General features: G+C 39.8%; 1 protein-coding gene across 5 annotated transcripts; it reads left to right on the top strand.

The window, feature by feature from the left end:
• The first annotated feature begins 30,607 nt into the window (after positions 1-30,607).
• insig2 (insulin induced gene 2) lies at positions 30,608-50,422 on the top strand. Of its 5 annotated transcripts, none has more exons than XM_039755408.1 (6): positions 30,608-30,685; positions 39,219-39,565; positions 42,493-42,617; positions 43,760-43,926; positions 46,213-46,312; positions 49,627-50,422. In XM_039755408.1, the coding sequence occupies exons 2-6, from the start codon at positions 39,319-39,321 to the stop codon at positions 49,666-49,668; spliced, it is 681 nt and encodes a 226-aa protein (XP_039611342.1). In that variant the 5' UTR covers positions 30,608-30,685; positions 39,219-39,318; the 3' UTR covers positions 49,669-50,422. The 5 variants fall into 5 exon arrangements, with proteins under 5 accessions (XP_039611342.1, XP_039611344.1, XP_039611340.1 ...); XM_039755410.1 differs by having other exon boundaries at positions 30,616-30,953; positions 42,493-42,534; positions 43,806-43,926; XM_039755406.1 differs by having other exon boundaries at positions 30,618-30,953.
• The last annotated feature ends 21,667 nt before the right edge of the window (positions 50,423-72,089 follow it).

Genomic DNA, 72,089 nt, shown 5'->3' on the forward strand with positions numbered 1-72,089 from the left:
TCTGATGGCTACTTCCAGCAGGATAATGCACCATGTCACAAAGCTCGAATCATTTCAAATTGGTTTCTTGAACATGACAATGAGTTCACTGTACTAAAATGGCCCCCACAGTCACCAGATCTCAACCCAATAGAGCATCTTTGGGATGTGGTGGAAGGGAGCTTCGTGCCCTGGATGTGCATCCCACAAATCTCCATCAACTGCAAGATGCTATCCTATCAATATGGGCCAACATTTCTAAAGAATGCTTTCAGCACCTTGTTGAATCAATGCCACGTAGAATTAAGGCAGTTCTGAAGGCGAAAGGGGGTCAAACACCGTATTAGTGTGGTGTTCCTAATAATCCTTTAGGTGAGTGTATATATATATATAGCCTATATATATATATACTGTTAACCACGCTAACACCACCGATTCTAAAAACAATCCTTAAGAAACAGGAAGTTCCTCTTATAGTCGGTAAACAAATCCTTAACCAACCCCGCAACATGTTGCTTGCTTCCTTTCACCAATTGCGACTGACACAGGTGCTCCTCTCAACCGTTGTAAGGCATATAATAAGAACGGTTAGTGGTCTCGCGTGCACGCACGAGCACAAACTTGTGCGCATCCCAACACGCTCCCTTGGAAGAGCCGATACGCTCTACAAAAGTAAATTTCTTTCTTCTTCTCTCCTCGCAGTAAAGCAGGCATGCACGTTCTTAAGTAAAACGCTTTGCACGTTTCATTGCCAACGGCAAGACTAAAGTGATGACTGCCTTCATGACGGGGTACGCGCAGCATCCTCCAGCGTTAAGATGCGCCCGACATGTCGCCAGCACCCCGCTATGAGAACCTACAGAAAATAAAGTGAAACGACTGCAAAAACACACATTGCACCTAATGACTTAAACAGGTAAGTGCTTTAACGTTCATTTTTACTTCATCCTATTCTTCGGACTTTCTTTCCTTTAAAGTGGTAATGCCTGGTAGGCGGATTACCACAGGGGGTCATTAAATTTGACATATCCAGCGATTTTCAGTCATGTAAATTTTCATGGTCTGGCCAAAAGATCAGTAACTACTGTTGGCAAGTTTTACATACCCTCCAACTAGAAGTTGCTTAATCTGACATTTGCTTTAGAGGTGCTGACAGCATGAAGACACAGTAGATCGTATTGTTGTCGCAATGATTTAAAGACCAAGATCCATTATTGGGTTGGTCAATGTCTGATGTAAATGGACAAACAAACAAAAGAACAATCGTGAAGAGCTGAGGAATCCATCCTGTATAATGCAATAACAAATTTCAGGAACAAAAATGAGTAGTCACAAAAGACTGATTGACTAATGGAACCAATGCTTGGGTTTTCATAGGTGGAGGACAGGAAGGGGTGGGATCTCGGGTAGGAATGAGGTCTACAAGATGGTGAGATGAAGAAGTAGAAGTTGGCTGAGTCTTAACTGGTTTTTCCTTCTGGTGGTCTGTGGAAGAGGGGAAAAAAGACATTAGTACCGTTCATCAACCCCTGCCTCTGCATTTTACTCCCAGTTAAGACCTTAGACTGGTTCCCATGCGCACATGTGTGACACTGAGTAGAGTCTGAATGTGGCACACATTCTGGGGTTTTATTCTGGTTGGTTCCTGCATTGATCCTGATGATGCTACGATGGGCCCCTCACCGCCTAAACTAAACAGATCAGGGAGTGCTGTCTATCTATCTATCTATCTATCTATCTATCTATCTATCTATCTATCTATCTATCTATCTATCTATCTATCTATCTATCTATCTATCTATCTACTGCATCAGTGTCCTCTCCTAGAGATGGGGCAACATTAGAATATTAGAGCAATCTGGACAAAAATAGGCCACTCAGCCCAACAAAGCTCGCCTGTTCGATCCACTTAACTCTTTTAAAAAACATCAAGTTGAGGTTCGATGGTCCCTAAAGTTCTCCTGTCCCCCACACAACTTGGTCACTTACTCCACGTGTCTGTGGTTCTCTGTGTAAAGAAAAACTAATTAAAGTTTGTACAAAATTTACCTTAACAAGTTTGAAACACTGTCCCCGTGTTCTTGATGAACTCATTTTAAAGTCACCGTCTCGATTCACTGGACTAATTCACTTCATAATTTTAAACACTTCAGTCAGGTCTTCTCTTAATCATTCTTTGCTTAAACTGAAAAAGTGTAACTCTTTTAATATATTCTCACAATTCATTCTGTGTAGCTCTGAAATCAGCCTGGCTGCTCCTCTCTGTTCATGGCAGTGCAATGGTTAATGCCACCTCTAAGGTCTAAGGGCCTGGGTTCATTTTTTGGCCTTACCACTGTGTGGAGTCTGCATATGACCTCTGATGGTTTGATGCTTGCTTTAGGTAGAATTTCAAGCCTGAATTAGACAAAGCAGCTTTAAAAATGTACGCATCTAAGTATTCATAAATGTTGAGCACAGCCTTTAAGTAGGTAGGCATGTGTGTGTATCTGATTCTAGGCCTAACTGATTGCATTTGTCACAGAAGGGTAAAAATAATTAATCTGAACCTGCTTCAAAATGGGTAATAGTAGAAATTGGCAATTTCATGTTAACGGCAGATGGTGATTTTTCTAAAACAGAGCAACTCATTTGTTCTGAGCGAAGACGCCAGGTCACAGCAGAAAGGCACCAGGCAGCACGGTACTGTACATTAAATGCGAGCCAGAAGCCCACTTAATTTTTCTAAATTGTAATCTGGGTTGCTGTTTAAAGTCCGACTTTTTCTTTAATATTGTGCCACTAGATGGTGCAGCATGTTCAGTAGATAACAGGCATTGTCTGACTATGTGATGATAAAGTCACTTTATCTACCTCTATTCGTACTACACTTACATTATGCATGCATACTCGTGCAAAAGAAAAAATAAATCAGAAACTGATATATTCATATTATAAGTGGGTACTTGTGTAAAAAACTGAATCAGAAACTGATATACTCTGTAAAATACTGTGGATTATTATTATTATTATTATTATTATTATTATTATTATTATTATTATTATGATTATTATTATTCAGTGTTTGTTTCCTCTCACATGATGTCTTTGCAGTTTTACAACAACAACAACAACAACATTTATTTATATAAAACATTTTCATACAAGAAAAAATGTAGCTCAAAGTGCTTTACAAAATGAAGAATAGAAAAATAGAAGACACAATAAAAAATAAAAATAAGTCAACATTAATTAACATAGAATAAGAGTAAGGTCCGATGGCCAGGGTGGACAGAAAAAACAAAAAAACTCCAGACGGCTGGAGAAAAAAATAAAATCTGCAGGGATTCCAGACCATGAGACCGCCCAGTCCCCTCTGGATAATCTACCTAACATAAATGAAACAGTCCTCTTTGGATTTAGGGTTCTCACAGAAGGACTTGATGATGATGGTGGTCATGTAGACTTCTGGCTTTTGATCCATCCATCAATGTTGGAGCATCATGAAGCTTTGAGTAGGTGGTGGTGGCGCAGGCCGCCACCACAAAGAAACCGGAAAAGGAAACAGAAGAGAGAGTAGGGGTTAGTACGGATTTTAGAGCCACTGTGAATACTTATTATGAAGAATTGAACATACAGAGTATCAGGATTAAGTTAAAGTGAAGTTATGAGAAGGCCATGTTAAAGTAATGTGTTTTCAGCAGTGTTTTAAAGTGCTCTACTGTATTAGTCTCGTGAATTTCTGTCAGTCAGCCATTCCAGATTTTAGGTGCCTAACAGCAGAAGGCTGCTTCACCATTTCTTTTAAGTTTAGCTTGTGGAATTCTAAGCAGACACTCATTTGAAGATCTGAGGTTACGATTTGGAATATAAGGTGTAAGACATTCTGATATATAAGATGGAGCGAGATTATTTAAGGCTTTATAAACCATAAGCAGAATTTTAAAGTCAATCCTGAATGACACAGGCAACCAGTGTAGTGACAGTAAAACTGGAGAGATGTGCTCGGATTTTCTTTTCCTAGTTAGGATTCTAGCAGCTGCATTCTGCACTCGTTGCAAGTGATTTATGTCTTTTTTGGGAAGTCCTGAGAGGAGTGCGTTACAGTAATCTAGACGACTGAAAACAAAAGCGTGAATTAATTTCTCAGCATCTTTCAATGATATAAGTGGTCTAACCTTTGCTATGTTTCTTAAGTGAAAAAATGCTGTCCTAGTGGTCTGATGAATATGCGATTTAAAATTCAGGTTACAGTCAACGGTTACCCCTAAGTTTATTACTTCGGTCTTAACTTTTAATCCTAATGCATCAAGTTTATTTCTGATAACCTCATTGAATCCATTATTGTCTATTACTAAAATTTCAGTTTTCTCTTTATTTAGTTGGAGAAAATTACTATTCATCCATTCAGAAATACCAGTAAGACATGGTGTTAGTGAATCGAGAGAGTCGGGGTCATCAGGTGCTATTGATAAGTACAGCTGTGTGTCATCGGCATAGTTGTGGTAGCTCACGTTGTAACCTGAGATAATCTGACCTAACGGAAGCATGTAGATTGAGAAGAGCAGCGGACCCAGGATAGAGTCTTTTGGAACACCATATCAGATATCATGTGTTTTTGAGATGTGATTACCACAACTAACGAAGAATTTAGCTCGTAAATCCAGGCTACAACAAGAAGCCAAAGTGATTTAACCCTAACACCTTTCGAAGGATGTGTGCAGTGCCCATAGGTGCGAACTTTTGCACTTCACTAGCTGATGGATGTCCTGGGAGCATCTTCAAGTTGTCATCATGATCTTTCTTTAATGTACCTAAATGCTCCAACTATAACTGTCACATGTCTAGTTTTACAGTTCCACATCCTGTTAATCTGGATTCCCAAATCGTGGTATTTACCGATCTTCTCAGTTTCTTTTAACATGATGCTCAAGTCGTCTGGGACGGTTATATCGATCAACAGGTAGGTTCTCTCTTTCCTATTTTGCAGCACAATATCAGGACGATTTGCTAGGATTGTTCTATCTGTTGTTATGGGAACATCCCACATGATGGTGATATCAACAGCAACATTTATTTCTATAGCACATTTTCATACAAATGATGTAGCTCAAAGTGCTTTACATGTTGAAAAAAAGACAAAATAAATAAGAATTAAAATAAGGGAACACTAATTAATAGAGAATAAAATTAAGGTCCGATGGCCAGGGAGGACAGAAAAGAAAATCTGCAGGGGTTCCAAGGCCACGAGACCACCCAGCCCTCTCTAGGCATTTTACCCAACATCAATGACCGCAATCAGTCCTCATGGTATTCAGGGCTCACATGGAAGAACTTGATGATGGTCATGTGGACCTCTGGCCTTTAATCCATCAATGTAGGGACATCAAAGTGCTTTGATCAGGTGGTGGTGGTGGCTCAGATCCCCACCACAGAGAACCAAAAAAAGAACAGAAGAGAAAGTAGAGGTTAGAACAGATTTTGGAGCCACCACGAATAGTAATGATAATTAATTGAATATACAGAGCATCAGGATTAAACTAAAATGAAGTTATGAGAAAGCCACGTTAAACTAATGTGTTTTTAGGAGTTTTTTTAAAGCGCTCCACTGTATTAGTCTGGTGAATTTCTGTCGGTCAGCTATTCCAGATTTTAGGTGCCTAACAGCAGAAGGCTGCTTCACCATTTCTTTTAAGTTTAGCTCTTGGAATTCTAAGCAGACACTCATTTGAAGATCTAAGGTTACGATTTGGAGTGTAAGGTGTAAGACATTCTGAAATATAAAATGGAGTGAGATGATTGAAGGCTTTGTAAACCATAAGCAGTATTTTAAATTTCAATTCTAAATGGCACAGGTAACCAATGTAGTGACGCTAAGACTGGGGTGATGTGCTCGGATTTTCTTTTCCTAGTTAGGATTCCAGTAGCTGCATTCTGCACTCATTTCAGTCGATTGATGTCTTTCTTGGGTGGTCCTGAAAGGAGTGCGTTACGATAATCTAGTCGACTAAAAACAAAAGCGTGAACTAATTTCTTAGCATCTTGCAATGTTATAAGAGGTCTGATGTTCACCACCTTTTCTGGCTGGTGTTCGTAATACTTGTCTGGCACTTGTACCCCTAGATTCTTGCACATAACTGGCTATTTTATTATGTCTCTGTGTATATTCAGTAGGTGCAAGTATTGTACAGCCTGTAACAATATGACTAATATGCTTTTCTGCCTTGTTGCATCGTCTACATTTACTATCTACTGGCTGTTTTAAGATATTCTTCAGGTGGTACCTCATGTTAAGTGTCTGGTCCTGTGCTGCCATAGTTAAGCTTTTTGTCTCTCCTTTTAGACCAGAATTGCGAAGCCATTGCATAGACGCCTGCTTATCAACAAATGATCTTTCCAAGTCTCGGAAGAATTTCCCGTGTAGTGGTTTGCTCTTCAGCGGTTCTATTTTATCTTTACAGATGATCTTTTTTAGCTGAAGTTTCATATTCTGAGCTTTGGTCTCTTGCCTCAAGTATTTCTCTTTGATTTTTTCAGCTTCTTTTTGGAGAGAATATTTAGCTTTGCCAGCATCATGATCTCTAACTAGCCTATTAAACCTGTCTTTACGAAGCTTAATGTAGTCCCTTAGGCCGACAATGGATGATTCATAGGCAGACTTTAGTTCAATAAGTCCTCTTATTATTATAAGTCCTTATTATTATCATTTTTTTTTTGATCGAGACACACTTATTGGCCTTATATAAATTTACTGAACCTCTCAAAACACTGTTTATCTAATCATATGAGGTTATTTCAATTCTTTTCAATACCTGTCGGTCTATCTATAAGTAAATACAGAGCCCTCTTCCACATGTATGGCCACTGAGATAACTGTATGACTAAAAATGTCAACTATATGTTTAAATTATAATCTGAAATTGATAGCAAATGTTTCCTAATTATTCTATTACCTGTCTTTAACATGTTCTGTAGATACATACTGTATATAAAATGCTAAGGCCTGTCCATCTGTCACATGATATTTTTAAGAGCTACTGGGGCCAGAACCTTGATGCTGATCTTAACAGAAAGCCCCTGACCTGAAAATGTTCATGAAATTAAAAAAAGATTTTGGGAGGCAACAACCTTAGTAAAGTGATCTGTGTTTGTGGGTTTATAATGGCAGAGTCAAAACCAAGTGACATGACAGGGGAAAAAAAGAAAAAGAGCATCAACATCTGCTGAGCAACGAGCAAATCACAGGGGCTAGTTAAGTTATAAACAACACCATCATAAGAAGAGGAAAAAGAAGGAGAAGAAGATGAAGAGCAGCCCCATCTGCTGAACATTAAGTGGGAAATACAGAATGCAAGAATAATAAAGATGGAAAACTGAATTTTTTCAAAATGTATTGATTCATTATAGTAGCTACATGTTTTCTTTTTAATTATATTTATTATGTTAAACAATGATTAGAAATTATCATAAGCAAGATGGTAAGGAGAGCAGATACAGTATTTGTGCCATTGAATTTTGTTCGGTGTAATCCTGCATTTTATTTCCTGACCTGCTAGCTGTAAAAATAAATTAAAGAAACAATGAACAAGTATTAATTTTTACAATATCATCAATAATTTGCTATAATGGCCTTGTAATTATAGGAAACAAATGTTAATGTGTTTTACTTCTGACACCTTGCAAGATAAGTTTATTAGAAAGCTCCTACCCCCACCAATGCAAATTGTCTACAATTAAAGCGCTGTGACGCCATACTTTAAGTGATTTTTTTTTTTTACTAGCTCAATGCAGAGCAAATAAGGTTAATAACTAAGCAGGTATGAAAAAAGAATGACAATTCCCTTAGAGTTTGAATGGGGTTTCTTCATAACTTTAGCTATCCCTTGAGAGACTGAAAGAAATGAACCTATTACTCATATTTCTCTATTAATTTCTGCCTTGTCTTTTCTCCTTCACTGACCTCATGCAGGCAGTCACATCTCCAAGCTTAGCAGATGTTTAGCCGTGTTACAGAACTTGTCAAAAGTTGTTAGATCTATTTCATGATCCATCTTCGTACAATGAAATTGGGGGCATGCTTTGCAATATCTTCTTTTGATTGCCTTTTAAAACAAATTTAGCAAAGTCCTGGTGAAATAAGAATGTTAGATTTACATATAAAACATGGCATTAGAGTGTCTTTCTTATTTTGTACAAGGCATGAGGTGTCACTAGATGCTGACAGGATGCTGCTTAAAATTAATCTGTTATACAGTGCTTTTGATATCTATCTATCTATCTATCTATCTATCTATCTATCTATCTATCTATCTATCTATCTATCTATCTATCTATCTATCTATCTATTATATATGCCAATCCTATCTATCTATCTATCTATCTATCTATCTATCTATCTATCTATCTATCTATCTATCTATCTATCTATCTATCTATCTATCTAATTATATAGTACCTTTCATATCTATCTATCTAATTATATAGTACCTTTCATATCTATCTATCTATCTATCTATTATATATGCCAATCCTATCTATCTATCTATCTATCTATCTATCTATCTATCTATCTATCTATCATAATAAGACACAAGAACACGTCAAGAAGAGCTGGGGTACCATAGTGATCCCTGTATATTGTGATGGTTCAAAACATCCATCCATCCATTATCCAACCCGCTATATCCTAACTACAGGGTCACGGGAGTCTTCTGGAGCCAATCCCAGCCAACACAGGGCACAAGGCAGGAGACAAATCCCAGGCAGGGCACCAGCCCAATGGTTTAAAACAAAATATCAATTGCAATTAAGCAAGAGTTGTCTTATACACATGGGTGCTTTCTTCAGATTGAGTTCCAAAATGGTGATGTTGCCAGTTTGGAAGTGAGATACATATAAAAGACACTATATGACAGATTGATAGATATATTGATTTTTGTCTTAGTATAGTAGGCTAGATAGATAGATAGATAGATAGATAGATAGATAGATAGATAGATAGATAGATAGATAGATAGATAGATAGATAGATAGATGCCTTCCCCGTTTCCCACAGGCACAACACAGTCCCATAAGCACAATACCACACAATACTTTTATCTTTGTCGTTTCTTCCTCCACTCCTCCTCAGCAAGCTTCGTCCACCTCCTCCCGACTCTGGCTCCCCGAGAAGTGGCTGCTGGCTCCTTTTATAATGCACCCAGAAGTGATCCAGGTGCTTGATGACTTCATTTCCAGCAGCACTTCCATGTTTGGTGGAAGGACTGCCCATAAGGGCTCAGCAACTCCAGTTGCAGCACCCCCTGATGGCACCTGTGGATCCCAACAGGGCTGCACCGAACTCCATCTCCCATAAAGCCCTGTGGGAGTCCGAGGCACCACTGCAGCCCAGGTGGGTTGCCATCTAGAGTTCCAGGGGAGGTAATGTACTGGCCACGCTTGCTCCCCTGGTCCTCCCAGCGTGAAGGCATCCCGGCCGGGCAAGGGCCCTAGCCGCATGCTACACTAGATAGATAGATTTTTGTCTTAGTATAGTAGGCAGGATAGACAGATAAGGTAGACAGATTGATAGGTTTTAATTTTTGTATAGTAGGCAAGATTGAGTTGGTGATAATGAATTAGTACCTTTTTTTTTTGTATGTGCTTTGAGAAATTGTCCACCTTTTCAAGCGGAAAGAAAACTCGGTGTGTGCCCTTAATTTCGGCAAGAAGGGGCAGGGAGATTGATTGCCTATAATTTTTTTTCACAAAGAATTGTCTCAGTTCAGTTTCAGCTATGGACCTTTCCATGGATCTTTTAGATGAGTTGCTTGTAAAGAGCCCCACTCTGCTGCTAACACCTTTAGAGGAGCCTCAGAGAACACATCTTAAGATGTGTCTTCCAACTGTTATAAAAGTGCTCATATTAAGATTGCCCTATGGCAATGAAACCAGAGGGCTCTTTTTGACTGCACGGACAAGTCGTGAACCTCTAAATGGACAAACAGCTGGTCCTTGATTTAATGGGGCTGCTTTTTTTTTTCACTCTTATCTAGTCAAACGCTCTGTCGCAAATGAGGATCAGGTAGTAGGCAAATTTATTGGCATGCAGCATTTGATTGTGTGCCAGGTCCTACACGGTTTTGGTCAGAGGTTAATTAAAGAAAACCAAAGGTCGATGTGTGGTTATGTATGAACTCCAGCTGTAATGGGGTTGAGGAAACTTACTTTCATGCTGGCAGTGACAGAAGATTTATTCCAGGGGTTATGACATTAGTACAAATGGTGCTGATAAAATGGCCCCTCAGTGTTGGACAGAACAGAATGATGAATAGGGTCCCTAACAACTTGCACAACTCGTGAGGGGCTCTAAACCCTTTAATGGCTGCCTACATCAGGTTACTTTTGGTTACCTAACCGAATTGGACACCTTTAAGGATAGAAATTGTGGGCCTTGGGTATTAGCCCTACACTAGGATAAGTTTGCCCTATTAGTCTGACCAAACCTTAATAGAAACAGCCATTTAGCTTTACGCAGTATGATGCTCAGTTATTAATGACCGCAACAACATCTTCTTTATACAATACAGTACCATTTATTTTTGTATCGCCCAAAATCACACAAGGAGAGCTGCAATGGGCTTTAACAGACCCCTGTCTTTAGACATCCCCCAGGCCTTGACTCTCTAAGAAGACAAGGAAAAAACTGCCTTGAAGGGAAAATAAAATGGAAGAAACCTTGGAACAGGCAGTTCAAAGAGAGATCCCTTTCCAGGTAGGTTGGGCGTGCAGTGGGTGTCAAAAAAAAGGGGAAAATACAATACAATACACAGAACAGAACACAAGTAATCCTCAATACAGTATAATAGTAAAATAAAAATATTACAAGTACAGAGCAGAATTCAACAATAGATGATATCACATAATACAATTTGGATTTAATATAGCGTGGAGTGGTGACTCTGTGCCTAAGAATCTGCGCTGGCATCTGGAAGGTTGCCAGTTTAAATCCCATTAGTGCCAGAAGGGATCTCTGCCCTTGAGCTAGGCCAGTAACATAAAAATTGCTCCAGGGGTGCTGTACAATGGCTGACTCCTGTGCTCTGACCCCAAAGGTCATGCAAAGAGCTCATTTCCCCTCATATATCAAAATATGCAATTTTCAATATATATAAATGATTTGGAAGGGAATATAAATAACAAGCTGGTTAAGTTTGCAGATGATACCAAACTCTGTGGATTGGCAGATAATTTGGAATCCGTGAAAGGACGTGGACAGAAGACTGGCTTGGGCAGATTTGTGGCAGATGAAATTTAATGTCAGTAAATGTAAAGTATTACACATAGGAAGTAAAAATATGAGGTTTGAATACACAATGGCAGGTCTGAAAATCGAGAGTACATCTTATGAGAAGGACTTAGGAGTCAACTGTCAGACAGTGTACAGAAGCCATTAAGAAGGCTAACAGAATGTCAGGTTATATAGCGCCCTGATGTGTGGAGTACAAGTCCATGGAGGTTCTGCTCAAGCTTTATAACACACTGGTGAGGCCTCATCTGGAGTAATGGGTGCAGTTTGTGGTCTGCAGGCTACAAAAAGGACATAACAGCACTAGAAAAAGTCCAGAGAAGAGCAACCAGGCTGATTCCAGGGCTACAGGAGATGAATGATGAGGAAAGATTACAGGACTTAGGAGTCATACTGGACTTGACACTATCAACTGTCAGACAGTGTACAGGAGCGATTAAGAAGGCTAACAGAATGTCAGGTTATATAGCGCCTTGATGTGTAGAGTACAAGTCCATGGAGGTTCTGCTCAAGCTTTATAACACACTGGTGAGGCCTCATCTGGAGTACTGGGTGCAATTTTTGGTCTGCAGGCTACAATATGGACATAACAGCACTAGAAGAAGTCCAGAGAAGAGCAACCAGGCTGATTCCAGGGCTACAGGGGATGAATAATGAGGAAAGATTACAGGACTTAGGAGTCATAGTGGACTCATCACTATCAACTGTCAGACAGTGTACAGAAGCCATTAAGAAGGCTAACAGAATGTCAGGCTATATAGCGCCTTGATGTGTAGAGTACATGTCCATGGAGGTTCTGCTCAAGCTTTTTAACACTCTGGTTAGGCCTCATCTGGAGTACTGGGTGCAATTTTTATTCTGCAGGCTACAAAAAGGACACAGCAGCACTTGAAAAGGTCCAGAGAAGAGCAACTAGGGTGATTCCAGGGCTACAGGAGATGAGTTAGGAGGAAAGATTACAGGACTTAGGAGTCATAGTGGACTTGACACTATCAACTGTCAGACGTTGTACAGAATCTGTTAAGAAGGCTAACAGAATGTCAGGTTATATAGCGCCCTGATATGCCCTGACTTTTGGGGACCTGACCGAATCGGACACCTTTAAGTACATAAATTGTGGGCCTTGGGTGTTATCCCTACACTGGGATAAGTTTGCCCTATTCGTCTGACCAAACTTTACTGGAAACAGCCATTTAGCTCTACTCAGTATGATACTCAGTTATTAATGACCACAGCAACATCTTCGTCATACAATACACTACCATTTATTTTTGTATGGCCCAAAATCGCAGAAGGAGAGCCACAATGGGCTTTAACAGGCCCTGTGTTTTGACAGCCCCCCAGCCTTGACTCTCTAAGAAGACAAGAAAAAACTCCCTTGAAGGGAAAAAAAACCTTGGAAAAAACCTAGGGTGGGTGTGCAGTGGGTGTCAAAAAAAGGGGGTAAACACAATACAATACACAAGTATTCCTCAATACAGTATAATAGTACAATAGTAATGTACAAGTATAGAGCAAAATGCAAGAGTAGATGATATCACATAATACAATACAAACCTCTGCCATCAAGCTGTGTCCCCTGACTGGCCATTCCATTGCTGAGTCAGTGGTGGGTCGGCCAATACGATGAAAGGACCCTTCTATCTGACGATTCCAGTGCTCCTCCATCAGAGATGAGCGCTTCGTTTTAATTTTACCTTAAAATTCTGGTTATTCTTTTAATCTTTTGATTAATGATAATATTTTTTGGAGAGTGTATGTTACCAGCATCCAGTAGAAACATGTTTTGAGTTTTACATTTCCGAATCTCTACAATTGTTGTATTCCTCAAAATAACGAGACGCCCTTGTGCTCAAATGAGAAGCTAACGAAGCCATTTAATGTTATGGGAGGGTGGTAGCTGGCTTTATAAAGATATAGCTGTGCATTAAATCAGTCTGCTGTTTTAGTATATTACAGCGGGTATTCTTAATGAGATGGATTTGAAATGCGTTCTAACAATGAAAGGTGCTAAAATCAATTCATTCACTTCTCATAATTGCTTATTCCGGTGGGTTTTGAGATGACAGATCATTAAGTAGAGAAATAATGCCCCCCGTCTCAAAAAACGATACATAAAAATAAACTAAGTGAAAAGATGCCTCCCAACTACTTAAAGGGACATAATTATTCTTTTCATATTTTTTTTGGAACATTCTTCATACAGAAGCACTTTGAGGATTTAACATATTTTGCAAATCATTCACTTTTGAAAGAGACGTAAATGAATGTCTTAGCAGTAACACAATCCATTGCTTTCAAATCACTGAATAAGAAATTCAGTGGCAAGTGCGTGAAGCATGTGAACCCTTTGGAAAGGTTTTTTTTTTTTGTTTTGTTTTAATTCATCGTAATAAAAAGTGTCTCTGTGTCTGTCCGGTTGCTGTGTCTCTGTCATCCCAAAAGATGGCGCACCAGAAAGATTTTTAGTAATAAAATGCACTGCCTTTGTCATTCCAACAGATGGTGCATCACAAACATTAACACTGCTTTTATGAATCCCATAACCAAGAGTACTGTGTGATCAAAAGAATTCTGGTGAAAGTTAAAGGTCAGGTTTTTATGACAAAGGTAAGACCACCAATGATGCATGGAGCTGAGACCTGGGCAGTTAAAGGAGAGCAGGAGAAGACATGAGAAAGTTGAGATTGTTATGTGGAGTTACAACAAATGACAGAATAGGAAATGAGACAATCAGAAGAACAACAAAAGTGGGAGAGTAAGAAAGGACAGCACAGTAGGGTGAAGAAATGTGGGCATGTGATGAGGAGAGACTAGGAATATGTGGGCAAAAGAGTGATGGGAATGGAAGTCCAGGGGAAGAGAAAGCAAGGAATGCCAAAGCAAAAGAGGTGGATAAATAAAGTAAAAGAAGATCTGAAGGAAAAGGGTCTGATGGTTGAGGAGATGCAGGACTGAGCTGTTTGGAGAAGGTTAATGAAGCACATCAACCCCACATAGAAGTGGGAAAACAAGACAGCTGTGCTCTTGGGAGATTTCAATGCAGCAAGAAAGTTTTTACAGCCTTCCCCAGATCGGTGCCTTGACTCGGTCCTGTTTCCAGGCTCTGCAGGCAGTTCTTTCGACCTCATGGCTTGGTTTTTGCTCAGTTGTAGGACCTTCTATAGACAGGTGTGTGCCTTTCCTAATCAGTTCAATCAACTGAATTGAGCACAGATAAACTCCAAACAAGATGAACAAACACCTTGATGATGATCAAGAGAAATGAATGTACCTGACTCAGGTCTCAAGATTCATAGCAAAGGCTCTGAATACTTGGGTCAGTGAGAAATTCCGTTTTTTTTTTTAATTTTAAGGAATGTGCAAAAATTTCACTTTCTCATTCTGGGGTATTGAGTGTTGCTTGATTTTAAGAATATTAGAACAATCTGGACGAGAACAGGCCATTCAGCCCAACAAAGCTCATCAGTCCTGAAAATAACATCAAGTCGAGTTTTGAAAGTGCCTAAAGTCCTGCTGTCTACCACACTACTTGGTCACTTATTCCATGTGCCTGTGGTTCTCTGTCTAAAGAAAAAACTTCCTAATGTTTGTGTGAAATTTCCCCTTAACAAGTTTCCAACTGTGTCCCCGTGATCTTGATGAACTCATTTTAAAGTCACAGTCTCAATCCACTGGACTGATTCCCTTCATGATATTAAACACTTCAGTCAGGTCACCCCCTTAATCTTCTTTTGATTAAACTGTAAAGGCTCAGCTCTTTTAATCTTTCCTCATAATTCATGCCCTGTAGCCCTGAATCAGCCTAGTTTCTCTTCTCTGGACTTCTTCTAGTGCTGCTATGTCCTTTTTGTAGCCTGGACACCAAAACTGCACCCAGTACTCCAGATGAGGCCTCACCAGTGTGTTATAAAGGTTGAGCAGAACCTCCTTGGACTTTTACTCCACACATCAGGGTGCTATATAACCTGACATTCTGTTTGCCTCCTTAATAATAATTATTTCCTCACTACTCAAAGCGCTCAGCAATTGCAGGTTAAGGACCCACCAGAGCAGAATCTCTAGTGGCATTTACGGGATTTGAACCGGCACCCGTCCGATAGCCAGTACAGATCCTTAGCCACAGAGCCACCACTCCACCTGAATGGCTTCTGCAAACTGTCTGATAGTTGACTCCTAATTCCTTCTCATAAGATGTACTTTCAATTTTCAGCCCTCCCATTGAGTATTCAGACCTAACATTTTTACTTCCTATGTATAATACTTTACAGAGGGGACTGGACGGTCTCATGGTCTGGAATCCCTACAGATTTTATTTTTTCTCCAGCTGTCTGGAGTTTTTTTGTTTTTTCTGTCCCCCCTGGTCATTGAACCTTACTCTTATTCGATGTTAATTAATGTTGATTTATTTTGTTTTATAATTGTGTCTTTCATTTTTCTATTCTTTAATATGTAAAGCACTTTGAGCTACTGCTTGTATGAAAATGTGCTATATAAATAAATGTCGTTGTTGTTGTTGTACATTTGCTGACATTAAATTTCATCTGCCACAAATCTGCCTAAGCCAGTCTTCTGTCCACGTCCTTTCACGGATTCCAAATTATCTGCCAATCCACAGAGTTTGGTATCATCTGCAAACTTAACCAGCTTGTTATTTATATTCCCTTCCAAATCATTTATATATATTGAAAATTGTATATTTTGATATATGAGGGGAAATGATCTCTTTGCATGACCTTTGGGGTCAGAACACATGAGTCAGCCATTGTACAGCACCCCTGGAGCAATTTTTATGTTACTGGCCTAGCTCAAGGGCAGAGATCCCTTCTGGCACTAATGGAATGTAAACTGGCAACCTTCCAAATGCCAGCGCAGATCCTTAGGCACAGAGTCACCACTCCACGCTATATTAAATCCAAATTGTATTATGTGATATCATCTACTGTTGTATTCTGCTCCGTACTTGTAATATTTTTATTTTACTATATTATTGTATTGAGCATTACTTGTGTTTTGTTCTGTCTATTGTATTGTATTTACCTTCTTTCACCTTTCTTGCACCCTTTCACACCCGGAGCAGAGGAACAACTGAGTGCAGAAGCCTTTCATTGACTACATCTCCGCCTTCAACGCCATCCCACCCCCAACAAGCTGGCTATTAAACTAAATAACTTGGGTCTCAACTCACACCTGTGCACGTGGATTTTGGATTTTCTCACTAACAGACCACAAACTGTGCACATGGGTAAGCAAGTCTCTTTATCCAGAATACTGAACACTGGGATACCACAGGGCTGGGTGCTGAGCCCTCTCCTTTACTCCCTTTTCAAAAACAACTGCAAATCTACCCATGATACTAACATCATAATAAAGTTTGCAGACGACACCACTGCGATAGGCCTGATCCCCAATAATGACGAAGTAGCCTATATATCCAAATCCAAATCATATGTGATATCATCTACTGTTAAATTATGCGCGATACTTGTACAATTTTTATTTTTATACAGTATTGAGGATGACTTGTGTTCTGTTCTGTGTATTGTATTGTATTGTATTGACTCCCTTCTTTTTGACACCCATTGCACGCCCAACCTACCTGGATAGGGGTATCTCTCTGAAGTGTCTTTCCCAAGGTTTCTTCCATTTTTTCCCTACTAGGGTTTCCCTGTTAGAGTCAAGGCTGGGGGGCTGTCAAAAGGCAGGGCCTGTTAAAGCCCATTGCGGCACTCCTTGTATGATTTTGGGCTATAGAAAAATGAATTGTATTGTATTGTGTATTATGCCTGCGGTGGGCTGGTGCCCTGCCCAGGGTTTATTCCTGCATTGCGCCCTGTGACCCCCATGACCCTGTATTAGGATATAGCGGGTTGGATAATGGATGGATGGATGGATGGATGTGTATTATGGTGGGGAAGTAGGGAGCTGGTGGTGGGAGGATAATTTAAATGATTTTAGCACAAGGCTGCAACATAACAAAATGTGAAAAAGTAAGTAGGTCAGGATATATTCCTATTTCATTGGAAGTGTGGCACAGTCGACCACACACAGCGGTTGGTGCTCCTGGCTCACTGGCTCTAAATCTTTATCCAGGCACTATCTGTGTAACTCTTGCACCACAAATGAATCCCTCAATACTACATGCACTTCAGAAGAGGTCATCCTCATGAAGCTAAGCATGTTTGGACCCGGCCAGTACTTGGATGGAAGTGTAATATCCTGTGTAGTGGGAAGAAGTCCCAGCCTTCACTCTGGACATTTGATAGTTTATGAACAAAACAGGATCAGTGGAGAGACTAGACACAGACAAAAATTGAAGGGTGAATGGTGCAAGTTTGTTTACAAAAGTGCTGTACTGTACAACCAAAAATGCAGTAATGTCAGGTAGGCTTTGAGACACAGTCCTTCAGCACTGACGCTTCTTCAGAAAATGAAAAAAAAAGGAAAAATATGGTATATTTACAAAAACAGTGCACTCCTACAAAAACTGCAAACACACTACCATAATGAAGGTTGTCTTCTTTTATCTCTGGCTCAAGAAGGTCCTCCAACAGGGTGACCCCTGTTGGCTGGTAACTCCTTAAATATAACTGGCAAGATTACATCCATCCCATAGATATATATAGATTGATGCTGCATTCACTGCGTTGCCCAGTTGACACGATACGTCAGCACGTCTTCCCTACTGCGAGTGGCAAAAGTGCCATTTAAACTAATACAGGTAGATGTGGAAACCGGGTTTTCTGATGAAAAAACAATAACGTTTAAACATACAACAGATTTTGGCGAACCATTTACATGCAATTATTTATATCCATTTATACACTAATAATGGCAATTATTAAATAATAATAATAATTATTATTATTAAATAATTCCTCCCATGTAAGTAACATTTCTCGGACTGCCTTCTTCCATCTCCGAAACATTTCTAGACTTCGTGTTGCTCTTACGTAACACAGTACTGAAGTATCGGTTAATGCTCGAGTCACCTCACGTATAGATTACTGTAATGCTATTCTATCTGGCATCCTACAAAAACGTATCCATCGCTTACAACTTCTTCAAAATTCTGCTGCCAGGATAATAACCTGCTGTTCTAAATCCACTAAACATGTTACACCGATTCTCTCTCAACATAACTGGCTTCCTGTTAACTACAGAATACAATACTAAATCCCGCTCTTAACATTTAAAGCTCTCCACAACCTCACTGATCTCCTACAGACTGACACTCCTCTCGCTCACTCAGATCCTGTAATTTGAGAGTATGCAGTCTGGCAATATGGTGCGGCCTTAGTTTGTGGAAGACAGACAGAACTAAAGACATGAATATAAAATGATGGTTGTCAATTTCAAACTGTGCTTCCTCGATTTGCTCCTTGAGAAAAAACACATCATCTGAACCAATCTCGGCCCGAACAAACTGATTGATCAAAGACACACTGACAGCTTGCCCTAATGTTGACTGTCGGATAACACGCTCAGATACTTTGACCACCTTGACTGGACCCTCAGAAGGAATCATCAAACCTGCTTTGTTTTTAATGTAAGCGAGTGGTAGCTTTGATCATATGATGCCGGTACAGCATCTGTTACCAAACTAGCACGGCACACATCACAGGACAGCTTTTTAGCTGTTAACAGCTTACAACAATCTACATACACTGTAAAAAATAAATCTTGCATTTTTGAAAAATAATAATAAAAAATAGCTAACTATACGCAAAATAATCATTACTTTAATAAAAATGGGTTTTACCCTTTTTATTGATTATTTAATTCTAATTCAATAAAAAAATTAAGAATGATGTTAACTTATTATTTTTCATAAAATGTAAAAATTTTTTATAACTTATTCTAAGTAAAAAAAATATACTGTGAATTGAACACATTTAAGTTAAGTTAAATTTAATGACAGGGCACTTCCTCTCAAATCGAAATGTAATGACACGGCACTTCCTCTCACATCGATTTCTTGGTCTTTACAACAACGCATTCAGTGGTAACTTTTATCCATAATAAGGGCTACTTTGCTACGAATGTGTAAGTATAAAGCATATTAATTCCGTAATGAATAACTAGTATTTCATTTCGTATAGTTACAGACGTAAGCATTTGTTGTTTTCACAAAACCTTTCCCATCATGTGGGAAACATGGCGAACAAGGTAGCGTCTTTCTAACAACCTACAACAACAACAACAACATTTATTTATATAGCACATTTTCATACAAACAGTAGCTCAAAGTGCTTTACATATTAAAGAATAGAAAAATGAAAGACACAATTATAAAACAAAATAAATCAACATTAACATCGAATAAGAGTAAGGTTCAATGGCCAGGGGGGACAGAAAAAACAAAAAAACTACAGACGGCTGGAGAAAAATAAAATCTGTAGGGATTCCAGACCATGAGACCGCCCAGTCCCCTCTGGGCATTCTACCTAACATAAATGAAACAGTCCTCTTTGGATTTAGGATTCTCACGGAAGGGCTTGATGATGATGATGGTCACGTAGACTTCTGCCTTTTAATCCATCCTCGCCATCCTACCTCGTTGGCTTGCTTTAAAAAGCAAGCACATTTCTCGGATATATACATATGTTCATATATATATATATATATATATATATATATATATATATATATATTTTTAATCGATTAAAACTTTTATTTTACACAGAAAAAGAAAATGACACTTTGAGATAAGTTTGAGAATGTTATGGCGCTTGTCCTAAACTACGACCTGTAAACAACATAAAAAGACGTTTGCCTAACCGTCACAGTATTATTTGACCTCTTATTTAATTAGTATTCTGCATAGGTAATGTATTTTCTGGTTAATTTTTAACACTGTGGTTTATTTAGCGATGTTTGATTTCCTTCGTCCTATTTTATTTCAGGATTTTCGCTATCGCATACTGAAAAGTAGTGGAGAAGGCGGCCATTCATTTAAGAGGATATGTTGGCGTAAATACAGGAAGTGTTTGAAGAGTGCCATCTGCCTCAGGATTTCACTGTTTCACTCTCTATGTTTATTTCCCATTTACCACTCATTCCTGGGACATTATTTGATTGAGATTTTCTTTTTTTAAACTTTCTTCAAAAAGTATATAACATTTTCATTGACATTTGAATGTCAGTAATTCAGTAAAAATTATCCTCAGACATTTGATTTAATTTTCCTTTGAAAGTATAACTCCGTCGTTGTGACCATCTGTGTATGTTCAAATAAATAAAGATATATGGAATTTTAGCGTGTATTTGTTATACAGTCATTACTGTCCAGCGTTGCATTATTACTCATTTTTTTTTGAGTACTGAAATTCAAATGAAAATCGTGGTAAAATAAAACCATTTTTGCCACTACTTATATTTAATCAAACTCATTTATTTTAGGTAAATTTGAGTAAATTAATAAATTAAGTTTACTCAATAGTGCAGTATATTAAATCTACTCAAAAATATTGCTTGTAATTTGTTGCCTTATTTTTTTAAGTACTTTTAATGCATTATTTTTTACAGTGTAGTTAGTGACTAAATACAGTACGTTTAGCCAAAACGTTGTTTGAAGGCTCACTTGAGCACATAAATGCATAGCTTTGCTAGCTTAGCCTGGCGTAGCTAAATTTAAGATTATAAAATGGGATTTTCTAATGGCCAAATTTAACCAAAGCAATTATTCAGCCTTACCTATGAAATGTAATCCCCCGGGATCCGGTTGTGTACAGCGGTTTGCACAATCCCAAGCAGCACATGCGTGAGACGTCTTTATCCACTGCTTCACTCCACAACAGTGCCACTCGCAATATGGCGGCAACGTTGACATAGAACGATGCTGCTGGTCATGCGGCGTCTAGTAATTCTATGTCTATGATTATACTGGCTCCATGTGTGTCCCGTGGCAGTGCCTTCAACACACAAACAGTAAGCTCACTTCCTTACAACCTTAAAACTACCGCTGCTTCAAGTTTAATGCTTCTTCAATTTAAATTTGGTAATGCGAGACCATGTAGGAAAAGCTTGGGTTTGCTGCTGGAAGAAGGTATTGGTGAAGCCAGCAGGGGGCGCTTACCCTGTGGTCTGAATGTGGATCCCAATGCCCCAGTGCAGTGACGGGGACACTATGCTGTAAAAATGGCGCCATCCATAAAGCCGAGGACCTGACTCTCTGTGGTCATAAAAGATCTTTCGTAAAGAGTTGGGGGGTATCCCGATGTCCTGCCTAGTTGTTCCCCTCCCCTCATTCCTTGTCTCTAATTGGCTATGTTTCTCTTGCCACTTCACCAAATAATGGCTCGTGTGTGATGAGAATACTGGCGCAAAAATGGCTGCTATCACATCATCCAGGTGGATACTCACCACTCACTATGAAAAGTGCTCTGAGTGGCGAGAAAAGCACTATATAAATGTAAAGAATTATTATTATTAAACAAATTTCAAGGCCATTTTAAATAGTTAAGTAAAGCATAACAGCTAATTAATTACAATATAAATAACATCATTTTAATTACACCTAAACTTGAATAATGCAAAACAGCTTCAAGTCAGTTATATTTATTCTTATTTACACTTACTAAAATATTAACAAATACAATTTGAAAATTACCTACTTTAATATCAATGTCAGTTTATAAACCATTAAATTATTTTTACTCAGACATGACTTTAATTATGAGGTTGCTATTTGTGAAGTGCCCTCATGGCAAAATGTAATTACCCAGAGTACTAGTGAGCTAATTGAATACTAATTAGAATCAACAGCACAACAATCACTTATCATTTGGCATGCTGGTAAGATCTGCAGAAAAAAAAGCAAGGGCTTAATCATGAATACAAATTCAAAAGCCTCGTGATTGTACTCTGACTCTGGCACAGTAAATTGAATGCCCCCTTTAGCACTAATTTTGTCAGTTATTAAGCAGCATATAGCACACAACATAACAAAGTCATTAGAATATAATCTTTTTCTTTTCCAGCTCTCATTTGCAGATGCTAATTGGCCACAAGGCAAATGAATATGTGATACAGTTGTGCTTGAAAGTTTGTGAACCCTTTAGAATTTTCTATATTTCTGCATAAATATGACCTAAAACATCATTAGATCTACACTCATGTCTTAAAGGAAGATAAAGAGAAACAAGTTAAACAAATGAGACAAAAATATTATACTTGGTCATTTATTTATTAAGGAAAATGTTTGAATATTACATATTTGTGAGTGGCAAAAGTATGTGAACCTCTAGGATGATCAGTTAGTTTGAAGGTGAAATTTGAGTCAATGGGATGCCAGTCAGGTGTGAGTGGGCGCCCTGTGTTATTTAAAGAACAGGATCTATCACAGTCTGCTCTTCACAACACGTGTTTGTGGAAGGGTATCATGGCACGAACAAAGGAGATTTCTGAGGACCTCACAAAAAGAGTTGTTGATGCTCATCAGGCTGGAAAAGGTTACAAAACCATCTCTAAAGAGTTTGGACTCCACCAATCCACAGTCAGACAGATTGTGTACAAATGGAGGAAATTCAAGACCATTGTTACCCTCCCCAGGAGTGGTCGACCAACAAAGATCACTCCAAGAGCAAGGCACACGTGTAATAGTCGGCAAAGTCACAAAGGACCCCAGGGTAACTTCTAAGCAACTGAAGGCCTCTCTCACATTGGCTCATGTTCAGGAGAACACTAAACAACAATGGTGTGCATGGCAGGGTTGCAAGAAGAAAGCCACTGCTCTCCAAAAAAAACATTGCTGCTCGTCTGCAGTTTGCCAAAGATCACGTGGACAAACCAGAAGGCTATCGGAAGAATGTTTTGTGGACGGATGAGACCAAAATAGAACTCTGGTTTAAATGAAAAGTGTTATTTTTGGAGAAAGGAAAACAGTGCATTCCAGCATAAGAACCTTATCCCATCTGTGAAACATGCTGGTGGTAGTATCAGGGTGTGGGCCTGTTTTGCTGCATCTGGGCCAGGACGGCTTCCCTTCATTGATGGAACAATGAATTCTGAATTATATCAGAGAAAAGGAAAATGTCAGGACATCTGTCCATGAACTGAATCTCAAGAGAAGTTGGGTCATGCAGCAAGACAACGACCCTAAGCACACAAGTCGTTCTACCAAGGAATGGTTAAAAAGGAATAAAGTTCATGTTTTGGAATGGCCAAGTCAAAGTCCTGACCTTAATCCAATCGAAATGTTGTGAAAGAACCTGAAGGGAGCAGTTCATGTGAGGAAACCCACCAACATCCCAGAGTTGAAGCTTTTCTGTACGGAGGAATGGGCTCAAATTCCTCCAAGCCGGTGTGCAGGAATGAGCAAAAGTTACCGGAGACGTTTAGTTGCAGTTATTGGGGGGTCACACCAGGTACTGAATGCAAAGGTTCACATACTTTTGCAACTCAGAAATATGTAATATTCGATCATTTTCCTTAATAAATAAATGACCAAGTATAATATTTTTGTCTCATTTGTTTAACTGGTTTCTCTTTATCTACTTTTAGGACTTGAGTGAAAATCTGTTGATGTTTTAGGTCATATTTATGCAGAAATATAGAAGATTCTAAAGGGTTCACAAACTTTCAAGCACACCTGTATATCACCACCTTCTGGGTCAAAAATACGGATCCATTTAAATATTGTCGGTGTCACACAGTTAGAGCCAAGCTTCTGTGCCCAAAAATCCGCAGGAATATGATCGGGAAAAAGATTAAGCTGCTCATCAAATCTCCAAGTAGACTTAAAACTAATGTCACTAGTTGATCAGAACACTGGCACGATCTCTGCGAGTTAAGCTGCATAGGCCCCGATATGAACAGTACACAGGTGGCAACATTTTTAAACTTTTCGAGATTGGCAAATTTGGGTTAAAAGTATTTGGCTTTATCGAAAACATATTTAGACCTTCTAGATAGATAGCTACTACTATTAATCCCAAGGAGAAATTCACATAATCCAGCAGCAGTATACTGATACAAAGAAACAATATTAAATTAAATAGTGATAAAAATGAAAAAAATAAAAATAAAAAAAGCAGAGAATAACTGAGTAATGTTAGCATTTACTCCCCCGGGTGGAATTGAAGAGTCGCATAGTGTGGGGGAGGAACGATCTCCTTAGTCTGTCAGTGGAGCAGGACGGTGACAAAAGTCTGTCACTGAAGCTACTCCTCTGTCTGGAGATGACACTGTTCAGTGGATGCAGTGGATTCTTCATGATTGACAGGAGTTTGCTTAGTGCCCGTCGCTGTTAAACTGTCCAACTTTACTCCTACAATAGAGCCTGCCTTCTTAACAAGTTTGTCCAGGCGTGAGGCGTCTTTCATCTTTATGCTGCCACCCCAGCACACCACCGCGTAGAAGAGGGCACTCGCCACAACCGTCTGGTAGAACATCTGCAGCATCTTACTGCAGATGTTGAAGGATGCCAACTTTCTCAGAAAGTATAGTCTGCTCTGACCTTTCTTACATAGAGCATCAATATTGGCAGTCCAGTCCAATTTGTCATCCAGCTGCACTCCCAGATATTTATAGGTCTGCACCCTCTGCACAGAGTCACCTCTGATGATCACAGGGTCCAAGAGGGGCCTGGGCTTCCTAAAATCCACTACCAGCTCCTTGGTTTTGTTGGTGTTAAGATGTAAGTTCTATATGGTTGCGAGACCTGGACGCTATCCAGTAACCTGAGACGAAGACTGGACTCCTTCGGTACTGTGTCACTTCGGAGAATCCTTGGGCACCGCTGGTTTGAATGAGTGATTGCTCATGGAGTCCCGAATGAACCACATTACCTGCATTGTGAGGGAGCGTCTGTTATGGTACTATAGCCATGTGGCGCGATTCACCCCGAGGGTGATCCGGCTCACTGCTGGGGACCCAAGCGGCTGGACTATGGCAAGCAGACGCATACATAACACCTGGCTGCGGCAGATACAGTAGATGGTCTATTCCGGAGGGTGGGACTGGACCACCTGTCTGCCTGGGGGGTTGCTAACCAGGATCCCGAGCAGTTCCGTCATGTGGTGGGTGCTGCAACGTGCTGTACCGGTGCATGCTCCCCAACCTGACCTGACCTGAAAACATATTTATTACCCTGAATAGGGTAATTTAAAATAGGCGGGTTTTTTATGTTTATTTTGAGGCATATTGCCGCCGACTAAATATATTAGCTGATGCTATTATTAAAAGCGCTTTCAGTTCAAAAATCTGCAACAGATGGAGCGGTTAACAACTCTAGGACATGTCATCACAATAGAAAGAAGATATGCAAAAGCAACACTGCCAACTGGAATTGGAATAGACTGGCATTCCCCCTGTCTGATCCTCAGGGGGGAAAAAAAAATTATAAATAAATAAAAAAGCATGAGTCTGTTTTGACAGCTGTTCTACAACTGTTAGATGACCTCCCAGCAGTGACAACTAGGGCACTGTAAACACAAACGACAACCATACCCAAATCAGATGTTCGGCCATACAGTGGCAGCTCCAGTGCATGGTGATGAGACGTTCAGCAAGAGCTATGAGTTCAAGAATGTCATTTATTTTAGTTTTTAACAAAAGATTTTAGACAAGTACAACTCCACCAGGGCGGCACGGTGGTGCAGTGGTAGTGCTGCTGCCTCACAGTAAGGAGGCCTGGGTTCGCTTCCCGGGTCCTCCCTGCGTGGAGTTTGCATGTTCTCCCCGTGTCTGTGTGGGTTTCCTCCCACAGTCCAAAGACATGCAGGTTAGGTGGATTGGCGATTCTAAATTGGCCCTAGTGTGTGTCCTGCGGTGGGTTGGCACCCTGCCCGGGATTGGTTTCTGCTTTGTGCCCTGTGTTGACTGGGATTGGCTCCAGCAGACCCCTGTGTTCAGATTCAGCGGGTTGGAGAATGGATGTACAACTCTACCAGTTTAGTGCTGTAAGAACAAGACAGACAAGGTCAAAGTGCTGGGGAACCTTTTCAGCAAGCCCCGTATCAGTGAACAATCTTTGAAATCAAAAGAAACGCATGTAAAACGCAAAGCAAGTCTTTTCAAACGTGACTCTCACAACGATCAGCAAAGATGGCAGTTCTTCTAGTTATGATGTAATCGGGCAGTGATGGACCCCGGAAATGACATCAAGGAAGAACAGCTTTCAATCTTCCTGTCTGCAAAAGGAGGGAAAGAGAGTGAATGTTACAAAACAGCGCCACCCTCGGGATAGGTAGAGAATTACCATCAATAAAGCCCTTAAACCAGGGAGTTCTCAAACTCAGACTTGGGGACCCTCTGTGGCCACAGGCTTTTCTTCCAACCAGATTCCCAATCAATGATAACAATTGATCTCATTTAATTAGTTTGTCATTTTTCTCTTCTCTTATTCAGAAAAGCACAATAGTATGACTTTTACATTTATAAAATATTTATAAGTATTTCTGTTTTTTTTCAATATCTTTAAATCCTTAACTCCATCCATCCATCTATTATCCAACCCGCTATATCCTAACTACAGGGTCACTGGGGTCTGCTGCAGCCAATCCCAGCCAACACAGGGCGCAAGGCAGGAAACAAACCCCGGGCAGGGCGCCAGCCCACCGCAGAAATTCTTAACTCATTTTTTTCTATTATTTTGACATTTTTCTGTATAGTTTGCGTCTTTCGATGTATTCTAAAAATGACAATTAAAAAGAAGCAGAGCAGACACCTGGGAAAACAACACTGAAAGATGAAAGGCTGCAACTACTCATGTGTTAGGCCCATTATTTAGTAAACAATGGATCAAATAACCAGAAAACCTGGAAAAGAACCATGAAAATCAGGATAAAAATACATTTCCTATATACCTGCTTAGTAAATTTTAATACAAAATTTACCAAACTTTATTTTGTAATTTTTACATTAACTCCAAAAAAACAGAAACTGGGTAATAACAGATCACTTCATTAGGCTAGCAGTCCCATTAAAAACATAAGCTGGTTGGGACAAAAACCTGCAGCTAACAGTGGGCCCCCAGGACCGAGTTTGGGAACCACTGCCTTAAACTGTCTGCTATGTATGTGGGCACGTAACACTGCCCATGTGTACCCAAGTCACTTAATCTGCCTGTACCTGAAGCACCAATCTTCCCAAATAAATGTACATGAATTACAAACTTTCCTCTGTCATCTGTTCAAGTCTGTTATTAAGGCTGTGGAAAATATCCTGCACTGTTCCTGTTCCAAAGAAGGCACTTACGTCTCACATCGTCAAGACCCTTGAGAGACTATACGAGTACTCTTGTGGTAGTTCACTTAGACCCACTTCAGTTTCATACAGTATGAGTATCTTGGGACAATTATAGACTCAAAGTTGACTTTTCATCAAAATATTGAATCCGTCTCTGCAGAAAGGGACATCGGCACTTCTGTCTCCGGAGACTAATTCTTATTTTTTAACATGAGATTCAATATTATGTCAATTAAAAAAAAAACACCCTGTACTGATCCTTTTTACTTTCTCGTATACAAAGTATAGGGAAAGTATTGTAATCGTTGAAAAATTCGACCGCGAGATTTTGATGAATCTCGACGTTTTAAGCCTCTTCGAATCCGAAAATACAATTTTTGGAATGATGTCTGTGTGTGTGTGTGTAAATACAATAACTTGAGTGCAACCAATTTTTGCGTGCAACTATTAGGTACTAAATGTAGATTTCTATCAACTTTTGAGCTATTTCCGCTAACCGGAAGTGGAACTTTTTTATTCATGCAGCTGCAGAGTCCGATGTATTCACCTTTGTTTTTATAGTAATAGTTTAATATATTATTCATTTGATGTGTTGTTGATTGTTCGTTAATGTACATAATATAAAAATATAATCATTGTCATGCGGTTTACCCCTCAAATATCCATCCCCATATCTGAGTATACGAGAAAGTCTTATTTATTCATTCATTCTCCACCGCTTATCCGAGACCGGATTGCGGTCTTAGCAGTAAGGCTCATACGTCCAGCCACCCTTGCCAATTCATGCTCTGTGATCCGAAGGCATTCCGAGACCATCTGGGAGATGTAAGTCTCTCAATGTGCCCTGGGTATATTCCAGCTGGTCATGACCGTAAAGCCACTTTAGGAAGGTGCACAGAAGCGGAGCCGGGCCTCGAGATATTTTCACCTGAGGCAGGAGGATAAATTTGCGCCCATATGTATATAGTTTTTTTTTTTTATTACTAATAAGTATTAAATAATAAATAAATAAATGGTGTTGAGAACAATTCAGTCATCTTCCAACCCGCTATATCCAAACTACAGGGTCACGGGGGTCCACTGGAGCCAATCCTAGACAACACTGGGCGCAAGGCAGGAAACAAATCCCGGGCAGGGCGCCAGCCCACCGCAGGGCACATACCCATACACCAAGCACACACTAGAGGCAATTTAGAATCGCCAATGTACCTAACCTGCAAGTCTTTGGACTGTGGGAGCAATTTATTAATTATTAAATAAAAAATCACAGAACGAAGTAATATTACAATAGTAATTGGAACATAAAAGCGTACATATTAAAAATAAAATCACACCAACCTTAACAAAAGAAAAACACTAAGTATTACACATGAGATGAATTAGGATATTACAGATTTTTCAGTAATTTCATTTAATAATAGAGACAATATCAATAATATTTTAGACAAAACAAAATGTAATATAATTACAATGAATAATTAAATGCCCAATATACATTTTTATTTGAAGTTTTACTTAGTGAAGCAAATTCATTAATTATTTCATCAAAATGAATTTGTTTTGTCAATTCCTGTTGGATTGATATAAATGCCATGTTTGACAATTTTTCCTGAGCAAGTGAAGATCTTAAATATGTTTTGATAATTGTTAGCAAACTTTCTTTCACCAGACGCTACAGTAACAGGTAGTGTTAGGAATATCCTCAATGCAACTTCTAAATTTGGATAGGACTGAACTAAACTATATTCATGAATCGTTTTTAAAAGATCAAAACTTGTAGCTGCTTTAAACACAGGAATTAACGTCATTGCCTGATTTTTGAAACTGATTATTTCTGATAAGAATTCTATAGAATTTATACCGTTTGGATATTTAAGGGATAAATCACAAGCTGCTTTTTTTAAAAAATTTTCTGTATTCATCGACTTTAATTTTTCACCTGTTAAAAATTCGAAATCAGACGAAATCCCACATAGTTTTTCATATTTCTTTCTAAGTTGTGATATTAAAATATCTATTACTCCTTTCATTTCTACTGTAAATAAATATTTACCATTATAAGGAACTGATGGCTGAGATTGACTATCTAATTTAATTATTTTTCTTCGATTGTAGACAATTCCATTTCTGAAGCCAAAAACGAGTGTATCGAGCGAGAGCGTCCGATGCAAACCGTCCGTTTCCTTAAGGTATTTGACGAACATTGCAACATACATTTGTCTTTTTTTATTTTGCAATTTCTTAATTTTCATTTTTCATTAATTTGGCGCCCTTTCCCATTGTTCACCCGAGGCAAGTGCCTCGTTTGCCTTGCCCTTGTCCCGCCCTGCCCAGAAGGCATCCGTATCAGATGCCCGAACCACCTCAATTGGCTCCTACCGATGCTGTACACACTCTCCCGTGGTGTGCTATTCCAAAATGAAGAGTTTTTCGGGTCTAGAAGCCCAAAAACTAGGGTGCCTTTGTGGGACGTAATGGGCAATTTGGGTGGTAGGGTTAGGGGGACAGGATGGTGGTCCCGAAACGTTCGATGCCTTGAATAAACATCAAGACGAGTCGAATGGCACGACATATGTGGTAGGTTTTTCCTACCGGTGTGTCAGGAGGATGTGCTTTTAAAGCGCTCCTAAGTAATTTTTAACGAACAAAATTTCAATGGACGTATGGTGTTCTCCAGAGTGAGTGGAAGTTTCAGTGACAGTACCTGCAGTTTGTTGTATGTTTTTTGAGAATAAAAGCATAAGGCACGTACTTCTAAGTATGTTGTCTGCCTCTTCTCGAAGGAAACATTAAATTCTCAACGTTTAATTTAAAAAGCTGTAGTTGTCAATCTTAAAGTCACCTTGGCTTTGATCGAGGCCGCTGTTTTTTTATTCCAATGGAAAAAAAGGTATTGTATCATATTAATTACTTACTCTGTACCAAACTAACACGTTTAACTTCTTTCTTTACATGTGATGCCCCTATATGTCTAAAACATCCCTACCGAAAAAAGACACAACACTCGTTTGGGACATAAAAAATTGATTTGCATTGAATGGAACGATTCCTATCTTGAGGGTTGTGATGCTACTGATAGGCGGCTATGACCTCGAATGACACTGTGCGCTTGCGTTGACATTCCCGGAAATTACGTCACGCGCTGCCTTCTGATTGGACGTGACGCTCACCAGACTGTGGTGTGTAAGGAAAGTGAAACGCGAGGGGTATCGCAGGAAGGGGGAGGGGAAGGAAAAACATAACCCAGACGTAAGCAAAGTCATCGCTATGTGTATGTGATGCGTGTGTTCAAGGGGGCACACAGGAAAGTAACATCTAAAACAAGTGTGCTCGAGTTGTAGTTAGGGACTCTTTTACGTGGCGAAGAACTAATGAGGAAAGCTCGTCTTGCTGAAGCAGCGTCGTCGTCTGCTTGGTGAGCTCATCGACCGAAAACTGTAACGGTTAGGGAATACAGTATGTTTCGGGATTCCGGTAATGTGTAAAATAAATTGAAAGATAGGAAGTCCTCTACGAGGTAAGTCATGTCGTGGGAAAATAATTTTAATGAGGTGTTCAGTGGCTTTATTTAGTGCAGAGTTTATTTCTAGGGTTGCTCGATTGATGTCAACAGTCTGAGGCGAATCTGTGAAGAGGTTACTTTTGTTAAGACGTCTGTTTTAGTAAATAAAATGCACACCGAATATGTATACACGTACTGCACACGTTCACGGCCTCCTTTTGCAGTCATTTTAGCGTGAAACATTTAACAGGGTAATGGTTCAGATTTGTTCGTGTCACGATCTACAGTAGCTGCAGCCTGATTAAACCGTAAAGTGGAATTTATCGTCCAACAAGATTATTTTTCCGCTGATCAGACCTAAATTCAGTGCAGTTTTTTTTTTTTTTTCCTTTTGGAGTTTAAGCTTTAAATGGGAACACATTACTTATTAAAGCCTATTGTAGTGATTGTACAGCGGCTTTAAAAAGTATTCACCTCTTTGAAAGTTTTTACTTTTTTATTGTTATGTAACTTTGAGTCATAGTGGGTTTAGTTCGGATTTTCGTTTGCCATTGATCAACAAATACTCCTTAATGTCAAAGAGAAAACAGATCTCTGCAAATTGGTCTAAATTAATGACAAATATAACACAAAGCAATTGATTGTACAAGTATTCCCCCTTCATGTATTTCACAGATAGTTTGTTTCTATAATATATTTTTGTACAAAGGATGTACAGATAGATACTTTATTAATCCCAAGGGGAAATTTACATGCTCCAGCAGCAGATATTAAAGTGCTTTACTATATGAAAAAGAAAACTGAATTCACGTAAGCCATGCTGATTCAGGGAGTTCATAAGAAATGTCATTATTAACTTCAGGAGGCAGACGTACATAAAAGAACAAGAATAGCCGTGCCAGAGATTAGAAATATTAACGTGGATGCTTCAGTTTAAACATTACAAGTCTAAATATTCTTAATTGTAGCAGAAACTTGTCATTTTTCACCCTCTGATAGGGGTCCATAGAGAGCTAGATCCTTGGTAAATGATCACAAATAGCATCATATTCATAATCATACTGACCTTGAAATAGTCTCCTCAAACATTCTTATGTTTGGAATTGCCATTTACAACCTTCAAGGAGTGGCTCTAGAGGGCTAGGACCACCAGTAAATAATCAAATATCAAAAGTACGAGACTGTAGTATTTATGATCAGCAACCTTGGAATAGCATAAAATGACAGTCTATTTTCCTCTATTAGTGATCCACATTTTTTTCAAAGTTTTGTGAAATGAACTGACTTCTGACCCCTCATATTCCATTGCGTGGTTATTGGAAATCTCCGGGGTCAGTTGATGTGGCATAGACAACTTAAAGTTACTCTGATCATTTTTTTTGCTGAAGGCACCTGTTGGTTTACTCTTATCATAACAATGTAATTTCCAGCATAAAATAAGATCCAGACATATATATATTTTTGAGTCTAGAAGTCTACAACAAACACATGGGGGTGGTTGGGTTCCCAAAAATGTCTTGCCTAACAAAACATCAAGATGAGTAGAATGGTGTGTCTTATGGTGGGGGGGTTTCTGTATCACTGAGTCTGAAGGCCCTGAACAAAATCAACTGAAGTAATGTCAATGTGTTCAGAATTACTTCTGGATAAAATTCAAATTGATTAAGATAAGAATGAATAAATAACATTCATATTTATTATTTTTGGAATATCAATATGCACTTAAATAACAGACATACAACTAATAGAGAAAGAAGAGTCTGTGTATGTTTGTGTGTGTGTATATATATATATATATATATATATATATATATATATATATATATATATATATATATATATATATATATATATATCCATCCATCCATTATCCAACCCGCTATATCCTAACTACAGGGTCACGGGGGTCTGCTGGAGCCAATCCCAGCCAACACAGGGCATAAGGCAGGAAACAAACTGGGCAGGGTGCCAGCCTACCGCAGGGCGCACACACTAGGGACAATTCAGAATAACCAGTACACCTAACCTGTATGTCTTTGGACTGTGGGAGGAAACTGGAGTACCTGGAGGAAACCCATGCAGACATGGGGAGAACATGCGGAGGACCTGGGAAGCGAACCCAGGTGTCCTAACTGCGAGGCAGCAGTGCTACCCACTGCACCACTCTATCTATCTATCTATCTATCTATCTATCTATCTATCTATCTATCTATCTATCTATCTATCTATCTATCTATCTATCTATCTATCTATCTATTATATAGTGCCTTTCACATCTATCTATCTATCTATCTATCTATCTATCTATCTATCTATCTATCTATGTATGTATGTATGTATGTACAGGGTAACACAGAAAAATGGGAACTTTTGAAATGCGTAGTGGCAGCCATGTACAGTTGGCAGCACTGCAGAACAGGGACCTTGAGCTGTAAACAATCTCGCCATTTAGTAATCATTTGCAAGGCAATCAATGGTAGCTGTGCGAGAAATGTTCGGTAACTGTGTCATCTCAAGATTCGGTGACATTTCCTGGCTCTCAAGATCACTGGATTTGTCCGTCTGTGATTTTTTTTCTTATGGGGCTACCTTAAGAGTCTACACGACTCGGCCAAGGACACTGAATGAATTGAAACAAAGAATTCAAGACGAAATTCGTGTTATCCCAGCTGAGATGTTGCAGCGATCAATGGGGAACCTTAACGGCAGATTGGAAGAATGAATACTTACAGGAGGACGCCACCTACAGGACGTAATTTTCAGACATTGATAATCTGGATTACTGTCTCTTAAAAGGCAAGTTGTAGTGGTTCAATTGCTGTCAATAAAATTTTTTTGTTGGATTTCTTCTATTTTTATTGGGTTTTTCAAAAGTTCCCATTTTTCTGTGTCACCCAGTATATATATACATATATATTTGTATGTATGTATGTATGTCAGATATGCACATCTGGACACTTTTCCTGCACTTTCTCAACAAAGTGAGCTCAATTAATTGCAAATAAACAACACAAATTGCTTGATTAAATAAGTTTTCACCCCCTTTGATATGACGCACCTAAATTGTGCAGTCAATTGGTTTCTTGAAGTTAGAGAATTAGTTCAGTGAAGTTCACCAGTCTGGTGTTTTAAATGATTGTAGTATATAGATGCACCAGTATGTACAAAGTCCAACGTGTGGTGTGTCATTACAGTGGGCTAACCTACACAGTGAAGACAGAAGGACGTCAGGCGACTCCATAAAAAGGGGATTGAAAAGCACAAGTCAGAGAAGAGGAAACATGTAGTGTCCAGATATGCAAATCTGATGGAGACTTATCCATGCAGGCTTAAGGCCTAAGCCCTTTGCTGCCTAAAGTGCACCTACTAAATGCTGACATGAAGGGTGTGAATATTTATGTAATCAATTACTTTGTATTTTATATTTGTAATTCATGTAGATCACTCCACAAAGATCAATTTTTACTTTAACTCTAAAAAGCCTTCTTTTGTTGATCTATGTCAAAAAAGCCAGCTTAGTTTCACTGTGGTTCAGCATTTTATAACTGTAAAATCTTCCAACAGATGGTCTGTACTTTTGTATAGGCCCTCTGTGTGTGTTTTACTCTAACATTATTGTCATATGTAATGCATTAAGGGGCAGCATGGTAGTTTGTTTTGACACATTTCACTTCATCTTGTATCAGTTATCTCTTTGTCCATTTATATTAACCCTGTTTATTGGATCATGAGTGTGAGATGCTGGTGCCTAGCCTGGCTTCATTTTGTCCAAGGCAAAACCTCCCCTTGCCAGTGCACCAGTTCTTTTGGATGGCAAAATTATGTGATGCCCGTAACCTGTCACACAAAAGAGGACAATTTTGAGAAAAGAATTACACTAAAATGCACTATTTAGGCCATTGAGAATTAAACTCATAGAAAAGTTACAAGTAGACAGAGGCATTGTATTTTAAAGGAATACTCAACCCAACAATTGTATATATTTTTACAATGCAGCTTACCTCATTTAATTTGTAACGATAGCTGTGGAAAAAAAAGTAATGTCATATTTTCATGCAGATCAATAGAAAAATGTTTATGGTATAATAAAGCCCAGTGGCGATCCATGAAAAAAATTTCCCATGTTACTTGTGCCATATAATTCACATGTGCATTATCCAGTTGTATGCTCAAAATGTGCAAAAGCATGTATTTCTTGTTAAAATATTATTCTGGAAAAAAAGCAACATATGTTGTATGTTCGTTGTAAATAGGAAAACACATTCCTATAATATTGTAGTTTTGAAGTAAACTTACTACCAGTAAAGAGTGCCTTTCATATAGCACATTGTCACAAGATCATTTTTAAAACACACAAAATTACAGTTCATAGTAACAAAGAAGCAGTTCAAAAAATAATTAAATTACAATGTTAATCAAAATGATGTAAACAAAGGCTGATTGCCACAAGTGAAAGACATAAGTAATACATTTACACTCATAGATTACAATCGAAATTCAGTAACAGCAGTAAAAATTCATTACAATTATTGTAATTGATTAATAGGAACTGATAAACCGGAAAATAAAATGGGCATTAGTATAATACAAGCGTCAGTAGGAGTGTGTGATATTGGCAAAAAATAATATCTTGAGATTTTGTGGGATTTTGACGATAACCATAAGTAAATGATGTTTTTCACCTTTTAAAAATGTGTTTATAATTGATATAGCTTGGCCTTTTGAATAGGATATTAATTGTAGCTTACTAATGAGATCAATTTTAACAACAGTTATGTAGTACTAGGGTGTTGTACCGTGTTAGCCATTTATGAATGTAGAGAAAAGCCAAGCAAAATGACGCCTTTTATTGGCTATGTAACTAAAAGGATTACAATATGCAAGCTTTCAAGGCAACTCAGGCCCCTTCTTCAGGCAAGATGTAATACAGAAACTGAAGTTCCCTGTGTTTATACGAACACACATTCGGACAAGAAACAACATTGGTAAATCTTTATAATAGATTAAGATTACTCATTTAAAGATTTACCAATGTTGTTACTTGTCCTAGAGGGTATATAAACACAGGGAACTCCAGTTTCTGTATTCCATCTTGCCTGAAGAAGGGGCCTGAGTTGCCTCAAAAGCTTGCATATTGTAATCCTTTTAGTTACGTAGCCAATTTTGCTTGGCTTTTCTCTACAACAGTTATGGAAAACAGCTCTCATTTACCTACTTAAAGCTGAAGTAAAATAACACAAAAACATTACAGTCACCAGTCAGAGTATTACCGAGATCAAATAGTGCAAGTAATAATGATATATCTTATTTATATAGCACCTTTCCCATGCTCAAGTATGAGTAAACCATTTCAAAGTGGCCTACAGGATGTACACAAAAGAACTGCATTAAGACCAGTAAAGGTATTATAATGAGACACTTACCCTTAATGTAAACAAGATATGAACCCAAAGGGAATAAAATACTAATTTACATTTATTTGCTTAGCGGGTGCTTTTATCAAAAGCAGCTTACATCAGAGGTAGCAGATTACATTTTGCCTGTAGAAGGGGCCCGAGTTGCCTCGAAAGCTTGCATATTGTAATCCTTTTAGTTAGCCAATAAAAGGTGTCATTTTGCTGGGCTTTTCTCTACATTCATAAATGGCTAACACAGTACAACACCCTAGTACAACAGAGGTAAACATAATCAAGTGATATAAGGCTAGGAGGGTCTGTTTGTTCTAGCAGGTGTACTAGGACAGGTACCTAAAGTTGATTGCCACAAGTGAAAAGTATTACATATTTTGCCCCGTGAATAATAACAAATGCTTAACAACAAAATTTTACTAATAAGCATGAAGTTTATAGTGAACAAATGACACAAAACTAATGCATTATTTATTAAGCATACAGTGCCCAGAGTAAAACAAATCATTTTCCTTTGAAATGAGCCACTTTTAGTAGGTGTAACTGCTTGCAGCTGTTAATCAGTCTGCCATTGCACTGTGGAGAATCCTTGGCCAGCTCTCCAAAACTTCGTCATCCCAGTGACATTTGTGAGTTTTGAGTGTACGCTAGCTGTTTTAGGCCCTGTCACAGCACCTCAATGGAGCCTTGGCCTTGGCTTTACACTCTCTTAGAGAGGTGACAACAATTAATAATTAAATGGTAGCAGTAAATAATGTGAGAATGTCTTTTTGCAACAAAAAAGAAGTACATACAAATTTTAAATTGAATTGCACTGAGAGGATACCCATAAACAGGCATATATTTAAATTTCAATATGGGTTACATTCACAAAAAGGTACGTCTGCAAAAAAGTCATACAAATATTTAATTGAATACAGGCATACTCACAAAAATGCATGTACCAAATTATTATTAGAATGGTTTTCAAAAAATGTCTATCCTCAAAAAAAAAAAAAAAAGAACAAAAAAGCATGCCTACAGTTTTTTTTTTTTTTTTCATCCTGTTCAGTTAGGCCCTTGCTGTGAGAAAAGCGTCACTACATATATTTATAGATACATATATAAATAAATAACTACGCATATCATTTTCCACAGCATATTCAGTTTGTGCTCAGTTTTGAATTACATGAATTTAAAGGATGTCATTCAAAAGCGTGTTTTATGTACTCTACTAATACATATACATGCATGCTATAATTTAGTTATTTTTAAGTGTGACTCTTTATTATGAAAATATTCAATGCACTAAAATGTCATTATTGACAGGTGGTGCAGTGGTAGTGCTGCTGCTTTGCTGTAAGGAGATTGTGGGTTCGCTTCCCGGGTCCTCCCAGTGTGGGGAGCGCTTTGAGTAGTGAGAAAAGCGCTGTATAAATTTAAAGAATTATTATTATTCTCTTTAATAAAGTCAACAAAAATGACAAATGCTTTGGCTTTCAAAACCTTTAAGTGAGTTCTTGAACCTCGCTAAATATTATGCACTTTTATATGTATTCTTAATGATTATAATAAGTAGATGGTCGGAGCACTTTTGTTTGCTTTGCATCGCAGTAGAGTGTTGTACCGTGTTAGCCATGGATTGATACAGGAGAAAGTAGGATGAAATGACACCTTTTATTGGCTAACTAAATAGATTACAAATGCAAGCTTTTCGAGGCAGCTTAGGCCCCTTCTTCAGGCAAGATGTTTGCATCGTAAGTTCAATATTTCAAAAGGCTAACAATAATGTGGATTGATTTGTTTTGGGTGCGAATAGTGATCATGTTATTAACTGAAGGTAGTGTCAGATTTACATTAGTTTTGGATTGGCACTAAAATTTAGATTTTGGTATCAATACCAGCTTTCAGACCTCACTACCAGAACCAAAATGGTTCCAAAGCAAATTATGGATAACTACAACACCCTGCCAACTACCCCTGTCTTACTGCACCACCCCTGTGTGCTGTGCCATCGATCCACAATTCACACCACTTCCCTTTTCAAGCCATGATGTCCTGATTGTGTGAAAGCAAATGGGAGAGGTAATGGTTCATTCATGGTTTCTGTGAAGTTCCAATCCCTATTTAACTAAGGCCTACCTGATGCACCTCACAATTGCTCACCTTCCTGGTGTGCCATGCCTTCTCATCGCTTCCCTATTGAAGCCATAAAGCCCCGATTGCATCAAAGCAAATAGGGTAGGGGGTTGGAAGTGGATGGTGGAGTTCATGGTCTCTGTGAAGTTCTGATCATGGTGAAGCAAGAAGTTTGGTGTTCCTATTAAGTCCCAGTCGCACTTGGGATGGACTCCATGAAGATCTAATCATGTCAAAGTACGTCCTTGGGAGGTTGAAGATTTAGAGGAAAGCTGACGTTTACTTCTGGTACAGAAAATCCCACCTTTTTTCAAAAAAAAAAAAAAAGTTGGGGGTGGGGCTTTGAGGGTTCTGGGGTTGCACTTTTCTAGTACCAGTATACCACATAACATTAATTTACATTTCAAAATAATTTAAAATAGGTTTTAGATGGAAGTCATGTAATATTTAAGGACATCATTTACTAAAATCTTGTCACTCCTCGGCTGCAGTGAATTGCTGTGCAAATTTGTGACTTGCAGTGAAAGTCATGCACTCCACTCCACTGCACTGTATAAGCTGAGTAATGTTAGTCATTTTGACAGTTAATTCACATAAAGAACGATGGAGTAAGAATAGGAGATCCATGCAAAAGAAAGCAAACACCACAGACAACCTTTCTTTTTATTGATGATGAAGAATTATTTTGTCATATTTTTATTGGTACTTGTAATTATTTTGATAGCATCTCTGTTGATCCTTGTTTTTCTTTTAGGCTTCTGGGATGGTCTACCATTGTTTTTTTACTTGTGGCAGGCTGAAGGAGAAATGGGCATTTCTGGGTTAATCTCCTAAAAACGGAATCGAAGAAAGTCATGGCAGAAGTTCCTAAGATTAAAGGCTTGCAGCCCGTAAGCCGTGGTCCATACATTTCAGCGATAACCAACAAGAACATGAACTTGATGATACGTGGAGTTGTCTTATTTACTATTGGAGTGTTTCTTGCCTTGGTTTTAAACTTACTGCAAGTTCAACGAAATGTTACTCTTTTTCCACCTGATGTAATAGCAAGTATCTTTTCATCTGCCTGGTGGGTGCCACCTTGCTGCGGTACAGCGTCAGGTATGCTTGGGGGTATAAGGGTACAGAAACTATCTGGTAAATGGTCTGAGAAAATAATAATAATTGTTAAAGAAGGATAGATAGAACATGGACCATGATCACATTAAAACTTTCTTTCTTCATATTTGCCACTTACGGAGAGGCAAAAATTCAAGCACCCACAGCTCATAATGTTGCTAATTTTGTTTGGTAAAACCTATGTGCACCAAAGCCAATATCCTGTGGCTGTGCGAATATTGGTGTTCATTTTAGGAAGTTAAGTGACAGAATAGTTGATGAGAAAAAAATGTTTTCTTCTAATAAAAAGCAATTGTGCACCTTGTTCTGTCTAATGTCTAAGTCGGCCCAGGCTTTGTGCAGCACAGTTTTATGACATGAGGGAACCGCATAAAATTAAAATGAATGATTTCCTTTACCTTAACTACACTAAGCTTGAGTCCATAATTTTTTTCTTCAAATTTTATTGTACACGTTTAGTTAGTGATGTAAATATCACAGTGCATATTTAATTGCTATGTCTTACTTAATTCTGAAATGATTTTTTTAAATTGGTCACATTCAAGATATTTGCTCATAGGTTACGCTGGCTTATAAGAGATCTGTAAACTTTCTTTGTTCCTGTGTAATGAAGTCAAAGCACTACTGTAAATATAGTGTAAATCAGTATGATTATGTCCAGCAATCCGCAGCTTACTATTTATATAAAGCAATGCCTCTCTTCCACGCTTAAATCTAATAACAGCTGACAGCTAGAGATGCCCAAAATACGAGGGATATCCAGAAAAAAAAGTTACAACAGCTGTTAAAAATCGAAAAATGAATATATTTCAACCAAATTTACAGGGTATGTTCCAAAATATGTGTTTATTTCTCAACATAATCGCCGTCAACTTTGATGCACTTCTTCAGCCTGGGCACCAGCTTTTTTATACCCTCGTCGAATACGCTCCGCTCCACCTCCGAAAGCCACTTCTCCACTGTCTCTTTCAACTCCGAATCGTTGGAAAAACGTTTCCCACCCAAGAATTCTTTCAGTTTGGTGAAAAGGTGAAAGTCTGAGGGTGCAAGGTCCGGGGAATAGGGTGGGTGGGTAACAATATCCCATCCAAAGGACACAAGCAGGTCCTGAGTCACACGAGCGGTATGGGGTCTGGCGTTGTCGTGAAGGAGGGACACACCACGAGTCAGCATTCCCCTCCTTTTGTCTTTAATCTTTTTTTTCAATTTTTTTAAGGTCTCACAATATGTTTCAGCATTGATGGTGGTCCCTTTGGCCATGAAATCCACCAGCAAAACCCCTTTTCTGTCCCAAAAGACGGATGCCATAATCCTCCGCTCTGAAAACTGAACTTTGAATTTTTTGGCTGATGGGGAACGGGTATGGCGCCATTGTTGGGACTGCCTTTTAGACTCAGGAGTATAGTGACATACCCAAGTTTCGTCTCCAGTCACAATAGAGTCAAGGAACGCCTCACCCTCGATTTCATAACGCTGAAGAAATTCACGCAGCCAAAACGCAATTTTGGCGATGTTCTGGAGTCAACATTTTTGGCACCCATCTTGCACTCAGCTTCCTGTAATCAAGTTTTTCTGAGACAATTTCACCCATGTGTGAACATTTCATGAAGGGTGTCAATCGTCACACGACGATCACTGCGAATTTTTTCTAAAACTTGCTGCAGAAGCTCTTCTGAAACGAGAGACGGCCTCCCACTCCTTTCTTCGTCATGAGTGTCAGTGCGAGCTTCTTTGAACGACCTAACCCACTTGTAAACATGCTGACGTGACATTACCTCAGGTCCATAAGTTTCCACAAGCTGACGATGGATCTCGGCCGCGGATTCGCGATGCAAAGTGAGGAATCGGTGGTAGGTGGAGCAAACGGCCTCAGCAGAGGTTGACGAATTCGCTGGCTGTGATGACATTTCACAATTGACTGACGCGGTCCCGGCTTATTTTGACCGTTAGGACCCCCCTACACGCAGGTATGCCAACCTTCGAAAAAAAAATTCCCTCCACCCTCCAGGGCATTTGTAACCTTTTTTTCTGGATATCCCTCGTACATTTTGTAAATAATACAAAAAACAATTAAGTTGGTAGGGAATGTAACATTGTGCTTGAGAGGAACAGTTCTTCCCAATGTCAACCTCTTTTTCATGTTACCTAAATAAAACCACTTGACCAAATTTCATCTGAATTGTTCTGGTACATCCGTTCTTTAATTTTCTTTTTTTTGTTCCTGTTTTTGTAAATGACATGTACAGCTTAAATAATAATGCACCCTGAAACGCAAAACATTAAATGTTAGATATCTTTTCTGTTGGCGCTGAAGTCATCGTAATTAGATGGAATTGAACCTGTGAGGTTCCATTTGTTTCTGCATCCTTGCCAAGACCTAAAATGTAGTCAAAGCACAAATCCAAATGAATTTGTCATGTCCATGTTCACTAGATAATAGGCAAAGAGATCCCACATACTGTTTGACAATATGTGCTTTGATATTGTGTCACAACATATTTTATTATCCATTCTAAAAGGGTACTTTTGGGGGGAAAAGGATAAAAACAACTGCTATAATCATAATTTATATTCCCAGCTGTGATATGACTATTCTATATTTATGTTGCATTTTTCTGTAATTTGTTTTATGAAAGTATATTTTTATTTTGAGCTATGTTTCTTTAATTTATATATATATATATATATATATATATATATATATATATATATATATATATATATATATATATATATATATATATATATATATACATACATATTTAGGGTCTTAATTCTAATACATTTGGGTATGTATTATGTAATTTTTAAAGGCTAATCAAGCTGTTTGTGAAATGTGTAATTTATTTTTACTTTTTAAATATGTAGTGTTGCTCATTTATTATCTGCTTTTCTGTCTGTCTCTGCAGCTGTGATTGGATTATTATATCCATGCATCGACAGCCGTTTGGGTGAGCCACACAAATTTAAACGTGAATGGTCCAGCGTTATGCGCTGTGTGGCAGTTTTTGTAGGAATAAATCATGCAAGTGCTGTATCCTTTGCTTCCTAGGTTTTAAAAATGTTAATCTTGTGATAAACGTCACTATCTAAAGTTAAGTTTATGAAGTCTCATAACAGCCTTATGAAAAATTCAGTTAATCTATTTCAAGTTAAATGAAATTATTTTTCAGGTACATTTTGATGATCAGAAGCTAGTTTATTAATTTAACTTCATAATGTATGCCATATAAGCACTGTAGTCTGAAACATACATTCGCCAGAAAATATTGTCTTTTGAGTCAAAATCTAATTTTCCATAGTTTCCAGTAATTTCCTAAGGCCAGCCTGTGCCCACGGCTTTGTAAGATTTTTGGCACTCGGCAAGACATTAGTTATGCCAATGCAGGGTCAAGTTACTGACACTGATTAATAAATATCATGCTGGCATCTGGGAAATGGCCAGTGGAGATTTATTTTGACCTCAGCTCGCCAATTGCCACCTGCTGTTTAAATACAATGAAAAGAAACACTCTAATCGATTAATTCAAAGTCTCTTCGCATACGTAGTTGGAAGTAAATGTTAATACAGTGCATATTACAAGTTTAAAATAATTAAAATGGAAACCTCAGAATTTCAGGTTTGGAGTGCTGTGTGTTTAAACAGCAGAACTTCATATTAAGAGTCTCAAATGGTTGTTTTTTGCTGGTAATAGATAACCCAATTTACATGGCTTATTGACAAGAATGTGAAATTAAATGTATCCAGTAAAAGGAAAATGTTTACTTCTGTTCATAAAACATAGAACAACAAGAATGCCTCGCGTGATGTTCTTGGTAAAGCACATCGCAGATTATTCATAGGTAAATGATAAATTACCTTCCCTTGCCTTCATTCTTTACTTCTGTTAAACAGCAAAATTAGCCTGTGGCCTCCCAGAAAATAAATGCTACACCCCTGCCTTTGAGAACCAGTTAGATATTTTACTAATCTGCTTATATAATAGTAATTTGAAAATAAAATATGAGTAAGCATTAGGCCATTAATGTGATGGACCTGTGCCAAGTGTAAGGCCGGTTCCCTCTTTGTCCTCGATGCTACCATGTGGTCTGTAATTGGATTATGTGGGCTTGAGAATGTTGTGTTCTTAAGGGGTATTATTTTTGTCTGCATGGAACTTTAACCATTTTCTACAGAAGGTTGATTTTGCAAACAACATACAGTTGTCTCTAACACTTGCAGCACTTTCTATTGGACTCTGGTGGACGTTTGATCGATCTCGTAGTGGCTTTGGCCTTGGCATAGGAATTGCCTTTCTTGCCACACTTGCCACCCAGCTTTTGGTGTACAATGGTGTTTTTCAGTAAGTGTTTTTTAATTTTCTTATAATTTTGATATGGTGATTATGTTTTTCACAAGTAGATGTCTACAGGGTGGTCCAGATCTAATTATGCAGATCCAGATCAACTGGATGACTTTGATTTATGCGGGGACGATTCTTCATGTTGTCATTTTGCACACTTCTCAATGGTCTGGGATTTTTCGGGTGATTTTCTGTGTAATAAACCTAATAAGTTATAGCGTAATGAAAATTGCATAATTAGAACTGGACCACCCTATACTTATTTCTCTGTTACAGACAGGTTACTGAGTGACATTACCTTGTTTTCAAATTAATTTAATGGGCAAGTTAACTAAATTATTTACTGGTTCAAAATGATATACAATATGTGAGTGGTTATATTTTAATCGATTAGATATTTGTTGGTGGAGAGAAAAGCAAATTCGGATATATCAGACAAGTAATGTTAATGATAATGGAAAATGGAAAAATTGAGGTAAACATGAATAAAGTTGACTCATATTTGCTGTAATATTTTACACATTCAGAAGATAACGATTTTAACTTACATTGCAATTTGGAGATTACTGTCATTAAGTATACAAAGCATTGAGATACTAGATTACCTGTTCAGATAGAGATATTAATTGTGGGGGCACCGTCCAGGTGAAACCCCATTTAATAACTAAAGATATTTTAAAGCAATTACAAAAAAAGAACCAAAGGCAAGATGGCCACAGGCACACTCAGTCAAGAGCTGACAGGTATGTGTGCTAATTAGCAGGTTCAACTCCATCTGTCACAGGACCATAAATGAACCACCACTTCCCGTTGCTGGCCAGTTAATATACCGAGTACTCCAGAGGGGGCAAAACATCTCAGGATGTGAGGGAAGTGATGTTAATCAATTTCCTCGTGTTCTTCAAGATTGTGTAGGAAAGTGAAGAAAGCGTTCGCAACTGTGCCCCCTCATGGCAAGGAGTGGCATTGCTTGACTTCATTATGTCCCCTAAGTGCTCATGTTTGACACTGAAGGAGTTTGTTTTATAATACAGAACTGTGCAGTCTAATGAAACATTCATTTCAGTGTAAGTGCATTTGCCTTTCTTGATGGATGCTTTGTAAATAACATAAAGGAGAATAGTCATTAGTGAAGAGCAGCACAATTTACATGTGTTTTTACATTTGCATATATGGGTAATGTGATATTTGTTTGTTATCCATTAATTTCTTTTTGAGAAGCTGTTAACTTTTTTATATGATATAAGATGTCTGGCAATTTATTACTGTCTGTGGATTTTAGTTAAGAATCATAGAACAGGGCATTGAGGTCTTATAATTTGTTTTGCACTTAATTTAAGGGAATTGAAGGTTAAAAGTACCAACAATTGTTTGCTGAACCCAATTAGATCCTGTAAGCATTTGTAAAAGTTAATTAAATATAATTTAATCCTTATAATCAAGCTAAAGTTTTCCTACCTTCAAGAAAAGTTGCAGGTGTAGATTCTTAGAACTATTTTATTTGTTTTGAGGTATAGCCCTCGTGTCAAGAGGCTGATGATGATGGAGAGTTTTGCAGTTTTACTCAGTGAAGACTCAGAACATTGTTTTTAATATTCTCTTCTAAAACCAGCGACTTGAGTATTTAAACCAGAACATATTCGTTTCATTCATTTATTATTTTGCACAATATTGAGTGCCATACATTTATTTATTTGTGGTCTAGTTTCTACGTAAACCAGAGGACTTGAGTCATTGAGGAAATCATTACAATAAACAGGGTGTGATTCTACTCACAGAGATGTTTTTAATGTGTTTTTTTTTTTCTACTAACATGTATGTGTGTGTTGGAAGACATTTATCAAGATATATAGTTTATTATTATTATTTTTGTATATTTCTCTGTGTCTCTCTTGCACTTCTGTAAGGTTCTAATTTCCCTTTGGGGATTATGTATAGTCTATCTAATATGCTCTCCCTTTCATATCTATTCTTCATATAGTGTCTTTATATTTATTTAATTGCCCCTTTTTTAAACTGTATATATGATATATAGTGCTATCTATCTATCTATCTATCTATCTATCTATCTATCTATCTATCTATCTATCTATCTATCTATCTATCTATCATATAATGCCTGTCATCTATCTATCTATCTATTCTATCTATCTATCTATCTATCTATCTATCTATCTATCTATCTATCTATCTATCTATCTATCTATCTATCTATCTATCTATCTATCTATCTATGATCCCCACGTAAATATGTAATGAAATTGAATTGCACATTCTTATTTAAAGGTATACGTCTCCAGATTTTCTGTATGTCCGTTCCTGGCTCCCTTGCATATATTTTGCTGGAGGAATTACAATGGGAAATATAGGTCGGCAACTAGCAATGGTAAGAATTGTGTGTATTTTTCTCTTTAAACAGTCCTGCAAGTTAAAATACTTAAATCTGTATTTCATTCTTTGGGGTACACAAAAAACTCTTGAGTGTAATTTCAGTTTTTGATTCAGTTCGTTTTGCTTTTTTATAATATATACAATGCCATGATAAAAGTAATATTCCTAACTGACCACATCTAAAAAAAAAACTGATAGCAAAAATGTTATTGGTCAATAGAGATTACTTTAGATAAAACTTTTAATTTCCTTATGGGATTAATAAATGCAGACAGCAGCAGAAACTTACAAAATAAGGATACAGACAGTACAGGCAGTCAATCAATTAAGCAATACATTAAAAATAAACTTAACAAGTATATCGGGTGGACGCATTGAACTGCCTGCTAGCAATGGGCAGAAAAGACCCCCCCAGTGGCGCTTCTTAGATAGATAGATAGATAGATAGATAGATAGATAGATAGATAGATAGATAGCACACCGTGATGGAATGAGCCTGTGGCTAAAAGTGTTCCAAGAGAGCTCCTCTTGAGGGGATTTTTCATGATGGCATCCAATTTTGCCACCATCTTCTTTTCTGCAACAGCTTCCAGTATGTTCAGGATTCATCCTGTGATGGAGGAGGCTTTCCTGATACGTCTGTTCAGGCATTGTGCATCTTCTGAGCTCAGGTTGCTTCTCCAGGGGCCCACAGTGTAGAACAGCACACTGGCTACTGTGGACTGGACACATCAAAAGACCTGATTCTCCTCACCAAGTACATTCTGCTCTGGCCCTTCTTGTACAGCGCCACAGTGTTGTCAGACCAGTGTATGACTCTTCATGTCACTGAAGCATCTTCATAACTCGATGCTCGTCCAGTTATTTTACGGTTGTTTTCTTTGAACGGTGTGTTATTTCCAGTGCTTAGCATTGAGCCTAAAGTAGTGTAATGTGGCCACATTAGATTATAAAAGGTTTACCTGTGTTTACAGTCACATGCAATCTGGAGCATTCTGGAAATTTATTTTAGATTTTCAATGTTGTCTTCCTTTTTGCTACTACTGTATAAAGCCCATTTTTGCTAACCTTTCCAGGCAGTGACTGTTGTGTGTATCTTTGTGGGCCTCTCTGATTAATGTCCTTCTGACTTAAATTTTCAGATCTGTAAGATGCCCACATATTGACATAGCTGAGGATCTATGCACATTTTCTCCATTTTATTTTAATGGACTTTGCCATGCATTGGGGAGATTTTCAGTATCCTAGCAGTGGGGTGTTTTCCAGGCCTTATTCAAATTGTTCTGTAGTCTGGAGGGTGCAGCTTGTTAGCGGCTGTGCTAATCAGCTGTCAAATATTATTTAACTTGAACTCGGAGGGAAACACTTTAATTACGCACAAGTCAGTTCTTTTGATTCTGCCAGATTAAAAGGAGAGAATGCATTTGGAATCAGTTGTATTCTTTTGATTATTTACAAGGCTGTTTGTAAATGCTTTCACTTTATCATACATGTTTTTGGGTTGATATGTAGTTAAAAAAATCCAGTTAAATAAAAACATGAACAACTACAAGGGCATGAACACTTTTTAAGGCTATGTCACATTATGCGACTTTTGCAGTGATTTTTCACTGAAGCCCACATAATCTTAGCGAGTTGATGGTGCATTTCTGGGAACCGTTGCAATAATGAAACCAGCCCAGCAGCTTCCTCCAAATAATCTGCAACTTGCTCCAGTTAAATCAAACCAGTTTGACTTTGTCTTTAGTCATAAGGCTGAACTCTGTGTGCAATGAATGCTAATCTGGTAGTACAGGGTGAGCCAGAATGAAGTACCACATTTCTCAAGATCATTGCGCAAGGTAGAGGCAGCCGAGTGGGTTGAGGTGGTGGGGGTCCTTTGATACTCAATCCCTTGTAGTTTTCAGACAGCAACGTGCCTTGGTCCATTGCTCACCGTGCTTTCACTTCTTCAAAACCAACAAATCTGTCATCACTATGCAACGCGCCTTCCGACAACAACATTCTGCAAACCGTTCATCGTCACCTGCAGCGACGAAGCACATTTCCATTTGAGTGTTTGTGTAAATAAGCAAAACGTTTGCCATTGGGCTGAAACCAACCCTCGTGAACTTCATCAGAGACCCCTGCACAGTGAGCACACGTGTTACAATTTGTTGAGCCGTTGCAAAATTTGACATTATAGGCCCTTACTTTCTTGAGGAGAGGGGAGCAATGGTCACCGTCACTTCAGAACATTACATTGAAATGCTTGAGAATTTTTTTTGGCCCCATCTGGTAGAAATGGATGTGGTGGATGCCCGGTTTCAACAAGATGGATCAACAGCTCATGTGGCGTGGAGATCCATACAAGTTTTGCGGGAGACGTTTCTTGGGAAGCTGATCTCCCTCCGTGGCGATGTCGGGTGGCCTTCACGTTCGTCTGATTCTTGCTCCATGCGATTTCTTCTTGTGGGGTTATCTCAAGTCGAAGGTATACACACACCGACCTCCAAACATTGAAGCCCTCATGGACGCTATTCACAACGAAAAGGCCAAACGAGTCATGAGAGCATTGAAAAATCATCTCAAAGAGTGTATCGCTAATGATGACTGCCACCTTGAAGACATCATTTTTAAAACACAGTGAAAAAAAAAAATCTATTTTGTATGCCCGTTTCTTGTGGCGTAATGAAATTTTATTTTATCTTGTAGCATTTCTGTAGAATAAACGTTTTTGGCTCACCCTGTACAATTCATAAAATGCAGCAAGAAGGAGTAAGGAACGCAGGTGTTTTGGATCTCACAAAACGGAAGAGAAGCTTGTGTGTCTGGTGGTTTGTGTATTACGTAGCATGACCGAATGGAAAAAGACAAAAAAAGGCAGATATTGCGACCAAACTCTCTGTACGTGTTAACTTTTCGTACAGCGCTGGCACCGTCAGGCAGCACGTTATTGGCTGTCACAAAAATGGGCAGGCCCGACTGTGCTGGAAGGTCGTCACTCAGTTGGTAAGTTCAAACTGCCTGGCGATTTTTCAGTCGTGTAAATTGACTTGGCAAGGCTGACATACCCCATGGTCAGAAGTTGTGTAATGTGGCACAAAGCGGCTTTAAACAGTGAATTGACAAATGAAATGTATCATCAGGAATTACAGGTCTAGAATATCAGCTTTTTATTTTTTAAACTAGTTTGAGTATTGAGTTGGACTGTTTTTAAAAATTTCAGTCTGAAGTGCAACCAATTATTTTTTGCTTTTAAAAAGTCCTATAATGAATTCCCATTTTCTGTCTCTTTACACTGTTTTTCTTTTCTTTCTTCCTAAACAGTATGAATGCAAAGTAATTCAGGAAAAAATACACCAAGACTGAAGAAACTAGGAAGTGTTCTTTTCATTAGTTTTATTAAAGGATCTGCATCGGCTGGACAAAATGCCAAACTATTTTTGTAATGTAATTTAAGATGTATTTTTAATATTGAATTGCAAGTGCTGCAGTTTAATTTCTTCTTTGTTCTAATGTACTTTGCAATCTGTGATTGCTTTTTTATTTTTTTTTTCTACAAATCATCAGTATATCTCTTTTCTGATCACATTGTATTTCTGTGTGCAATAACAACAGCATTTAAAATAAATGTAGGCACAGCATATTACAGTACGTCGGGTAAAATGACGTTTGGCTTTCTTGTGCCAGATGTCTTTGTCCCGAGTACGATACAATGATGGATTAGCAAATGTGTTTGTCTTTCTAAAAATCTGCTCTCTTAAACTTTATTCTTTTTCCATTTTTGCAATGGGACAAATAACTTATGGATCATCAAGATTAAGAAGTATATTTTTGATGATAACCCATTTTGCATTATTTCAGTGTTATACCAATAATGCACGGGCATTGATTACCTGAAACCTTTGGTAATATCTTATCTTAGTTGTTTAATTAAAGGTACTGTATAATGTACAAGTATCCTTACTTGGCCAAACAGATTTAACTTCCCTTTTATTGACCCTATATATAACTGGTTGCATGTATAATTTGCCTGATACTGAACAGGTCACATTTATTTGTAATAAAGTGCTGAGAAAAGATAGAAAATATTACATTTCATGTATTTTTCCTGCATGACATTTTAGTCGAGCAAAATGATACGGACTTAAATTGATTCTGCAATTATTTTGAATGAAAATGCAACATTTTACACCACTACCGTTCAAAAGGTTTAGAACACCTCAAGTTGTTTTTTCTTTAGTTTTTATGGAAATGCACACAGTTTGATATCGTAATGTTTCATGAACTCAAGGAATAGAACAAATAAACAATGGTTAAAAAAAAATAAGTCAAGGAGTCATTAAGTTTACAAAATTTTATTCAGATTTTTCATCATCAAAGCAAGCTATCTTTTGCTGATATGACAGCCTAACTGTGATAACCCTTTTGATTCAGAATGCCAGTCACCAACTCTGCCTCCAGTTAAAGAACCCGAGACTATCACATGTCCTCCTCCAGGTCTGACAGTTGGTGTCACGCACCTTTCGCCAACTCGACGGAGTACAAACAACTGGCGTGATGAAATGAAGATTTCATATTTGGATTCATTGCTCCATAAGACTTTCTTCCAGTCTGCAGTGGTCCACAGCTGGCATTTCAAGGCCCTGTTTTGTCCTTTATGGAGCTGCTTTCTTCCTGCCACTCGCCTTGTCAAACCTCCAGCACCAAGTCTCCTCTTCACAGTAGACACTAACACTCGCTTTTGTCGACCTTCACTGGGAAGCTGCTGTGCTGTGAGGCGCCTGTCATCACCCAAGCTGGTGACCCTCAGAAACTTGTCTTCTGATGGGCTTGTGACTTTGGCCCTGCCAGCTCTCGTCCTATCAGAGTTTCCTCCCGTTGCCTTTGGATTGTGTAGGACACCACTGGACTCACTGATACTTTGATTTTGTTTGCAATGTCTCTCTAAATGAAAGGCCTGCACTTTCTAAGGGTAATAATGCCCTGTCTAATTTCATTTAATTGCCGTTTTCTTGCCATTATCACTGGAATATTGTCCAAGTGGTACTTCAGAGGGAGTAGTAACACAGTCTGCTCCATCTCTACTTTAAGATACACAGAGGGCTTTAAGTAATCAACAGAAGTTGGGACAACTGTGTGAATTGTGTGCTTCAGCTTGCGAGGCTCCATTTACTTTAATTGTTGCAGAACATCGGTAGGTTGTATCCAATTAGTTGTTCCCTGAAGAAGACCCATTTGTAATATTGTAAAATTTCCTTTTTTTTTTTTCCTTCCAGTTTTTGCTAACCTGAACTTTAAATTGAACTCTTTCAGGGTGGATGTCAACTTTTGTTGACACAAGGGGTTGAGTGCGGTGAACATTCATGGCCAAGCGGTAAAAAAGCTGTAAACATCGATAAAACTCCAGTTATGTGACAGGTAGATCATCTTTGTTAGGAGGACTGTTAGGCTCGTTGACTTAATGTCAAATTTCTTGCGTGAGTAGCGTAGAGTAAACGACATCTAGAATCGCGCTGACATCAGGCGAGAGAGTGAAGCAAATGTACAAAGCAAAATACTCCCATGTGTATTATGTATTTATTTTTTGTTTATTGTTGCTGAATCGAACTCTTGACTTATCAAACTCCCATTTATAACAAAGTGATCTGGAAATCGAAAACAAAAGACTGGTGGCTGAATTAGCTGTAGTGCTGAACACACTCGAGCAGCTAACGCACCTACAGTAACCCTAACCTAGAAAGTGCGAACAAACAGGCAATTAATAACTTTGTGAATTTACTTATTGTAGAGGCTCATGAGACATAGAAATGGGTGACATTTGCCATGAGTAAGTACTTTAATATGTTGATTTATGTGTGAAGCCATTGCTTTGTTTGATTTTTAGAAAACTCAACCCTGGGACAAAAGGAGAAACAATAATTAGCCTTAAAAGAGTTAAACCTCTCCTGGTTTATTGCTTACCTTTTCGCCATTTTAGGTTCATTCCCTGCGGAGTGCGAATTATTAGGCAAGTTGTATTTTTGAGGATTAATTTTAATATGGAACAAACACAGTGCTATCAGTCAATCCAAAATGTTAATAAACCTGAAACCTGAATGTTTCACAACGGAAATGTGAGTGTGAACATCATCAGGGGAATACATATGTGCACAATTATTAGGCAACTATTAGTGTGCAGATTTATTATGCAACTAAAGGAAAATGAAAATTTTCCCATCTCACTTGTTTATTTTCATCTGTTATAGTGAGAATAATAAACAAACACCTCAAAATTTACAAATAAACATCTCTGACATTTAAAAAATAAATCAATCAATCAATGACCAATATAGCCACCCTTCTTTCCAATAACAGTCATAAGCCTTTCCATTCATGGAGTCTGTCAGTTTCTTGATCTGTTGACGATCAGCTTTTTGTGGAGCAGTGACTACAGCCTCCCAGACACTCTTCAGAGAGGTGTATTGTTTTTCTCCCCGTAAATCTAGCGCTTAAGAAGTGCCCACAAGTTCTCGATAGGGTTTAGGTCAGATGAGGAAGGGGCCATGTCATTATTCCTTCATCTTTAAGGCCTTTACTGGCTGGCCACGCAGTGGAGAACTTCGATGCAAGTGATGGAGCATTGGCCTGCATAAAAATCATGGTCTTTTCCTGTATCACTGTTTGAAGAAAGTGTCTTCAAAAACTGGCAGTAGGTTTGGGAGTTGATTTTGAGTTCATCTTCAATGCAAAAGGTCCAACTAGCTCATCTTTAAAAATACCAGCTCATACCAGTACCCCACCTCCACGTTGGAGTGGAGCTCTGTGCCCATTACTGATCCACAGGTCCATCCATCTGGTCCATCAAGAGTCACTCTCATCTCATCGGTCCATAAAACCTTTGAAAAAATCTGTCTTCAGATATTTCTTGGCCCAGTTTTGACGTTTCAACTTATGTTTCTTGTTCAGTGGTGGTTGGGTTTCAGCCCTCCTTACCTTGGCCATGTCTTTGAGCACTGAACACCTTGTACTTCTGGGCACTCCAGGTAGGTTGCAGCTCTGGAATATGAAAGTACTGGAGGATAATGGGTTCCTGGTAGCTTCACGCTTGATTCTTCTCAAATCTTTGGCAGCTAATTTGCTCTTTTGTTCTCAACACGCTTTCTTGCACCCTGTTGACTATTTGCAACAAAATGTTTGATGGTTCTGTGATCACACACCAATATCTTAGCAATTCCAAAAGTGCTGCATCCCTCTGAAAGACTTTTTACAATTTTTGACTTTTCAGAGTCAGTTAAATCTCTTTTTTGGCCCATTTTGCCTGAGGAAAACTAGCTGCCTAATAATTCTGCACACCTTGATATAGGGTGTTGATCTCCTTAGGCCACACCCTCCCTCATTACACAAATACACATCACCTGACGTGCTTAAATCCAATAAGCATTCAAGTTAATACAGCTTGGAGTTGGAATATACGCATTAAAAATGATGATATGGTCAAAATACTCACTTGCCTAATAATTGTGCACACAGTGTATGCTGCCATCAAGGATTTGATTATCATTATTTCTTTCAATCAGGTTCGTATTTGTAGGATGTGTTGTGTTCAAGTTACATTCCGTATTTGTCAACCGTTGTAAAGATAACAGGTTTCATTCATCGAAGTGTTCACTACCCAAATCGGTACTCGTGAATCTAAGATGTTCAACAGGCATTCGCGGTATTAACTTGTGGATTTGCCTGCAAATATTTAGCGGCAGCGACTGTATGAACTTGTGGATTTGCCTGCGAGTATTTAGTGGCAGCGTGTCTATGAACTTGTGGATTTGCCTGCGAGTATTTAGCGACAGCGTCACAAAGTTGTTTCCGTCAACCTGCATCAGAAAATGTACCACGACGTCTGACATGCCTCCTTTTTACTGTTTTGTCACAGCTTGGATTGCTGCTGTCATAATCGGTTTGAGTTTCATGGTTTGTTTCAATTATGTTAGTATATGCAGGACTTCTGTTGAAGTTGACATTCGGCATCTTTCAAGCTTTGTAAGCACACAACCGGTTTCATTTATAACTTCACATCCAGCTTTTGAGAGTTTAAACATTCATAAACATCAAAGTGTCCACTACTGAAATCGTCACCTGTCAATCTAAGATGTTTAAGAGGCATTGGCGGTTGTCGAAAGGTGTAAAATATTTGGCCATTTCGGTACACTTGAAAGCGACAACTGAACAATTCAGCGGCAGCCATCAACTCACATGCAGATCCATAGGTGAAGGGCTTAAGCATTCCACTCTTCTAGTGCTTCTGTGTAGTATAATTATCTCCTGTACCGTCATCAGTCCACACCTTGAACCTGTCCCAGTCATTCAATACATAAGACACAATGTTCCTCCGGATATCAAGAGTGAGCCTGATATGGCCGTGCAATATGTAACACAGAGAATGGAAAAGGTAGGTGCCATCTCCGGGCATGGAAACCACTTGGTAAGTGACAGTTCTTTGATCGATGGTGATCACCTCGATAGACATGTTAATGGGGGTAAGGTTGGAATGATAAAGGAAATGGGCACCTGAACAATGTAAAGTAAGACTAAAATACCTACACAATAACTATAATCGTAATAAACAAACAATAAAACATTGGAGAAGCTGTGGATTAAATAAAAAGGCTGTAGTTATCAGCAGGGAGACATGAATACCGTGGCGAAGCAAAGAAAGGAATAAACAGCGACCGAGCTGCAGGCTATGGACGTATATATGTAATTATGACCATTACGCATAGAATTTCGAAATGAATCCTGCTTAACTTTTGTAAGTAAGCTGTAAGGAATAAGCCTGCCAAATTTCAGCCTTCTACCTACACGGGAAGTTGGAGAATTAGTGATGAGTCAGTCAGTCAGTCAGCGAGGGCTTTGCCTTTTATTAGTATAGATGATGATGCTAGGGGGCTTCACCCTCCTCCCCCACTAGCACTACACGCCATTGTGAAGAGAGGGGCTGAACGTACCCCAAGGAGACGTGGTCGCTCCTCTGAAACCCCCTCCAAAACGGTGATACGATGGGAAACAAATAGTGGGTTTTTTTTTTACCCCCTCTTTGCTCGATCAGCTGCTGGCTTACTGCTGCTGCTTCCGTGCTACGTAATCTGCATTTCATGCGGCGCTTCGAATGTTCTCCTCTCCAGAGCAGATCTCCTCCTCTCCAGGTCTCCTCAACCTGATCCCTACTATCGCTAGAGACCACAATGTCAACAGCAAACATCATAGTCCACGGGGACTCCTGTCTTGTCTGTCAACCTGTCCATCGCCATTGCACATAGGAAAGGGCTCAGAGCCAATCCCTGATGTAATCCCATCTCCACCTTGAATGTACCCATCACTCCTGCCGCAGACCTCACCACAATCACACTTCCCTCGAACATATCCTGTACAACTCTTATGTACTTCTCCCTCTACGGTGCACAATACCATTAAACAACACAAAGAATCTGGAGGAATTTCAGTGAGTAAAGGGCAAGGGCCCAAGCCAAACACCCGTGATATCTGACCATCAAGAAGTGTCACTCGTCAGTAGCTGATATCACCACATGGGCCAGGGGTTACTTTGGCAAACCTCTTGTCAAGCACTACAATACGGAGTTACATTCACAAATGCCACCTTCAAACTTCACTGTGCAAAAAAAGGAGACTTAGGATGTTAACCATGTTCAGGAGCGGCATCGACTTCTCTGGGCTCAGAGGCATCTGGGATGGACTGTCACATAGTCAGAATTGTGTATTGTAGTCAGACAAGTCAGTATTCTTTTTTGTAAGAAATAGACCCCATGTGTTCTGGACCAAAGACAAAAAGGACCCTCCAGACCAGATCAGCAACACGTCCAAAAATCCTGCAGGGTATGTCAGGGTATGGGGTTGTGTCTGTTCTGTGATGGCAGCTTTAATACAGAAATGCACTTTAAGATTTTTGACTGTCCAGTAACAGTCCGGCTGCCTCTCTGCTCATACCATTACAATGTAACAAAGACCATTTTTTGGACGTTTTTCCGGGGAGGCAGTAGAGCCCATTGTAGGACCTGCACATGCCTCGATGGCCTCAGTGTATGCGGTGACCTGTTTTATGTTTAGATGTCGAACTGCCTGAACTGTCACCCTGGGTAAACCCAAACTCTCTACTAAGAGCAGAAGTAATCCCATCTGTAAAAAGAATTGGAACGACACAGCCAAGCATGGAAAAAAAATGGAAAAGAGGCAGATGTTAACCGAAAAGTGAACAAATTTATGACTTATAAGCACAAGACTGAAGGCAGAAAGAGAAGGACTAATTGTTGATCAAAGCCTGCAGCTCCATTCTGACCCTCTCTGAATCCTTTAAGACAGCAGAGAATCACACAGGGCAGGATTTGGGGAAGTAAGAAGAAACCATCAATCACGTCATCTCAGGCTGCCAAAACTTAGCGAAAACCAGATTACACAACCAAGGTATAGGCAAGGCAGCTGTGAAGTTAAGATGGAAGAGGTGTACAGAACATAACATGAAGATGACAAATATTAGTGGTATCCTGTTATAATGAAGCTCACGGGACTATAAACATCCATCCCATCCATCATCCAACCCGCAGGGTCACGGGGGGTCTGCTGTAGCCAATCCCGGCCAACACAGGGCACAACGCAGGAAACAAACCCAGGGCAGGGTGCCAGCCCACCACAGGGCACACACATACACCAAGCACAATTTAGGATCACCAATGCACCTAACCTGCATGTCTTTGGACTGTGGGAGGAAACCGGAGTACCTGGAGGACACCCACCCAGACAGGGAGAACATGCAAACTCCACGCAGGGAGGACCTGGGAAGCGAACCCGGGTCTCCTAACTGGGAGGCAGCAGCGTTACTACTGCGCCATTATGCCAGCCCTGACTATAAACATATTTAGTTATAATGAATATGGGGAAAAAACATATACTATTATGAACGGGGTCACCATGTCCAACGGCAGTTGCGCAAGGACAGCTCCGTGGCTGCTTTGCTGCTTCTGCTAAACAGTAAACCGAGGGCAAAGTAAGTGGTTTTCCTCTGCAGGATCAGGCTTACCGCGTGTCACACACGTGCTAGTAGGAGGCAGCTAAAGGGCTGGAGTAGTTGTAATACCACATCAGACCAGGGGGCGGCAGGGTGTATTGACTGTCTCAGTTCCTTGCAGACCATTCCCAGGAAATCCCACCAGGTTCTGGAACCGTGGATGACATCACTTTCGGATCTGGCTGCTTTGATGACGTCACGTCCGGTTCCGGCCCTTTTGATAACGTCATCTCCGGTCATGACGTCATCACTTCCGGTTTTGACCCCGATGTCGTCAGTTCCTCTCTGTGCCTTTAAAGCCTCCATCTTGCCTCCACATCATCAGTTCTGTTTTGGACTCAGTCTTGTGAACATCTGCAAACAAACTTTTGCAGCCAGGATATAATATACGGGTGGCTGCCCCAAACCTTTATAATGTCTGGAGAGTATTTCTTCTCACATGCCTAACATGCTTGTCGCACAATCTTTATATATAATACGCTACCGTGGCTGTTCGTTTTTCTCTGCAGGATTTTAAATCACCTGTAGCTCTCAAACCGTTTGACCCATTGACCTGAAATTTGGTACACATACACTACGTGATGTATACTGTACGCTTTCGGGGTGAGGATTGACCTCCAAGGTTATTCCTCTTTTTATTTTATTGTAGAATCAACCCTCTGCAGTAGCCAGCAAGGCGGCCGTGTGGCGCATGCGTACGGGCACCGTTCTCATCCCTACCTCCTTCGCCGTCACTTCCCCTGCCTCTTCATATCTTAAATCATTCTTGAGGCAGATTGAAGACTTAAGTGCCAACTTAAGTGAAAAATGAAAGAAAACCTACTAAGTAATTGCAACACAAATACTGACTTAATCAGTTTTAACACGAAAAGATGCTGACAACAGAAGAGAAGAAGCGGGCAGCTTGGGTGGAGAAAAGAAGAGCCGCTCAGGAAGCAGCAAGCACGTCAACCTCTGAGCAAACGAGTGATGAATATACAGAGAAAGAGGATGAAAACTAGGAACGCTCAAGTCAAGTGTATTCTCTGCACGCTATCATGTAAGTCCACCGTTACTGGTGTTTAGAATATTTAACATCAGGCTTTGAAATGCTCTTCCTCACACTCTCTCCTCCAGACCGCATCTGCTGCAGTGGTGATTGCGAGCCACTAGTGTTCTTCCAATCTGAAGATGGGAGCTAAAGCAGGACAATCGTCTGTAACGTGGCTCCTAATAGCTCCTATTCTGAATGAAGTCTTGGGACTGTGCCTGCTTTCTCTATACAGTGTGACAAATGTAGAGGGCGTGACAGCCACTCACAGACAGGCGCAGGAGGCACACTTACAAAAGCACAAGCTTTTTATTTTCATTTCTTCACCTCGTGGGAAACAGCTTCCCTGTTTCCCACAGGCACAATACAGTCCCACTAAGCACAATCAGCACACCTTAAACACATTGCTCTTTTCCATCCATCCATTATCAAACCCGCTATATCCTAACTATAGTGTCACAGGGGTCTGCTGGAGCCAATCCCAGCCAACACAGGGTGCAAGGCAGGAACCAATCCCGGGCAGGGCGCCAGCCCACCACAGGGCACACACACCAAGCACACAATAGGGAAAATTTAGGATCGGCAATGCACCTAACCTGCATGTCTTTGGACTGTGGGAAGAAACCGGAGTACCCGGAGGAAACCCACACAGACACGGGGAGAACATGCAAACTCCACGCAGGGAGGACCAGGGAAGCAAACCCAGGTCTCCTAACTGCGAGGCAGCACATTACTCTTTTTCTCTATTCTTTTTCTTCTCTTTTCATTCTCCTCCACTCCTCCTTGGCAAGCTTCGTCTCCCTCCTCCTGACTCTGGCTCCCCGAGTAGGGTCTGCTGGCTCCTTATCTATGTTACCTGGAAGTGCTCCAGGTGCTTGATGACCAACTTCCGGCATCACTTCCGGGTGTGATGAAAGGATCGCCCATATGTGTTCTGGAGCAGCTGCAGCACCCCCTGGCGGTGCTACACCAACCCCCCCTCCAACCCCAGATCCCAACAGTGCTGTAGACAATTCCGTCTCCTGTGAAGCTCTGCAGGAGTCCGAGGCACCACTGCAACCCATGGGGGCTGCCATCTAGTGTCCCGGGGGAGGTCCTAGCAATAAGGCACCTGTATTTTCCTTGAAAACCTGGACTCACCTTCCTGTCTCTCATGCAACTCTGTGACCCAAACTTGACAATACCTGTATAAAATAACAGAACTTCTTAAACTGCAAAAAATATCTTATTTGAAAATTAGACGTTAGATGTAACTTTTTTTTTTATAGAAATACACGTATGAAAATACAGAATGAAAATGAGATGTTAGATGGAGATGAATGCTTTCGCCATGTCATTTTTCTCCATTCCGGAATCAACTTTTTCTAGGACTGTTAAATTTTGTTTCAGTGCAAACTGGTGCCAAAGAAGGTCCAGCCACCCCTGCAGCACTTCACCAACTGCGGCATAGAGCAATCAACAGTTAAACCCGTAGGATATATGGAAAGCTGCTATTCCTTTGACACAGCCCATCACAAGCTGGTATGACTTATGATCCTCGACTCCTGCTTTCTTACGGAATATACTGGAAGTGCCGGAAGAAGTGGGGTGGAAGTCACTTCCATTTCCTCCTCTTCCATTCTAAAGACAGAAGTGAGACACTTTTCCACTGCAGAAGCTTCACTTTTAGGAACCGATGAGTATGACGAATAACGCTGACCCCGGGCCACTTGTGGTACCTTGGCACATTCATATATGTTGACTTCCCACCACACAATAAGAACTGTAACCTTTATACAAAATATGTGACGAGCAAAGAGGTGTGTGATGTGGTGTGAAAAAGGCACATTCGGGAGTTCGCTGAGGATCCCCTACATTGCTTTGATGCAGTTCATTGCACGGCACACCGGAGAGGCGGCTAACTATGATGAGGGATGCGGTGTGAAGTGCGGTGCGATTGGGAGGTTATGGAGAAACAACACCTCCACCCCCCAACTTAATTGCCTCAAAGTAGTCACAGCTTCGCTTGTTTCGAAGTGGTTTATGGGATAGCACACTAGGTATGCGGCTATGAAGAGTGATGTGGTGCAAAGTAAGGTGCGATCGGGAGTTCATGTTGGACCCCTTCTCCGTCCCCTTATTCCTTCGAAGTGATCGCAACTTCACTGGGGGGGGGATTATTGTTTTGATGTGGTGTATCATGTGGTGCACCAGGGAGGAAATGTGAACTTTATGTGAAATATGTGATGTGCAAAGAAGGTGTAATTTAAAGTGACACCTAGTAGGGCGTTCACAGGGGTACCACAATTCCCCCCACCAGCCTACCCTATATCTTTGAAGGGTCGATAGATAGATAGATAGATAGATAGATAGATAGATAGATAGATAGATAGATAGATATGAAAGGATATATATAGATAGATAGATAGAAAGGCATATATATTATAGATAGATAGATAGATAGATAGATGTGAAAGGCACTATATAATAGATAGATAGATAGATAGATAGATAGATAGATAGATAGATAGATAGATTTGAAAGACACTATATAATACATATGAAAACACTAGATACTAGATAGATAGATAGATAGATAGATAGATAGATAGATAGATAGATAGATAGATAGACAGATAGATCCTCACAGCACTACCAGCTTTGTGGAGCAGATAGACAACTGCATCCATTCTTTGTTTGATAGGCAAACTGCAGAGGGTCCAGGTGGTCTGCCACAAGAGGACTCATATAGTTCAGGGCCAGCCTCTTCATGATGTGAAACCCACTGGTCTGTATTCACTTGGCGAAAGAGGCCTGCCTTCTTTGGGACAGGAGCAATGCCAGATGTTTTCCATAGCAACAGTGACAATTTCTGAAGTCACTGAGTCAGACAGAACAGGTGACAGAGGACACCACAAAGTTGCTCAGCACAGGCCTATAACAACATGATGATGACACATGATCCTTTCGAGCGATATCTCAGTCTTACCCTTGTGGCTCAGTCGGCTCTTTTAAAATTTAGCTTTGAATATCAAAGTGATAATCTCATCCAATCTGCCCTTTTTACAGGGCCACCTTAACATACGGGCACAATGGGCACTGGGCCAGGGGCCTCAGGAGCATCAGAGGCCAAGATGTTTCTGATGCCTATGTATGTTTCTGTTTTTCTATCGAAACAGGGGACCCAGCGCACTACTTTGCCAGGGGGTCCTTTGATGCTGTTAAGACAGCCCTGTGCCCTGTGCCCTGTGCCCTGTTCCCTGTATGCATCTGTGTACGTAAACTGCGTGTTTTCTTTTTTGAAACAAGCAGGCAAACAAATGCCTGTCGAAACCACAGAAGGTGGATCACTCACTCCATTATGAACAGCCTGGATAAGAATAATGCAATCTATTAGCAGCAGTATGCATATTGAGCACGCAGTCCTCATTCCAGATCTAATTACCTTGGTTACTCCTGCATGTATGTGCTCAGATGCCAGGTGGACGTGAATCAGCATAAACTCCATAGCAAGGCGTCTGCAAGTTTAATGTAGATTAATGTTACCTGCTTCCTACTGCATGTGCTTACGGGTACAAATAATCAAGATTAATAATCACTGGATTTTAGGCTAACTTGTGTGCATTATGGCATAGAATTTTCTTAAAGAGTTTTTAATGGGTGAGAGCTCTGAGGAGATGGCGGAGTAAATAGCCATTGTGTTAATTATTAGTATTAGTATTATCAGCAGACTAAAATATAATTTGTCAGCTTGAGCTCGGTTCATTCAGATGATAAATTAAGGCGAGCCTATGAAGATGCTGGAAAATATAATTAATTGAAATTTTACAATTTCGTGTGACTCATTTGGCAAAGTTCTTTCTGGAAATTAAAAAAATAAATAAATAAACAAATAAATGGGAGAATGGTAAAGGGGTGGTGGAAAAGTTTAGCACAGTTTGGCTCACATATTCCACTTCCTGGGTTCAAGTCTGTCACGCCGCAGACTCCTCTGGGAATGCAATAATAGGAGCCGGCAGGACAGAAGGTAATCCAAGTCATTGTCTGACTCACTTAATCCAGACCAGGGTCGCAGGTTGGGCACAAGGAAGGAACAAACCCTGGACAGGGTGCCAGTCCATCACAGGGCAAACACACAAAAGCGCACACACACACACTAGGGCAATGCCAACAAAGTCAGTCATGTAATTGCCACAACATCATGGAGCCCCTTTGTGTCAGCTGGCTTACATGGCAGTCATCATTATTTGGGTCAGATACGCCTCCCACAACCCTAATGATACTCAAGCTAAGGACCTTCTCGCTTAGATGGGCTGCACAGCTTTGTAATGCATGTAGTAATAAATTGCATTGAATTTGTCATTCCAACAAATGACGCATCACAAGAATTTGTAGTAATGCATTTTACCAGTGCAAAGGCCTGTGACTCATTTGTAGTATTGCCTTTTATTACTACAAATGTTTGTGAGGCGCCATCTTTTGGAAAGACAAATGCAATGCAATTTATTACTACATGCCAGACAAAATACATTCCAATAGATGGTGCACATCATGCAGGTATGCTGAGGTCTACATTGATTATTTAGATTTGAACCCATTTTAGATCATGTAGTCCTTGCATTGGGATGTGGGACAGGGTGGAGAAGGAGCTCTAGGGGCAGGAACGGAGCTCTGGGGCATGTGGACAGACAAAGTCGGGGTTAGGATGTCATTCCTGCCCAGGTAACGTTATCCTCTTTTGCGTGGTTAGGACCTTCTCTCTTAAATGGGCTGCACAGCTTTCTGATGCATGTAAGTAATAAATTGCATTACACTTGTCATTCCAACAAATGACGCATCACAAATATTTGTAATAATGCATTCTAATACTAGAAATGTTCGTAACAAAATACATTCCAATAGATGATGCATAGCAAACATTAAGGCTGATTTCTGCATTGATTATTTAGATTTCAGTCCATGTTCGATGGATAGCACAATTAATTCGCTAATTGACCTTGCAGTGTTTCAAGTGGGGGCAGAGACGGATCAAAGGGGGCAGGAATGGAGCTCACCGGGGCTTGGACAGACAAGGTTGGAGTTAGGATTTCCTACCCGCCTGTGTAATGTTGTCCTCATTTATATGGTTTGATATGGGCGGAGCTTTAGACGGGTAATAGCAGCATTTGGCCAATGATGTCACGAGGGGAAGCGCACGAGAACACAGAGAGATCACGTGGTGTCTACACTGAAATCGAACTGTGACCCACGCTGTATGAAAGGTTAACTCTTTCCAATACCATTTGATAAGTAGCGCACGCACACTAACACACTAGCACGACCTAATTGCCAGCTCTTTCATTCGGCAGGCGTTAATTGCCTTGTTATGAGTTTCATTCTGAAGCTACAACATAACAGCCCTGAGCATGGATTCTGTTAGAGAATGCTCATTTCTTTCTTTCTTTCTTTCTTTCTTTCTTTCTTTCTTTCTTTCTTTCTTTCTTATCATTTCTAAACTAGTCTTTAATGGCACATTTCTTTCTTTCCATTTCTAAGCTGGTCTTTAATGGCACATTTCTTTCTTTCTTTCTTTCTTTCTTTCTTTACATCTCTAAACTGGTCTTTAATGTCACATTTCTTTCTTTCTTTCCTTCTTTCTTTCTTTCTTTCTTTCTTTCTTTCTTTCTTATCAGTTCTAAGCTGGTCTTTAATGGCACATTTCTTTCTTTCTTTCTTTCTTTCTTTCTTTCTTTCTTTCTTTCTTTCTTTCTTTCTTTCTTTCTTTCTTTCTTTCCATTTCTAAGGTGGTCACGTATGCTGTAAGCCCGATCGTCCTTAACATATCAAACGAGAGAGCCAAGTATTTGTGTGAGGAGCCTCATTTTGGTTAATCGATGACGGAGTGGCCGGTTCGGTCTTAAGACACGCATACATTGGTAGAAGGGGCTGCCCACGGAGGAGGAGGGAGTCTGTGCTCGATGTGAAGAAGACAACGAAGAAGAAGAAGAAGAAGCGACAATGCCCAGGTGACACAACACAAGAAATCGCTTTCCTCCGCCGTGCTTAGGTCACAACTCCTAACGTTAACCAAACTGCAAATGCGCGTCGTCCATTGCGGTACATCATTAGAGTCATAAATCGTCTCATCTGCGGCGTATGTACCCCATTAGTTATTTTTTAAAAACTATTAGCCTCGGTGCTAGATCTTGTTTTACAATGTCGGAGAAAAATCATCATGCGTCATGCAAGGCAGGAAGGGGTTAAAGACAATATTTATATGAGAAAGGCGAGACATATTTACATAAGGCTCTTCACACTTTATGCATATGTCACGCAGTGAGTAGTTCAAGAAGTATGTTTGTCCTATCTCTCCAGAAATTTTCACACTCTGTAGGACAGCAAATCTCTATAAAGTGACTTATTGAAATAGAAGAAGATTGCTAAAACCGGTTGTCTCTCTCCCTCTCTCTCTTTTTTCTCTCCTCTCTCTTCCATTCGCTCTCTTATGAAGTGTGAAGAATGATCCTCTAAATGAAATCAGGAAAAGAACTCGACAGAATCTTGTTTAATGGTGTGACAAAATGAATCACAACCACTCCTGGCATCCATCACAGCTAAAAAAGGTGACCACAAATGATCTGTGAACCACTATATATTGATTACTCATGTACTACAAGTGTCGGATTTAATGTTCACACACAACAAAAAGGCGGCCGAGACAGCTGGTGCTTTAACTCTTCTTTGATAGATTTTAATGGTGAAATATTGATTTCTGTCTGGCCAAGGTCTGCTGTTAGGGGCCAAAGTCATTTGTTGGGTAATGCCGGACCCCCAGTTCGTTAGTCACAATCAATCATTTTGGCAAAGCAAAATACAAGGGAGAGAAAAAAAAAAGTCTTATACTGTGCAGGGCGCCTTATACCTTAAATGGTTTTACTGGGGAGGGAGCACAATGGGGTGGGGGATTTGGGGTGGGGTGGGTGGGGGTATAGTAGGGTATATAATATAAACCTTCAAGAGATGCGGCTTATAAAAATCTATTAATGATCAGACATGTTTATTGACTAGAGAGTCACAGCAAATCGCCCCTGACATGAAATAGTTTGAGCACCACGGAGAGAAAATGAGCATCTTGGTAAAAGAGTCTATATTTTATTTAAACATCCGTCTGGGGCTGGAAACTCAGGTAATCTGTTGTGTTACAACTCAGTGGTTGTTCTTTCCATCCAGAGAGATAACACGGAGGAGCTAATAGGAACACATCAATCACAATCAGTCTCCAATTCCACTGGTATCTCCTGTAACGGGCTGCTCTTTAAGCTCCCTAATAATGGTGTTAACGCAGTCCCGCGTCTCCTCCGCCAGTGCGTCGCCCCATCGAGGGGTCATATTCATAAAGTGATTGAGCAGCTGCAAAGTCAGCATCTCACTCCGACGGTAAAAACGAGCCCGGTAAAACGTGACAACCTGGGCTTTATCCACCTGGAAATGCGGCAGATCCCTTCCGAGACCTCGGATTTGTCGGTGTGGAGCGCGCACAGATGTGCTCTGGATAATGGCTGATTTCGTTTTGATTATCTTGCTTACCTAATGATTTTTGCTTCACTGCCCCCCGCTCAATTGTGTTACGTTCGGAGTGGCGTTCTATTAGAATGTCAAGTTGTTTTCCGAGAGGACCTTCCAAATCAACCTGCGTTTCCGAACTTGCATAAGCCTAGACGGGGTGGGGGGAATTGGGGGGGTGTCTGCAAAAAAAAAAAAAAAAAAAAAGACTTCACGAGAGAAATGGATTCGACGTGGCTCGCTCGCTCGCTGCGATAATTAAAATGCCACCTTTGTAACGAGTCCTGGACATTTCTAATCAAAGGGGTAAACCGGGATGGGAAGAGAGAGAAAGACAAGACAGGCACCAGGATAACCTTCTGAAAGATAACTCGAAAACGGTCACATACACGCATATAACACATTACCGTTTAGTAAAAGATGACCGCCTAATAACTAGAATGAATTCTAAAAACAAATCCCCAAATTGAATGCAATAAAGCGACCGCGACTCTCCTCGGAATAAGCGGACTCGAATATGGACCGACTGAAAAATAATCAATTCAAGCAAATAATATATTTGCTTGAATTGATTATTTTTCAGTCCGTCCATATTCAAGTATATACGCGACGCGGCCAAGTTAAGTTTCACGAGGCTTCGAGGGAAATGGCTGGGAAACGTTTGCAGTTTGCTTGGCAGTCCAATTGATTTAAGTCACAAAGGAAAGAACGCGTTTACGAGCAGACCGTTATAACCCAAACCAAATAACGACCATAGAGCGCACCGAGAAAAGTCCAGCCCCGAACTCGAAAGCTTGGTGATTAAAACATACAAATTCAAAGGAAATACAATAATACAAGCACATAAATTATGACTTAAATGAGCACTCTGTTAGAAATGCACAAAGTACATTGATGGAGTGATAGACAGATATATCCATCCATCCATTATCCAACCCGCTATATCCGAACTACAGGGTCACGGGGGTCTGCTGGAGCCAATTCCAGCCAACACAGGGCGCAAGGCAGGAAACAAACCCTGGGCAGGACACACACACCAAGCACAAGGAAACCGGAGCACCCGGAGGAAACCCACGCAGACACGGGGAGAACATGCAAACTCCACGCAGGGAGGACCCGGGTAGCGAACCCAGGCCTCCTAACTGCGAGGCAGCAGCGCCACCCATTGCGCCACCGTGCGTGTCTGTGTATGTATATATATATATATATATATATATATATATATATATATATATATATATATATGTGTATATATATATATATATATAAATGTATACAGAGAGAGAGAGAGAGAGAGAGTGCTATAGAGAGAGGTGAAAGGTGCTATATACAGTAAGTAATGATAGACACTTATGAAAGACATTATTAAATAAATAGATGGGAAAGATCCAATATGATTGATAGATATGGCACGCACTATAAGAGAGATAGATAGATAGGTAGATAGATGGACATGAAAGACACTCGGGGCCATCGTAACAGCATCATAGACCCCCAGGCAAAGCAGTGCACTGGGGCCACTGTTTTGAGAGCAAAACAGAAACATACACAGGCATCAGAAACATTGTGGGCTCCCATGTTCCAAGGGCCCCCGGCCAGTGCCTATTGTGCCCATACGTTAAGATGACCCAATATGTAGGTAAATAGACATGAAAGGCAGTGTATAATTAATAAATAGATAGGATGGATGCTATATGATAGGTAGATAGGTAGATTATACATGAGAGGCACTATATGATTAATGGACAGATATGAAATGCACTATTGTAGATAGATAGATACAGAGATATATTGAAAGGAAAGATACTGGTAGGTAGATATATATGAAAGGCACTATATAACAGATAGAAAGATAGGATAGACACTATATGAAAACGATAATAATACTTTTTATTTATAGAGCACCTTTTTCATGCTCAATAGATAGACAGGTCAATAAATAAAGGCATTACGTAATAGATTATATAAATGAACTGGTGGAAATGGTATTTAATATTATGTTCAATTTCTTTCTTTCTTTTCATTTTCTAAGCTGCAATTAAATTGTTTGCTGGTAAACTACAGGAAATGAATCAATCATTTAATTCTTTCATTTTGTTTGGTTGATTTCCTTCTTTCATGAAAGGCGTGTGTCTTGGCTTTGCTGATAGGATAGATAGTATCATTTAACATGTAGATAGATAGATAAATAGATAGATAGATAAATAGATAGATATAGATGTGAAAGGCACTATATGACAGATAGATATGATAGGTGCTATATATAAGAAATAGATAGATGTGAAATGCACTATATGATAGATAGATAGACACATTTGCAATTCCCCAGATATTTTTGATTTCCTGCAATGTTGCAACTCCAAAAACAAACACATTTGAAAATTCCATATCAGATGTTCTAAAAAGAGAAATTCAAATAGAAGTGTCAACGTTCAGCAGATGGACATCAGACACAGTTTCTCCTGGTATGCTATACCATTACGCTGAATGAGTTCTGCTGGATCTCCTTTTTCAACCCCTCTGAGGACTCTGAAGGCCTGGATGAGGTCCTCACGCAGTTTCCTCTGCTTGAGACTAAACAGGTTTCCTTCTCTAGGTCTGTCATAGTAGGACTTATCCAGAAGTCCCAGGATGCACCTTGGTGTTCTCCTCTGCATGGCTTCATGTGCTGCTGTGTTTTTTTTTTTTGTAATGTGGTGACCAAAACTGCAGCCAACACTCCAGGTGTGGTCTTACGAGTGCATTGTATAGCCTGAGAATAACATCCATCAAATTATACTCAACAGTTTTTATCACATAACCTAATATTTTATTTGCTTCTAAGCAACACATTGCTTAGATGTTGCAGATGTTGTAATAACATATTGTTCCCCCATCCAATGCCCCTGCCCCCCCCATTTTGCCTCAACATGTGAAGCTAAACCACACTTCGTGAAAATCCTAGCCCCCCGGCCCACCATTTTGCCTCCCCACCTGAGGCTAGACCACACTTCACAAAGACCCCAGACCACCAATTTGCCTCCCCACCTGAGGCTAGACCACACTACACGAAGACTCAAGCCCCCCCGCTCCACCATTTTGCCTCCCCACCTGAGGCTAGACCACACTTCAAGAAGATCCCAGCCCACCATTTTGCCTCCCCACCTGAGGCTAGACCACACTTCACAAAGACCTCAGCCCACCATTTTGCCTCCCCACCTAGACCACATTTCAAGAAGACCTCAGCCCACCATTTTGCCTCCCCACCTCATGCTAGACCACACTTCAAGAAGACCTCAGCCCACCATTTTGCCTCCCCACCTCATGCTAGACCACACTTCAAGAAGACCCCAGCCCATCATTTTGCCTCCCCACCTGAGGCTAGACCACACTACACAAAGACCCCAACTCTCCTGACCCACCATTTTGCCTCCTCACCTGAGGCTTGACCACACTTCACGAAGCCCACATTCCTCTCACATACCTAGAGACAGAGCACATCCAAAACAAAACAAGCCCCCCAGCATATGTCAACATATTATCAGATACACAGTTGGACAGACAGAACAGGTGAGTGTTTGACATTAATAAATTGTGCGACTTTTCCATCCAGCGTTCTTCCCTTCAAGTGCGTGAGGCTGCAGTTTTACTGCTCCACAACAGATCACTTCTGTCACTTATTGTTCTATGAATTCACTAAAATGTTAAAACTCAAATGTTGCAAGCATTGTATGCTTTTCAAATTTTCCTAAAGTTTCATTAACAAATAAAAAAAGGAGATGATATGTGTAAACCCCCCCACCACCACCACCATCCCGTTATTTTGTGCACACTGTTTGGTTTCTCTTGGATTAACAGGGCAGATACAAAATTCCAACAGTTATGAAAAGAGACCAGACCACCGAAGGGAGAGTGTGACATCTATCATGGGACACTCCGAGGACAAACCTTATGAAGTGAAGGAAAAAGAGGCCTCAGGAGGACATTGTGACCCTCTGGATGTCCATCCATAAGTCCTCAAAATTGAACTCTGGGTAAAATGGCTTTACTTGTACAATACAACACAATACAATTTATTTTTGTAAAGCCCTATATCACACAAGAAGTGCTATGATGGGCTTTAACAGTAAGGTGACCATCCGTCCCCATTTTCCGGGGCCAGCCCCCTTTTTCGGACAACTGTCCCCACTCAGAAACATGTCCCTGGTTTAAGATTTTGTCCCCGGTTTCAGCTGGTTCACTTTTTTGAATGAATCTCATCACCACGATAATTTGAATATTTTAAAAAAAAATTACAGTTGATTCATGTATAAAATATTGTTCCTCAATCCATTTAACATGAAAATATTTAGTCAAGCTAATATTTTTAAACATATTTAAAGAAAAGAAGAAGCCATATTCATCACTGGCTTACACATAACTTGTTTAGCTTTTGTCACGTCTTCGTTTGGTGGCGCATCGTTTGTCCCTTATTTTTCTGGTGTGTTCTAATGGCCGAGTGGTGGCTCTAAGGTAAAGGATCTGCATTGGTATCCGGAAGGCTGCTGGTTTGTATCCCCGTTACTCCTAAAGGAGATCCTCTTCTACCAGGCCAGGGTTCTCAAACTCCAGTGCTGGTGGGCCGCAGTGGCTGCAGGTTTTCATTCTAACCCATCCCATCCATCATCCAACCCGCAGGGTCACGGGGGGTCTGCTGGAGCCAATCCCAGGCAACACAGGGCACAAGGCAGGAACAAACCCAGGACAGGGCGCCAGCCCACCGCAGGGCACACACACACCAATCACACACTAGGGACAATTTAGGTTTGTCAATGCACCTAACCTGCATGTCTTTGGACTGTGGGAGGAAATTCACAGTCACGGGGGTCTGCTGGAAGGCAGGGGGGTGCCAGCTCACTGCAGGGCACACACACACCTACACACCAGGGACAATTTTAGAATTGCCAATGCACCTAACATTGCATGTCTTTGGACTATGGGAGAAAACCGGAGCACCCGGAGGAAACCCACAAAGACACGGGGAGAACATGCAAACTCCAAGCAGGGAGGACCAGGAAAGTGAACCCAGGTCTCCTTACTGCGAGGCAGCAGCGCTACCCACTGCGCCACCGTGCTGCCCACAAGAAACTGAACAAGGCAAAATAAACAATAAAAAAAAAACAAAAAAAAAAACCATCAGAATTCCCCAGTAGCAGCCCACCGTCATACTGACAATCAAACATCACTGGTATCTTCTTTCCATGTCCTTCATATCCTGATGCACTCTTTTCCCAACTGCTCTTCTCTCACCACGCCAAGATTTTCAGGGAAAAATCCTAGATGCAAATAAAAAGAAAAAATTAACTTTGAGACTGATGTTGCAACCCAATTCTTTAAGCTGAACTCATTAATTTTTTACAATTTCTTCATCATTTGGATCTTTATTGTTACTTAGAAATTACTTCTTTGAATGATAGCCAAGCCTGTCATTCCAGGTCATTCATCACAACATTAGATTCTGCATCACAAATCAGTTTTATGTAATATTAGGTTGTGCACAGCTCCCCAAACACCCGACACAACAGATGGAGGCACAAGTCTTTGCAACACACATGTTTTATTTTCAAGGGAAAACGCTTGTCTTTCATGTCCCCCCCACAATATGGTACCTTTCTTTTCTTTACCTCTCTTTTTCTTTTCTCTTTTTTCTTCCTCTCCTCTCCAATAGCAGGGTTCGTTCCTCTTCCTCCCAACTCCGGCTCCCCAAATGGAGTGAGGCTGCCCTTTTATCTGTCCCATAGTCTCCTTCCAGCTGCACTTCCGGGTGTGGTGGCAATCCCTGCAGAGGAGGGCTCACCCGTTCTCAACGTGCCTCCTGTTGGTGACCACGGGCCCTGAGAGTGTTCCGGTTCTGTGCTCCAACCCTGTGGCACCACCGTCAGCTGGGGGGGTTGCCCTCTCTCATTACCCCCAAATATGTTCTCTCCCCTTCAGTCCTTCCACTATAGAAGCATCCTGGCCAGGTAAGGGCCCCGGCCATCCACCACAAGGTCCACCAAAAAATGTGCATCGGACCAACCCACAAATAATCAACACAAATCCATCAAACAGGCTCCATCCATCTTCTGACAGGACTTCAACAGAGTGCTTCATTAAATCAAACTTAATATGAAGCGGTGGTAGCACCACATTATAAACAGGTAGGTCTACCAAGCGTGGTCTCAC

This window comes from Polypterus senegalus, chromosome 6, assembly GCF_016835505.1.
Source record: "Polypterus senegalus isolate Bchr_013 chromosome 6, ASM1683550v1, whole genome shotgun sequence".
NCBI classification, from domain to species: Eukaryota; Metazoa; Chordata; class Cladistia; order Polypteriformes; family Polypteridae; genus Polypterus; species Polypterus senegalus.

Excerpts from the sequence above, each read along its gene's own strand:
- insig2 (XM_039755408.1), top strand. The coding sequence starts at position 39,319 with ATGGCAGAAGTTCCTAAGATTAAAGGCTTGCAGCCCGTAAGCCGTGGT. Across the intron at positions 43,927-46,212 it reads GTGTACAATGGTGTTTTTCA|GTATACGTCTCCAGATTTTC; the intron begins GTAAGTGTTTTT and ends TCTTATTTAAAG. Across the intron at positions 46,313-49,626 it reads TAGGTCGGCAACTAGCAATG|TATGAATGCAAAGTAATTCA; the intron begins GTAAGAATTGTG and ends CTTCCTAAACAG.